This window comes from Pinus tabuliformis, chromosome 2_1 (genome assembly GCF_031772625.1).
Source record: "Pinus tabuliformis cultivar Carrire ecotype Pingquan chromosome 2_1, CPIR1, whole genome shotgun sequence".
NCBI lineage: Eukaryota > Viridiplantae > Streptophyta > Pinopsida > Pinales > Pinaceae > Pinus > Pinus tabuliformis.
In genome coordinates this window covers 251,808,354-251,880,442 of record NC_142299.1, presented here as the reverse complement: position 1 = coordinate 251,880,442, position 72,089 = coordinate 251,808,354, and positions in this window count along the sequence as shown.

Genomic DNA, 72,089 nt, shown 5'->3' with positions numbered 1-72,089 from the left:
ACCCATTTGTACCTCTTCAGATGGAGTTTCAGAAATTTGTGATGCTCCGGCCAGCATTTTGCATAAGCCTTGACCTCTTACAATGTTTGCTTATTTGATCTCAAGGTCATATTCCTGTAAGGCAGAAACCCAATTGGCCCTTTTCTCACCCACATCCTTCTGCAGTAGAAGATTCCTTACCGCTGGAAACGGTACTATGATCTTAGTATGGGTTTTAAGTAAGAAAGGTCTGAAGTATTTGACCGCTTTGAAAATAGCATAAGCCTTTTTCTCCACGTCTGAATAATTGAGTTCAACACCTTGTAAATTTGAGCTAAAAAATGCAATTGGAGCTTCTGCTTTTTCTTGATTCGCTTGAGTTAGTATCGCGGCATATGACTTATCTGAGGCAAATGTGTATAAAATAAAAGATTCTGAAAAATTCGGGGTTGCTAAAGATGGAGCATTAATAATAGCTTGCTTAATCAAGTTGAATGCTTCATGTTCATCTTGACCCCATTTAAAATTTGAATTCTTTTTAATCATGGTCTGCAAAGGAGACACGATTCGCAAAAAATCTGGAACGAATCTCTTTACAAAATTGATTTGACCAAGGAAAGATTGCATGTCTTTTTTGTTATGAGGTAGGGATATTTCAGAAATTTCTTTGATTCTGTCGGGATCAATGTGAATATCGGACTTTGACACTATGAATCCTAGAAGTTTCCCTTCACTTAATGCGAAAAAAGATTTCTTTGGGTTAAGTGAAATTCCATACCTTAAACACCGTTGAAAGATTTGTTTCAGGTCTTTGAGATGGTCGCTTCGCTTCTTGGAGTACACTGTTATATCATCCAAATAAATTACTACAGATTTATTGACTAAACCTTTGAATGCGATGTCCATGGCTCTCTGAAATGTAGCACCAACATTAATCAAACCAAATGGCATCTTCTGATATGCATATGTGCCCCATTTAGTTCTGAATGTGGTTTTCAACTGATCATCAGGATGTACCAACACTTGATTGTGCCATGAAAATCCATCCAAGAAAGACATTAGTTCTGAACCTGCCACCGCCTGCAGTATTTGCTCCATAGGTGGAAGAGGAAAATTGTCTTTTTGATAGGCTTTGTTAAGATTCCAAAAGTCAATGCAAATCCTAATATCTCTGTTTTTCTTTCTAACGGGTACCATATTGGAGATCCATTTGGAATGTCTGACGGGAAAGATTATCCTGGATTTCAGTAACTTGTTAAGCTCGGTTTTTATCTAATTTTCTAAATTGGGGTGGATTTTTCTCAGTTTTTGTTGGACAGGTTTTTCGTTATCAATCATAGGAATAGTATGCTGGATGATAGAAGTGCCGTATGTTTTCAGCTCATCATAATTCCAGGCAAAAACATTTTTATAATATCTCAAAAGACGAATATATGCTAGTTTCTCTTCAGGGGCTAGGCCGAGGCCTAGATTAATGTTTTGTGGTTTAGCATCGGTCCCTAGGTTTACTAATTCGTAGTTCAAGGTTGAACTGTAGAGTTTTGAATTGGTAGACCTCTTAAACCGATCTTTCAAATCGTATAAGTCTTCTAACTTGACCACCGACTTTGGTATAGCATTATTAGTGCTATTTTGTTGCAATTGTCGATCGTGCTGGTCTTCGTCAATTATTTGATTGGAGTAGGATCCTTCAGATGTAAGGAAATTTACGATATCTGGATCATCATTGAATACTCTCCAATTTGCGATGTTGTCAGGAATGGACGGTCTAAAGATTAATTCTATTGAGAATCTATCTGGGCTAAAATCTTCAGAGGGAATAAGCTTAGAAGCCACGTTAGCCAAAAGGTCTGCACTTGCGTTTTGGAGTCTGGGGATTGAAGAAATATTAAACACTATGAAATGCTCAGTCAGATCTTGTACTAAAGATTGATGGTGTTTTAAGTGACCTGATAAGCAATGTATAGTGTTACATACCTGCTTAACCACAATCTCAAAGTCTCCAAAGACTTGAAGATACTTGACATCTAACCCGATTGCCTTGTACAGGCCTTGAACCAAAGCCTCGTATTTTGCTTTATTATTTGTACAATCAAATTCGAGTCTACATGTAAGCATGATCTTTTCTCCTTCTGGACTAATCAGAACGCATCCTACTCCTGCTCCTTCGTTAGATCTAGAGCCATCAAAAAATAATTTCCAAAACAAAGATGTATTTACAGGTTTATCTAAAAAATTAATACATTTTGAACTATCAGTTCGAGAAAAATTCTCAACTTGGGACAAAACAAAATTTTCTAAATGAGGTGACGCATGAGCATTGAAATTGCCAAGGAAGGAATCTACCGAGTAATTGCCAATGATACTGCTGTTATACGCTACCGGCTCATTTTCTCCCTCTAACTCCGTTACTATGTACTTTTGGTGTAGCTCTCGTTCAACTTTTATTTGATTCGGTTTACCGTTGTAGGGCAGCCACATGTGCGACCAATCAGTTGCAAAGTATCCATGGAGTTTTTTTGACCAATCCCTACTAAGGATTAAGTCATAGAATTTTGGGATGTCAGCAACTAGAATGTCAATAACCTGACATACCTTCGGGTTGGATGACAATCTTATGGTTACTTGATTTAGTTCGCCGATCACTTCAACTTGAGATCGATCGAGCTGAACTATGCGCACTACGGATTTCTGTGGTTGAACATTTAATTTGGCACATATAGATTTGGGTAAAATATTCGATGAAGCACCGGAATCTACTAAACAATTGTGCACATTTTTATTGAAGATTTCATAAGTAAGGAGAAACGGGGGAGTGTGAGATCTTGATCTTCCTCCAATCAAGGAGATGTCATTTGGATCAATCTTACTGATCGCGTTCGTTGGAGGTCTTCCCACGTTGTGGGAAGCTTGAGAAAGTACAGCGGCAGGCAAAGGTGCAACTGGAATGGCACGAAATTCTTTCGTCATTATCTTCTGTTGATGTTTCAATTTGCTCAGTTCGTAAAGGGTGATATTAGCCCTAGTATTTCTCATGTCATCAATAATATTGTACTCCATTTCATCCGACACTATCAATGTTTTCGATGGAGTCGTTTCATCTGCTTGGACTGGGCTAGTTTGAGTCGCTTTGGATGTCGTTTTCTTTGTTGCGACTTTATCTTTTGTTGCAGAGCTTGCGCTCTTCTGTTTAGGGGTAGTTTGGGGAGGATCAAGCTGATTTTTACTTCGTGTGCTAACTGGAAATACTTCTTGATCTTCCTCTTGTGGGAGGATGAAATCCCACATTCGTTGTAATTCCACAACATTTTCGTCATCAGTCTGCCCTTCAGTGGCAATTTCCTCTTCCTCTTCCTCAGATTCAGCATTTGAAATGGCATTGGGTGGCTTTGCATCCGTTGAAGGACCTCTTTTAAAAGCTCTATAGGGCTTTTTCGAAGAAGTTTCTGCTACTTGCTTTTTTATGTCGACCATCTCATTGGACATGGTCTTTAGAACTTTATGCAATCCTTCTAAATCAAAAGGATCTTTTGGTTGTTTCTTCTTGGAGTCTTCCTTGAAGTTGACTTTTTTGGACTTACGTTCCTCTATCGTGGATCTCGTTTCCAGGGTTATTATTCATTTTTCTACTGCTATCGCCTCTTTCATGTTTTCAGCTAAGGTTGTTTTATTTGCCCTGTCCATGAAGATGGCTATGTTCGATGGCAGAGCGATAATATACCATTCACATCGTACTTCTTCGCTGGGCTGAGAAGCAGTAGGAATTTTGTTGAAAATTTGGTTGAATTGTAAATTGAAATCCTTAATAGGCTCTCTAGCTTCGGCTTTAAGATTGGATAGGTCATTGATTAACGTTTTCGTTGATCTGTCATCACCAAACTTGGTTAGGAATTGGTCCTGGAAGATATCCCAACTTGTAATGGATCCGGAGGGTAATGAAGAGTACCATGACCCGGCTGTCCCTTGCAGTGTATAGGGAAAAAGCCGAACAACAACATCTTCATTAGTAACCCCATTGAGATTAATGGAAAGCATGAAGTTATTTATGTTCTCTTCTGCTAGCATACCTACCTCGGGATTTAATTTGGGCAGCCATTTCTCAGGATGGGCCGGTATTTGACTCAAGGGTGCAGGCATTAACACTGCCCTAGGGTTGTTCCATGGAGACTGGGCCATCGTTGAATTGCTAACAGAGGAAAGTGCAGAAGAGGATGCCTGTGGCTAGGAGGATGAGGATACTATGATCGTAGATGATTGAAGAGGGGTTGTGGGAGTTCCAGTGGATAGATGAACGATGATCTGGAGTGGAGGTGTGGATGGTTGACTTCGTGGTGAAGTAGTTGAGATGGATGATGCGGACGAAAGAGTCTCACTGTCAGACTCTTGCGGTGATTTCCTTACTCTTTTCCTGGTGGGAAGAGATAATTTGGTTGGCTGAACGCCAAACTTTTCACTCTTTAACCTGATCAGGGGATGAGCAGGGTTGTACTACGAAGTCACGCTACCTTGAGATTTATCAGACCTCTGAGGGGAGATGGAAAATCGTTGAAGTTTGTGAATCAGGGATTCGACTTCAGGAGGTTCAATGGTAGATTGGTCTGAAATATCAGGGTGTGTAGCAGCGGTTGATACTCGAGCGACTTCTGACTCTGGATTTAAATGTAATGGGGAAGTCGGGGGAGATGATGAGGGCGATTTACTCTCAGAATGGTATTCAGATTTGGATTTACTTGCCATTCATAGTTCAGGCCCTCCTTCTAGCGCCAAATATGTTGAAGCCCTGAAAATCGGGTCGACAACAAGGGGGATACCCGCCCGGTCCGGACCTTGGTTGGCAGCTCCTTATCTATTTGGTATAGCGGGTCCGAGTGGGGATAATGGGACCAGTTTCCCAATCTATGGGTGTGTGTGTGTAGAATTGGATGTTGTTGATCTAACAGTGACTATCTAATTTATTCTAATTCAAACTTTAATCTAATTCTATACTATGGTAATCTAATAAAAACAACACATCTAATCTATGCTAACCTGGGATGTAACTCTTCTATTATGTGATCTAAAGAGATTTCATATAACAACCGATAATAAAGATCATTCAACGATTATAAGAAAGGAAATCAATTAAGATGAACTATTTCTCATAAAAAGTTAGCAAAACAGTTATGAACAACATATCGCATAATAAGCTATTCATACATTAAACATAAATAAATAGCTACCACCGTACAAAAGTGCCAAATGGTAACTCAAGCATTCATGCAATAACATATAAACAACTAAAAACTGTACATCACTTTAACATATAAGCAGAAATGGTCAAGAGATAAAAGTACCATTTATGACTGGTCCTACTCATAAGCTTCAAGCAATAATGATTTATTTCTCCTTGCTCTAACATCTACTAAGAGTACAGAAGTGCAACATCGGTAGCAGATATCAAATGCAAACATCAACAAATATTGATCCATTCATTCACCAAAACCTCCTCTGAGGGTGCAAAAGTGCATGTTCTGAGGACAAGCTTTTGATAAATTTCTGGACCCTTCTCTAAATGCATGAGAAGGGTTTAAATACTACTAACTAAATAAATTAATTACACTTATTCAAGATACAGTTTAAATGACCGCCCTTTTTCTAAGCAAAATATTTCTAAAAATTAAATCTAATATCTAACTATTTCTGCATTTGCTCCTTAATGTTGCGAGCATTCAATATTTGCCTAGGTAGAGTCAGTTGACTGTCTTCCACTTTTGGTTGAGCTAAGCAAACAGAAATGGGAAGCGCTGGCACCATTTTTTCCAGTAAAATAGCAGATATGCTTTAGAATCATCTCTGGCTATGTGGATTTACTGTGTATGCTCAGTAATAACCCAAATTCCACTTGGTTAACCCTTAAATTGCCTTTGCCTTTGTTTTCTTGCGTTTCCGGGCTCACGAGTGACTAAGCAGTTAAGGACTTTGCTTTTTGAGCAATTTTCTCAGCGATGCGCGATTAGCGCTAGGTGCTATTTGTGCATCGAAAACTGCCTCCGTTCTTTGATCCGTCCTTTCTGGTGCGTTTTTCACCTTTAGCGCCTTTCCTTTACCAGGTATAAGCTTTAAAATTTTGCAAACATACTGCTTTTGTGAACTTCTACCCTTGAGCATTAAATCGCCTGTTGATATCAGCATTGTTCAACCATTCATTGAACCATGGCTCTAACTGATAGATCTATAATGAATAGCTCAGCAGCGCTCTGAAATTTGTGGCTCTGTTGCATGCGGTATCCGTTCATGAGGGCATTTCTTCTCTGCTTCCGAGCATTGGAGCTTTACCTTTTTCCTTAATCGCTCCCTACACATTGCTTCATATTGTTTCTATCTTTCCTTCCTGCAGTTCACACATAAGGAGAGCGTAATGATAATAAAAATTGACAAGAAAGCTCTAAGCTCTACGGATGTACAAAAACATGCCACCTGACGTGAACTAACTCTTCGAAAAACACACAACTGTCTTTCATTAACAATTGGCGTACATTCATTAATTTTCATTAACGCGCGTATTCGATTTTTCTTGAATGTTGAGCCAGCGAAAATCTGCGATGGACGATCTCTGCGATTCGCATCGCAGCATCGCATCATCGCGTTATCGCATTTTATCAAGATGTGTTATCGCAGGGTTAGCCGATCACGTTTATCATAGAATCGCAGATTGTTGTTTTGTGCGATTGCAAGATCGCCAATCGCAGTATCACATTATCGCAAGATCGCAGATTGTTACAATTCGTTAAATAGTTATGTGCTATTTTTGCTATGTTGCGATATGCGATGTCGCATATCGGCCATCGGCGATTTCTTAAAGTTTTCGTTTATGAGCATTTCTTAATGCATGCGATGTGATGGATTTCGCGTCGCATTCTCGCAGTTTATCATTTTACTCACAAGGAAATGTCCTATCTTCTTCGCGCAATGCGGTATTTTCTTAAGGAGTATAATACATGAGTTTTAATTGAATTTTTTGAATTTTTTACTAAGGGTCCCCACTTACCTAGTGTTATTGCTAATACTAAATAAGGAGGTGGGTTGTTGGTGGCCACAACAGGTTACAGATTTCTTTACATCAGCAAACAGAGTGGGCCAGTAAAAACCAGGTCTTAAGATCTTATCAATTGTTGTCTTCCAATAAAGATGTCCCCCACAGTCACCTACATGAAACTCTTGCAAGATTTTATCAGATTCTTCCTTTAACAAACAATTAAGAAGGATGCCTTCATGATTTTTCCAAAATAAAGCATTGTCAATTATGCAAAACTTCAAAGATTTCATTTTTAAGAACCTTCTTTTAGTCCTAGATAACTCAGGAGGAGCTTGAATATTTTGTAAAACATATATAATGTCAGCATACCATGGTGAGTCTATAAAGGCCTGGCTGATTTGTGGAGTCGCCATCTCCTCTTCATTGTCCAATTCTACAATGAATTTTATGTCCACGGCCGACAGTTCGATTCAGCCATGAGATTGGCTAAACCTTGGCCTTTGATTAATTTTGTAGGTTTAATTTCTAAATCATACTCTAAGATGGTAGCTATCCATTTCCCTCTCTTTCCATCTGCTCCATCCTATGTTAGAATGTCTTTGACTACAGCATTGGGAACATAAGCTACTATATGAGAATACGAGATATAAACTCTGAAATATTTTATAGCTTTAACTAGAGAAAAAGCTTTCTTTTCCATTATATTATACTTTAAAGGTGCATCTCTCAGGGCTTTACTGAAGAAGGCTATTGGTTGTTCAAAACCCTAATCATTTTTCTGCAGTAGGACTGCAACAATTGTGTGTTCTGAGGTGAAAGAAAAAATGATGAAATCCCTATCAAACATTGGATTGGTGAGAACCGGTGTTTGTGTTAAGGCTAGATTTATATCTTCAAATGACCTTTTAGCCTCTAGAGTACATTTAATAGTTGAATCTTTCTTTAACATGTTGTTTAGTAATCTAATTAGTTCAGCTAAATTAGAGATAAATCTTCTCAAAAAGTTTATTTTACCTAAAAATGCTTGGACTTCTCTGATGTTCCTAGGATGTGGTATCTGCAAAATGGCTTCAATTCTTGTTGGGTCAATCCGGATACCATCTTTGGATATTATGTCGCCTAGTAATTTCCCCTCTTTGAACCCAAATAAAGATTTTTTAGGATTCAGTGAAATTCCATACTTCCAACACTTGGTGAAGACCTACCTGAGATGATCTTAGGAGAATATTGTGATATCATCTAGGTATATTACCAGGAAGTCATGGATTTCCTTAGCAAAGGCTATTTCCATTTCTCTTTGGAAGGTGGTCCCTACATTTTTTAACCCAAAAGGCATTTTCACATACATGAAAGTGCCCCATGGAGTAGTGAATGCAGTTTTTGCTTGATCATTTGGGTGGACTAGGATTTGGTTATAACCAGAAAACCCATCTAACAATGAGATTCTGGTTGAACCTACTACCCTCTCTAATATGTGATCCATTTTAGGAAGGGGGTAGTTATCCTTAAGTGAAACTTTATTTAAATTCCTAAGGTCAACACACAGTCTAATTTTGCCAGTTTTCTTTCTTGTAGGTACCAAATTAGAGACCTAGTCTGAGAATCTAATTGGTGCAATAATATTAGCTTCATACATTCTTTTGATCTCTTTTTCAATAGAAGGTAATAGAACAAGGTTAATCCTTCTAAGCTTCTGTCTAAAAGGCTTTTGGTTTTCTTTTAAAGGAATGGTGTGTTGTATTATGCTGGTATCATAGGACTTAAGGTCCTCATAATTCCAAGCAAAAACATCTTGGAATTCTTTTAGAAGTTCTATGTATTTCATTTTTTCATTGGGAGGTAAAGACTCTGAAAGTTTTATCATTTTGGGATCTTCTTCAGAGCCTATATTACATTCCTCAATGTCTGATTTCAAGGGTTCCATTTTAGGCTTTTTAGAAACATCGTTTGAATCAAATAAGTCCTCCAAAGGAGTTAATCCTTTGGGAAAAAAATTGTCTTTAAGATTGATGACTTCAGATTCTTCATCGATTGCTTCATCAATTTCCATTTGTTTTAGGTTTCGAATATCTAATTTTGTAAACTTTGTGGGATGGAAATTATCTACCTTTTCATCTTCTACTTCGTTAATTTCTATTTTATCAGTGTAATCAAAATCTACGGTCATGTCTATGTCTATTTTGCTATTTACAAATTCATCATCTAAAGTTAGAAAATTGTTAATTTGTTTATCATTTTCGAACACTTACCAATTCCTTAAGTTGTCAGGAATAACAGGTCTATGCCTAACCTCAGCGGTGTAGTGAAGGTTGGGCTGAAATGGAAACTTGCATGTACTAGAAAACATCGCTAAACTCTGAGCTTGCATATTGTGTTTTCTTGGAATAACAGCAAGCTTGGTTTCTAAAAAAGTATTTAGTATTTATACAACTGTTCCTCTATGAAAACCTAACCTAGGATCCCTAGTCATATAAACAACACTAATGTGTTTTCTTACCAACTCAGAATCTCCCATAATAGAGACTCTTATGGCTCCCAACCTTTTGACCAATTTCAGACCTAACATAAGTGCTTCATAGTTGGACATATTGTTTATACATTTAAAGTTCAATCTATATGCATGACCCTTTGAATGATCATTTTCTAAGTTGTAAATCCATACACCTGCTCCTGCACCTAGTTTGTTTACTGACCCATCGAATTCAAGATGCCATAGAATTTCATGTTCATAATTCTTACTGTTTGGGGGTACAAAATCTTCTTTGACTAAGGTATCCAGGTCATCTTTATTATCTGAAATCTCCTGAATTTGGACATTTTGATTTTCTTTTATTGTTGCAATTTCTTTTGGTTCTACTATTATGTTGTTTGAAGTGTCTTCTTGGTTATATTCAGCATTGTAAAGAATGAAAGAATCAATATCTGAATGTATTAAATATATAGGAAAGTTTTGAGGCCTCTCCTAGGTATTCACTACATACTTCATCAGAGTCTCTCTATACAGTTTCTTGGGATGTCCAAAGACTGATATGGTAGCATACTACATGTCAAGTTGCAGAGATCCCTAGAGTTTAGCACCCCAAGATCTGGACAATAGCATACCATACTTAGGTGATATATCAGCAACAACTATGTCCATAAGAATGGTCTTAGCAGGGTACTGCACTAGGGAAACACACAGGTATTTTATAAGTCCTAAGCACTTAACTTGGCTTGAATCAAATGAAAACAGGTCTTTGTAGGGTCTAGTGATATCCAAGTTTAGCTTCTCCATAACGAATTTAGGCATAAGATTGTGTGAAGCCCCAAAGTCTAGCATGGCATTATGTAGGATTTTATCGTGGATGTTAAGGCTAATGTAGAAGGGTGGTATCCCTCTTTCCACTAGCTTTCCATTAACATCAGGTTCGAAAATTAACTCAGGTTGATCATCAAATAGGTTAACATAGTCTTCATTTTCAACGAAGTTTAAAGATTTGGTTATTTGAGATCTGTAAGTTTCATGTTTAACTAGTTCTGTTAAAGGAACTGAGATTTTAAGTTTGGCCACCTCTGCTCCCAAATTGAAAGGCAGAGGGGATTTATCTATTTGAACATTTGAAATATTAGCACCAAGGTTCTGAGTAGTCTATTGCTCTTTTTCGGTGTTTGAAGTCTTTTTAATTGGATTTTCTAGTATAATTTCTGGAGATTGTTCCACTGTTTCCTTGAGGGGAACTGAAGTGGAAGATTTCTCATTAGAAGGTTGGTCATCGATTACATCCTCAATGGTGGGACTAGGAGGGTTTTGATGTGATCTAGAAAGGATTTGTAGAGTTTTCGTAACTCGAGGATTCTGATTTGTAGCTTTTACTTTCTTAGGCTGGTTAGGAACCTCTTTCTTATTTTGGTCCGAAACATCAGTGTTCTTTTTTGATTCTCAAATTATATTGTTTATGCACTTCGAAGATAGCAGAGTCAAACCCTTACTTATACTCAAAATATTCTCCAGTTTGAGTTTGTAACTGTTGAAGCATATATAATTCTTGGTCATCCTGAGTCAGAAAGACTGTTTCCTCATCATCTAACCCCATTAAGTTGATTTGGGTGTCTAGTTCAAGGTCTTCTTGATGTCAAGTTTCAACATAATTTTCTTGGAAAGGGGATCTAATGTTCTGATCAGGCCCATTTTACCCGTGTTTTGGTTCTGGTTCTTCCTAAAGTTTGGATTCCTTACTGGAGGAGCCTATTGGTTATCCCAGTGAGGTTTCCTCTCAATGACTTCTATCCTATCCATCAATCTTTCGATTCCTTTAGCTAAAGCATCCATTTTTTTATCAAAGTGTGAAGTTTCATATTTCAGGGGTATTATTCTCTCGTTTCTAACCCTATCTCTTTTGGATAGTAGATTAGCTTCTACGCTAACTGCAACACTTTGCATATCTTCTAGTGTAGGGGGATTCCTTTCTCTAAGTTGAAAAGCCATATCTGTGTCAAATCTGTCTAGAAACTTAATCAGGGCTAAGCCAGGTAGAGGCCTAAGGTCAAGTGGTATTGCATTATATATATTGTTGAATCAAGTGCAGTAGTCCTAAACGGGTTCGTTTGGTCCCCTCTTAAGGTTTTCATATTCAGAAAGGATTTGAAGAGGGTTTTTTTTCTTCTCCCACCTATTTAGGAATTGCTAGTAAAGAACATATAAACTATCTATACTGTTAGGAGGCAGAGCTCTAAACCATGTTCTCACATCTCCTACTAGAGTTTGGACAAAGATTCTCATTTGGACATCTCCTATGTCAATTTCATGCAGTTCAAAATAATTTGTCATTTTCTTAGTGTGCTATTGTGCAGTGTAAGTTCTAGTGCCATCAAATAAGGTAATTTTACTCTGATAATCTTCTAGTAAGGCACATTGAGGAGCAAGCATCACAAGAGGGGCATATCTGAGTGTCATAGCTCTAAGTTGGACAGGATTGAGAATAGGAGTTGGGGTAACAGGAGGATTTGGGATAACAGGGGAAGTTGGGGTAATAGGGGGAGTTGGGGTAACAGGGGTAATGGGTACTTGAAGGGTAGTGATAGGCTAATGGGGGAGTGAAGGTATGAATGGAGATGAGGAATGATTTTCAGAAGTGTGAGGAAATGACGGTGAGCTAAAAGAAGTAGAAGTTGTTTCAAAAAGTTCAGGGAATCTATTAGTGGCAAGGGATGACTAAGGGGAGTTCAGAAGGTACTGATCAATTGACAAGTTTGCTCGTTGGACTTCAATTTTTGCTGTAAATTCTGGATCTAGAATTGTGTCCTCAAGTTCACTCTTGGACTTGGTTCTAAATAGGGAATTGTCAAAATACTCGTCAAAAGGGAGGTCTTCTAGGAATAGCCACTCAACAGGGCATGAATTGGATCTGAATAAAGGTCTTGGGCTTACTGAACTTTCTTGTCTTCTAATTATTCTCAGAATAAGATTGGGATTGTCAAATACAAGGGGACGATTTGGATCAGGGATGGCCCTGGTATAGTGACTTCTCCTCGAATCAAGATTTTGAGATCTTTTTAATTATTTTCCTTTTTTATGAATTTTTGAAATAACTTCTAATAAACCCTTTAAGATGCCTAAAAATAAAAATTTGAATTTTTCAAAGGTTTATTAAGACTAGGGGTTTGATTCCCCAGTATGGTCGCCACTATGTTATCACTCATATGATTTCCCTAGAAGTTATCAAAGAAGGAATAGTCCGAGGTAACCAGAAATCTAATCTTTTAGACTCATGTCCTAGCCCACATAAGTCCAGAGAGGGTTCTCTCTTTATAATTTAACTTTGTTTTGGGTAGATTTCAGGCTAGTTATTAGTGCTCATTATGTTTTGTTTTGATTGGGTGGTGGAATTAAGAAAAGAGATGGGTAGAGCAAGTATTCAGGCCATTGGGCTATGGAGTCAATCAAGAGTGGCTTAACTGGATCTAATCAATCACTAAGGTAAGAGTTCATAGGGTAGGCTAGCACAACAAAAGAAAATCTGCAAGTTCAAATGGATGAGGAAGTCCTAACCAGGGCAAAGGGCAACGAAGAATCCTTTACTATGGACCAAAGGGGGGTAAACTATGGAAGTAAGGGAGCAATTAAGAATTCCCAGACCAAGATAGCTTAGTAGAAAACACATAGAAAGTAAACAGTATAAACATAGAGCATTTAAGCTAATTTTGAGATATTATTCCTTGTTTACTTTACAGATTTTCTAAGAGACACATATTAATATTCATAACAGGAAGAGAAAACAATATTTAAACATGAAGAGATAATACTTATTTGTTCCAACAGTGAATAAGAATCCAGTGAAATTTCCTCATCTTTATTTCATATCCAGAAAAACCAGTCCAGTCTTTAGTACAATAGCTCCTTGGCTCAGTATAAAATGTCTACAAAAATGCATTTTAATCCACCCTAATTACTTCAATTTGTGAAGTATTTATACAAAAAATGATACAAAATATCTCATAACAATATGAGAATTATTATAGGAAACCAAAAATATCTTCAGCATGAAGATAGAGACAGATGGATAATTTTCTTCTTGTTGTCCCTTTTGTTAGAGCCTAGATCGACCTCAGGGTGAATGGAGGCAATCTTAGGACAACCACAAACCAAACTTAACCTGGTAGCTAGCCCTACCAGGTCGGGAGAGGGCCCTCTCCTTGTCAATCTCAATTGAGTAAACTGAATTGAATATGGATTTTAGGCTAGGTATAGTAGCTCTAGGGTTTTTTTGGTTGATTTTAAAGGTTTTGTTGCTGGATCAAATGGAGCAGGCAACTTTGGGTTCGGGAAATCAAGTCGAAATTGCAGGGTGTTCTATGGGGCGAGGTAGGTAGGTGTTTTGGCACTGGGAATTGAGTGAGATGGTAGGTCTAAGACTGGTGAGGGGCTGAGGAGGGAATGCAAAGATCATGATTCTTCTTCAAACAACTGAAAAAATTGAAAACTAAACGTATTCCCAAGGCAGAGCACTGTTACCAATGTATTCTACCTATCTATCTTGATTTCATTTAGTTTAGAATAATGAATTAGATTTTGGAACACATAACACATGAGAAAAACTAATGAAAAAAGTAGAAACAATGCTAAAACACATTACCACAAGAATCCCACAAAAATAGCTGCAAATCCTGGTTTATTTCCTTGCCAAACTGCTATAGAGATGTACAATGTAGTTGAAAGCATCCACAAGAGTCCAACCTTTGCTAATGACTGAAAAATACATAATATAGACATCAAACCACCTATGCTAGCCATCAGTGGTCGAATCCATGGGAAGAGGGGTGGTTTCAACCATTTCTAAACTAGGAATAGGAATATAGGCAGTGGAACAGCTTGCTTCTATAACCATGGAAACTGATTCATTTACCCCTCAACCACCTCAAAATGATGAATATACCCACTAATGTCCTTTTGCAATTACATTTACATAGCATAACATCATTTACAATCATAAATTCATCCATCACGAGAAGAAAAGTCAATTTGTGAAATAAGTAGGCGAAAACTAGATTTTTGAGCAGAATTGGCAAAATTTATCCTATGCAAAGCGCCGCTTCAGACCCCGTTTTGGAGGCCTTACCCTTGACCAAATTGAGCCCATGAGAGCTCTTTGGAAAGGTCTTCCTATCTAGCTTCTAGAACATCTTGAATGATTTCATTTGGAGGTAATTTTCCCCTCAAAAGTGGAATCTCCCAAGGCTGCTTCCTGTGTGTCCAAAAAGAGGCAGAGAGGTCATTTTTTGATGGTTGTTTGACCTTTAGGTGACCAAGATTTGCTCCAAATTTGCTGAAACTTTCAGGGGTTGATGTTCTCAACATGCTGAATCTGAATATGTAAGCAATTTCTCCAAAATATGTCCCAGTCAAAAGAGCAGCACCGGTGGCGCTGCACACCTATGCCAAATTCCTGTGTTACAAAATTTAAATTATGAAAATTGCAAAATCTTACCAAAATTTTCCCTGAATTGGCACAAGGCACCCTCATCCACTTCTTTGATGATCTAATGAGGCATCAACTATGATTTCCAACTTGTCTTTCTCCTTTTTGCTTCTCAAGGCCTTCCTCAACCTTGCCTTAAGCTTCCTCATCCTTATATTGCATATTTTGTTCCAGGTCATATAGTGATAGGCCATGTGACGAAGCATCTTCTTTTCTTTATTGGCCTTCTCAAGCAGCTTTTCAAGGTGTATGTTGACCCTTTCAAGCCAAGTTTCCCGATCATTCTCAATCTCTTGCTCAATGGAGGTCATCTTGACCTTTGCCTTCTTTTCCTTTTTCCGGTTCTCCTTGATCATTTGCAACTCCATGAGGACTTGCTTGTCAGTCAATTGCTTGTTTTCTTGCTCAAGATAATTGATGATCCACTTTTCCCTCTCTAAATTGACTGACAAGGCTTGTATATCAGCCTCTTGCTCCTTGATGATCATGTCTTTAGTAATATTTGTACCTTGGGTTTCCAAATCAATGGCATCAACTCCTTGTGTCTCCTCATGATCAACTAGCTCAAAGTCCCTCTCTTTCCCATCACTAGGATCCTGCTTATGCATTTTACCCTTGCCTTTACCTTTTCCCTTGTTGTGCTACCAAACCTATACCTGTTTAGCTGAAGATGAAGGCAAAGCCCCTTCCACTCCTTGTGGAGATAGCATTTGCCTGTGGCTTGAAGATGAAAGCGAGACCCCTTCCACACCTTGTCGAGATAATACTCACCTGGCAGCTACAAAAAGTTTCTTAGTGCCTCTCTCATAGGTCACAAACACTGGCACTCCAACAATTTCAATTTCTTTGACTTGTTCATGTACTGAAGGTCCAGTTTCCTCCTAATGCACTGATGAAAAGATTTTTGGGCCTTTGAACATCTCATGAGAAATGAAAGTTTCCCATGGAATGTTGATAAGGTTTAGCTGATGTAGAACAATGAATTTAATCAAAGAATAATGAAAGATGTTGTTTAACTATTGGGGATATGGCTTCTTCTTGACATAAACTGCCATATTCTCAATATTTCAGAACATGAAGGAATATTCATCATCCTCACTCTAGTAAAATGCATCAACAATCTAATGTGGTAGGCATACAACCAAGAAAACCTACCTTCACAAGTAAAGTATTTGATGATGATCTTCATGAGTGGAGCAAACCTGTCCTCCAAGAATTTGAAGGGGGACACTCTCTTCAATTTGCCATGGTATTTAGCCTTGATGTAAGGCTCAGAATACTCCTTGTCAATATACAATCCTTTGTTCCATTTTTCACCTACATTTGGAATGCATGTAGCCTCTGAAATAACAGCAGGTAACGAAGTGAATGTAACTCCAGCAAGGTTTACTTCATTGTTGTCCAGATGTGTCACAAACAACCTTGCTAATTCATGATGAAATCTAACCCTCTCCACCATTTCACAGAAACCAAAACATGACTGATGTTTGAAACATGAGATGGCAAGTGGACAAGAAAGCAATTCCCTCAAACTAATGGACTCCTCCCTAATTATCTTTCCCCCTTTGTGAGGCTTCCTCTGTTGCAAATTTCTTTCCCTAGAACTGTCACTATGGGTATCTTCCTCCATTTCATACTCACTGTCCCTCTCCATTATTGTATAGTTGTTTCCCTTGTGATGAATGAAGTATGTTGAATGAATGTAAGAATAGTATGAAGGGATTTTGATAGATGAATGGGTGATAGTGAATAAGGGTGTGAATAGGATTTAGTGAGTGAGTAGGGTTTAGGAATAGTGTAGGGTTTGGGAAATGTGTATGAAGTGGGGAAAAAATAGAGGGAATGATGTTTAGGGAATCTTGTATAGGGAATAGGTTTTAGGGAACAACAACTAGATGAGGAAAGATAGCAATAAAATAGTGGGATTTTGAATGTATGAGATATTTTGGTGACAACTAGGGTTTACTTTCTTAAGAGACAAACACACCAAAAACTAATTGCAAAAAGTCTTTTGAGCAAGAATAACAATGATACTTACTTGCAATGGAGGAAATTTGGAGATTTGAGGTGATTTAATGCAATTTGGAACAATTTGGCACATTTTGGAGCTTGGATTCCAAGTGTGCAACGCTCTCTCTCAGGCGCGCAACACCTCTTCTATGTGCAACGCACGTTCAGTTTTACACTATGTGAATTCCCCAGGTGCGCAGTGCCCCTTCTATGTGCAGCGCCAGCTACCAGGTGCGCAGCACCCTCAGATTTCTCCAAAAACACTATGACTTCATCCCTTTGCTCAATAACAGCTCAAGATCGCGTTTCTAGCTCTCCTTAGCACTTGAAACTTTTAACAATGAAATGACATAAGATATGGATGACCTTTATATAGATTTTCAACCTTTGATTTTTCATTCTTCAAAACCCACTTTATAATGTTTATTTGTTTTCTTCAAATACTCTGTTTTTCTAATATTTGACTTTTGGCTTTTGACAGGTGGACTGATGCTTGATTGTTTGACTTTTTGCAGTGGCATGTACTTGGAAAATGTCACCAAGTGACCAGGAGTAGCATAGAAATATTTATTACATATAGGATCAATAAAATTACATGAAAGTTACAAATAAAATACTGATGCTCTATTTTCACCTCAAAACTAGTTTTGAGCTAAAAACTTATTAAGTTTACAAATTTAAGAGATTAAAACTTTTCTGATGATTATTGTCATCCTCATGTGTCTGGTGACCATAGATTGATGATTATTAGCAATAGTCATGAAATTTGACAATGGTAAAACCCTAATACCTAATGAGACTGAAACCCTAGACCTAAAACCAAAATGATGAAACGAACTGAAAATATACAGGAATCATGGACTGAAAAGTATGAAAGGAGATCAACAGATATATGTCATGAGGGAAAAAAATGAAATGAACCCTACCATCAGTCAATCCATGACCTAATGGAATGCAATTCATTGTGAATGGGACTCCTAATATTAATGTGAAAAGGTAAATTTTGATCATTGATGGCAGTGTGAAGACACCGACACTAACATTGGCTCCAATGGGGATGGTAGCTCCTTGGAGGTGCCAAGAACCATAGATCTCTGGAACCTCCTCCATTGGGAAAGACGGTCAATATACTTCAAAAAGTGAAATTGACACTAAGAAAATGGACTCAAGACTCAAAGACTCAAAGACTGATACAAATCATTCAATTTATAGCCTTCACCTCAAGCCCCAATCTGAAATGAATTGTAACTTTTGAACACTTGCAATGAAAGGAAAACGGTATATACAATTATCACTTCATGATTTCAGAAATCACCTTAGAAGAAGTAGCGCTTCAGGAGCCTACCATTGACCAGTCCTCCTGAACAATCTTGTCCATCCATCTCTTTGAGCAAGAATGCATTTTGCCCTCTGTATGCAACAATATTATAAGGTCCCTTCCATAAGTTTTCAAACTTGCCATGCTTGCCTTTATGTTCATTCCTAGCATCCCACCGTAACACCACATCTTCAAGCTAGAATTTATCTGCTTTAGTTTTCCAATCATAAATATTTTTGATCTTCTCCTACAATCTGAAAGTATTTTGGAAGAATTCCTCCCTTGTCTGCTGTAAATGGATCATCTGATTGATTCTTCGCTAAAAATCATCTTCCTCACTACCAGCTTGTAAAATTTTCACAACCGGGGCTGTTAGAGATTTCGAAAAGACTGTGTAAACAACATATACTATTTCAAATGGAGACATACCTATAGACTTCTTTTGGCTCACCCTGTCCGCCCACAAATCATTGACTAACTTTTTATGCCAGCCTTTCTTATTTGTTTCCAGAAGTTTCTTGATGATGTTCACCAATGACTTATTGGAGGATTCAGCCAAACCATTACCTTGCGGATAATATGTTGTGGGGTGACCCAAGGTAATCTGATACTTGCTGCAAAAGTCGATCATCTTCTTGGATTTGAATGCAACTACGTTATCTGTGATGATTTTACTAGGACAACCAAAATGAGATAAAATGTTTGATTCCAAAAATTGAATGATTACTGTGTCTGTCGCTTGTTTGGTCGGGATTGCTTCAATCCACTTGGTAAAATAGTCGGTTGCTATTAGGATCCATTTGTGTTGAGCCAATGATGTTGGATGGATCTCCCCAATAAAATCGAGTCCCCACTGCTGAAATGGTGCACTGACTTCAACCAGTTTTAGAGGAAGAGGCAGCAACTTTCTTTTCCCCTCAAAGACCTGACATTCATGACAGCTCGTGACTATTTTATAGACATTTGAAAATAAGGTTGGTCAATAATAACCTGCTCTCAAGATTTTGTTTGCTGTTGTCTTCTAGAACAAGTGACCACCACAATCACCCTTGTGAAAATCACTAATCACCTACTGGACTTCATCTTCAATTAAACAGTTTAGCAAAACACCTCCTGGATCCTTCCAATAAAGGGCATTATTCAAAATGTAGAATTTAGAAGCTTTAAGTTTAAGACTTCTACCTTTGTTCTTCGACAGTTCTGAAGGTGGTGAGAGGTGCTGAAGTACATACATAATATCTAAATACCATGGTGTCTGAAGGAACATTTCAGACACTTGAATCAGGGAGCTTTCTTCTTCATCTTCAAACATGGCAACAATAAGATTTATATCTAACGCATGCAAATTTGATTCCTCCATCAACCTCGCCAATCCTTGTCCTTTGATCAACTTTTTAGGCTTGATATCCAGATCGTATTCTAACGTTGTTGCAATCCATTTTCCTCACCTTCCTTCAAATCGATTTGTACCAGCACATCCTTAACTGCTGCGTTAGGAACATATGATATGATTTGAGAGTGCAGAATATACATTCGAAAATCCTTCAAAGCTTTAACAAGAGCAAGAGCCTACTTCTCAATTATTTTGTACTTCAAAGCTGCATCTCTAATAGTTCTGCTGAAGAATGCAATTGGCTTTTCTAGTTGATCTCTATTTTGCATTAAAACTGTTGCCATGGTATGCTCATATGCAAATGAGAATAAAATCAAATCTTGTGTATAATCAGGGCTAATCAAAACTGGAGCTGTAGATAGAGCATACATTACCAAATTAAAAGATTTCATAGCATCTTCCGTCCATTTTACCACGCTGTCCTTCTTCAACATATTAGTAATTTCTCTCAAATGTTCAGCTAGATTAGGTACAAATCTTCGTAAGAAATTCATCTTACCGTTGAATGCTTGTATCTCCTTATTCCTGGGAAAATCTATCTGCTGAATTGCTTCTACCCTTGATGGATCAATGCAAATGCCTTCCTTTGAAATAATATGACCAAGCAACTTCCTGTCATTGATGGAAAAGAGACTTTTCTTCAGATTGAATGATATCCCAAATTTTCTACAGCGCTGAAACACAATCCTCAAATGATGAAGATGCTCATCATCTGAACCTGAAAGCACCGTCATGTCATCTAAGTATACAACCAGAAATACATCCTTTTCATTCGCAAAAGCAATATCCATTACACGCTGAAATGTTGCTCCTGCTTTTTTCAAACCAAATGGAATTTTAGCATAATGGAATGTTGCCCAAGGAGTGGTGAATGCAATCTTATAACGGTCATCTTGATGCACTAGAATCTGATTATATCCGGAATATCCATCGAGCAGCGACATACGTGATGCTCCAACCACTCTCTCGAGGATGTGATCCATCTTTGGCAGTGGGTAATTGTCCTTCAATGACACTTTATTGAGATTTCTAAAATCAATGCACAATCTAATCTCCCCGGTCTTCTTTCTCACAGGAACAAGATTCGAAATCCAATCAGAAAATCTGATTGGGACAATTATACCAGCCTTGTACAATCGGTTTACCTCTTTTTCAATTGAAGGCAACAACTTGGGATTGATTCTTCTCAGCTTCTGATGGAATGGCTTCTGATTTGGCTTGATGGGAATCATGTGCTGAATTATGTCTTTGTTATACACCTTTAAATCTGAATAATCCCAAGCAAACACATCAGCAAATTCAGACAATAATTTGATATATTTAGACTTTACCTCTGGTGACAATGTTTTGGACAATTTCACAAACTTGGGCTTGTCTGCTATTCCAAGATTCACGTCCTCAACACCTTTGTCTGTAGGCACCAAGCTTGGCTTTCTAGCTACATCATCCTAATCGAAAAGTTCCTCTAAAGGTATAAGACCTTTAGGAATGACATTGTCCTTCAGTTGCAACACTTCCATCTGATTCACCTCAATTTCTGGTTTATCAGTGTCATTATCAACATCTATGGATGCATCTTTTTAATTTCCTTCATTCTGCAAAAAATTATTCATCTGAGCCTTATCATCCCAAAACACCTGCCAATACCTTAGATTGTTGGGAACAGCTGGGCGGTGCTTGACATGGATCTCAAATTTGTTGTTGGAACCCATTGGGATCTTCAAATTACTTGTAGCAGTAGCAAGTGAATCTGCAATTACATTTTATGCATGAGGTATGCATGTCAAGGTATAGTCTGGAAACATCCTTAAGATATCTAAAACTTCATTTCGGTAGGCCCTCATCCGTGGATGTTTGGATTGATATTTGCCCTTAACTTGCTTGATTACCAGCTCTGAATCTCCATAGACTGATATCCTTTTTGCTTTTATCTTTTTGAGAATTTTCAAACCTGCAATCAGTGCTTCATATTCGGCTTCATTGTTAGAACAATCAAAAGCCAATTTATATGAACAAATTCTAACATTACTAGGGACTTTATTTGGCTAGAACACGAGGCTGCAAATCCAAATCCCTATGTCGGCACCATCCTTACCCACAGCTCCATCAAAATCCATGCTCCATAGGCCTGCTACTTCCTCCAAGTGTTGAAATTGTGTTCGTCATCTTTCTTACCTTGACTGATCTCTTCAATTTGTTTTTGTTCATTACCTTTTTGCTACTGCCGGAATGTGGACTACTCAGAGCTACTTCCAAGTTTTTGTCTTTCTTAATCAAGGACTGCTTTGAAATTTTCTGAAATCTCTGGCACATCTTCTACTTCAACTAACTGACTATCAATATCATTCAAACCACTATCAGAATATAATACAAATGACTCTAAATCTGTATGTACAGCATTAATTGGATGATTAAGTGGTTTCTCCTTGCTTGTGATCATGTACTTCATTTTCTTCTCCCTATATAATTTTCTCAATTGACCAAACACGAGAATGGTAGCATAGGAGAAATCTAGTTGTAAAGTCCCTTTAAGCTTTGCACCCCACGATCTAGACAAAAGCATACCAAACCGTGGCGAAATGTCTGCAACAACCACATCCATGAGAACATTCTTTGCTAGAATTTGGTCTAAAGACACCACCAAGTCTTTGATAAGACCAATGCAACAGACTCTACCCGAATCAAAAGAATACAGGTCATGATACTTTCGAGTAATGTCAAGGCCCAGTTTCTCCATAATGGCATTTGGCATCAGATAAGGGGAAGCTCTGGAATCAAACATGGCATTGTGGAGTACATACTCGTGTAATCTAAGGCTTATATAGAATGGAGGCAGTTCACTATCCTCAGACTGACCTTCTAAAGCAGGGCCAAAGATGAGCTGAGGGTGATCATCTTCTACATTGACCATATCAGATAAAGGATCTACGTTCAAAATTTTGGACACTTGGTGTTTATAACCGTTGTTCTTCATCAACTCAGTCAAAGGAATTGAAACCTTTAGTTTAGCAATCTCATTTTCTAAACTAAAAGCTGAAACTTTTTCTACCTCTTTGACTGAAGGGTCCTTCTTTTTGAGCTTTTCCTTTGCTAAACTTTTTTGATTGGTCTTCTCATTTGTAGACAATACTTTGTTGGAAGTTGGATCAATTGGCTCCTTCCCTTTCTTCTGAATATTCGAGGAGTTACTCTTGGGTTGCGCTTCCTTTCTCTTTTGAACTGGGCTGATTGGTACATCTCTCCTTCTCAATGAATATTGTTTTTGGTGTGATGTCAATGCATTCATATATCCATGTTGATAATCATCTGACTCATCCTCCAAAACTACTTCATTTGCCAATATATAATCTTCATCCTTTTGCACATCAGGGATCTCTGAATATTCTTCATCTTCCGTGAGATAGAAAGGTAAACCATCAACAGTAAAGAAATGATTTGCCTCCACTACTGGATCATTATCTTCTTCACTCTCCATTCCATGTACATAGTTTTGCTGCAAAGGAGTTTTGACTTACTGCTGTGATGACTGATCTTTTGCCTTCTGCTCCCTTTGTTTAATCCTGAACTGAGGTTGCTGCTATCTTGTGAAGTTTGGATTTCTGATTGTGGTTTCAGGCTTCTCTGCAATTGTTAACTGATCGAACATCTTCTTAATTTTCTAGAGTATATGATCTGCCTTAACATCTGAGGAAGATGCTTCTTCCTTTATAGTCACCTTCTTTTCAGCGTTCATCCTTACTCTTTTGACCAGCAGATTAGCCTCTACACTCACTGCATTCTTCTACACATCCTCAAGTGTGGTAGGATCTCTTTCTCTCAACTGATATGCCATACTAGCATCAAAGCCATCGAGAAATTTGATCAAGGTTAACCCCATAGATGGCTTAATGTCAACTGGAATAGCATTATAAACTGTATTGAACCTTACGCAGTAATCTTGGACACTTTCACCTGAATTCCTTTTAATATTTTCATACTCGGATAGAATTTGGAGGGGATTTTTCTTTACATCCCATTGGTCCAGGAATTGTCTATGAAGAACTGGAAAAGTATTGATAGATCCTGCTGGTAATGCTCTGAACCACTTTCGAACCTCGCCTCCGAAACTCTGCACAAATAACCTCATGGACACATTTTCAGAATCTACCTCATGAAGATCAAAGAAGTCGTTCATCCTATCAACATGCTGCTGCGCTGTGATACTTTGAGTGGCATCGAACAAAGGTATTTTACTTTGGTAATCAACGGGCATATCATCCAAATTCTGAGGCAGAATGAGAGGTGCATATCTGGCAGCCATGAATCGAGGCGGATTTGAAATTGGTCTTGGAGAAAGAGGAGGATTTATGACAACAAGAGTTGTTGATGTAGTAGAAGTAATGGGTATTTGAGGAGTAATGAGAGGTTGATGAGGGTTGGAAGGTATAAACAGAGATGTCGAATGACTTACAGGAATATGGGGAATTGATGACGAGGCAAAAGATGTTGAAGCCGAATCAGAGAGCTCAAGAATTCGACCAATGGTGATAGATGACTGAGGAGAATTTTGAAGATTACGGTTTCTTATCAAGTTGGCTCATTGGATTTCAAGTTGTCTGGCGAAGTCTGGGTCTGCAACTATATCCAGTAATTCACTATCAAATTTCGTTCTAAACAGGGAAAGATCAAAGTATTCGTCAAAATGAAGATCCTCAAGGAACAACCAGTATATCGGGCATGAATGAGATCTGAAAACGGTCTAGGACTTGATACACTTTCTTGTCTGATAATCCAGGGGATAAGATTAGGATTTTCAAATACGGGAGGAGGATCGGGATCAGGATTGGACCTGGTGTATCCTCTTAAAGCCAATGTGTTCAAAGTTCTCAAAAGTTTGATATTACTTTACAACTTTCCACTTTTCAGCCTACTGCATTCTAAACTTATCATCCAAAGTTCAGAACTTCTCAATTGTACTGGGGTGACTTGTTTTTCTTCCCCAGTATGGTCGCCACTATGTTAGAGCCTAGATCGACCTCAGGATGAAGGAAGGCAATCTTAGGATAACCACAAACCAAGCTTAACCTAGTAGCTAGTCCTACCAGGTTGGGAGAGGGCTCTCTCCTTGTCAATCTTAGTTGATTTGACTGAATTGAATATGGATTTTAGGCTAGTTAGAGTAGATCTAGGGTTTTTTGGTTGATTTTAAAGGTTTTGATGCTGGATCAAATGGAACAGGCAGCTTTGGGTTCGGAAAATCAAATCAGAATTGTAGGGTGTTCTGTGGGGCGAGGTAGATAGGTGTTTTGGCACTTGGAATTGAGTGAGATGGTAGCTCTAAGACTGGTGAGGGGCTGAGGAGGGCATGCAAAGATCATGAGTCCTCTTTAAACAACTGAAAACATCAAAAACCAAATGTATTCCCGAGGCCAGGGAAAATTTTAAGAACCCCCCCTAAATTTATAAATATAATAAATGGGCAAATCTCCATGGTATATAGGAAAAATGGAAGGTGATTTTATCAATAATATAATATGTATATATAATTTTTTGGCGAATCTCTCACCAGGCATGGCGAATATTTTACTCAACTATAAAATCTTGTAAGATCTTGGCGAGTCTTTCACTAAATAATAAAACTTTGTAAAGTGCTAGTGAATCTTAGCATAGGCTACATGCTGGTTTAATTCCCCCATTTAAATAGGCTACATTCCAGGTGAATACCATGTGCCATTTTGGTGAATACCATGGGTCAATACCATGTGCCATTTTTATTTTTATTAATTCTAATATTAGGGTTAATAATGGTTTTTTGCATGGTATTAATAGCAATCTAGTCCATGGTATTTGTCCCATAGTATTTTGGCCATAGGTTTCACCTAAATATAACCCATTTTTTGAGTGTTCGTAAATATAAGGTGACTTATGGAGTAAATATAAAAAATGTTTTATTTGTTTACCATACCTCTCGTTTATTTATATTTTTATTAATTTACCATATTTTTTTTACAAATATGGTATTTGGCCCATAGGATTTACTTAAATAAAACCTCTTTCTTGAGCCTTCTAAATAGAATGAGGTTTATGGACTAAATATAAAAAGAGGTTTTATTTATTTACGATACGTCTAGTTTATTTATATTTTTATTTATTTACCATACCTTTTGAGTAAGTATAAAAAGACGTTTTATTTATTTACCATACCTCCACTTTACTTATATTTTTATTTGTTTGCACCGTTACATGTATATAAGGTGACTTATGGAGTAAATATAAAAAATGTTTTATTTATTTACCATACTTCTCATTTATTTATATTTTTATTAATTTACCATACTTCTTTTATAAATATGGTATTTGGCCCATAGGATTCACTTAAATAAAACCTATTCTTGAAAATGGGCGAATGGATTCACTTAAATAAAACCTATTCTTGAAAATGGGCGAATGGATTCACTTAAATAAAACCTATTCTTGAAAATGGGCGAATGGAAGGTTGTAAGTCCTAATTTCAAGGGCTAAATTTACCTTTTTTACCCTCTCCCTTAAAATAAGGTGGGATATTTGAGGTGATTTGTAAAAATGTACTATGATACAAAATATTCGCCCACTAAAAATTTAAAACCCCTTAATTTCGCCAAAGGGCGAACATTCGCCCCTAAAATTATCCTTCAGCACTGTTACCAATGTATTCTACCTATCTATCTTGATTTCATTTAGTTTAGAAGAATGAATTAAATTTTGGAACACATAACACATGAGAAAAACTAATGAAAGAAGGAGAAACAATGCTAAAACACATGACCACAAGAATCCCATAAAAATAGTTGCAAATCCTGGTTTATTTCTTTGCCAAACTACTATAGAGATGTACAATGTAGCTCAAAGAATCCACAAGAGTCCAACCTTTGCTAATGACTAAAAAAATACATAATATAGACATTAAACCACCTATGCTAGCCATCAAGGGTCAAATCCATGAGAAGAGGGGTGGTTTCAACCATTTCTAAACTAGAAACAAAAATATAGGCAGTGGAACAGCTTGCCTCTATAACCATGGAAACTGATTCATTTACCCCTCAACCACCTCAAAATGATGAATCTACCCTTTAAGTTCCTTTTGAAATTACATTTACGTAGCATAGAATCATTTACAATCATAAATTCATCCATGATGAGAAAAAAAGTCAATTTGTGAAATAACTATGCGAAAATTGGATTTTTGAGCAAAACTAGCAAAATTTATCCTATGCGCAGCGCCGCTTCAGACCAAGTTTTGGAGACCTTCCCCTTGACCCAATTGAGCCCAAGATAGCTCGTCAGAAAGCTCTTCCTATCTAGCTTCTAGAACATCTTGAATATTTTCATTTGGAGGTCATTTTCCCCCTCAAAAGTGGAATCTTCCAAGGCTGCTTCCTATGTGTCCAAAAAGAGGCAGAGAGGTCATTTTTTGATGGTTTTTTTACCTTTAGGTGACCAAGATTTGCTCCAAATTTGCTGAAACTTTCAGGGATTGATGTTCTTATCATGATGAATCTAAATATGTAAGCCATTTCTCCAAAAATTGTCCCAATCAAAAGCGCAGTGCCCGTGGCGCTGCGCACCTATGCCAAATTCATGTGCTACAAAATTTAAATTTTGAAAATTGCAAAATCTTACCAAAATTTTCCTAAAATTGGCACAAGACACCCTCATCCACTGCTTTGATGAGCTAATGAGGCATCAGCTAGGATTTTCAACTTGTCTTTCTCATTTTTGCTTCTCAAGGCCTTCCTCAACCTTGCCTTAAGCTTCCTCATCCTTATATTGCATATTTTGTTCTGGGTCATATAGTGATAGGCCATGTGATGAAGCATCTTCTTTTATTTATTGGCCTTCTCAAGCAGCTTTTTAAGGTGTGTGTTGACCCTTTCAAGCCATGTTTCCTTGTCATTCTCAATCTCTTGCTCAATGGAGGTCATCTTGACCTTTGCCTTCTTTGCCTTTTGCCAGTTCTCCTTGATCATTTGCAACTCCATGAGGACTTGCTTGTCAGTCAATTGCTTGTTTTCTTTCTCAAGATAATTGATGATCCACTTTTCCCTCTCTAAATTGACTAACAAGGCGTGTATATCATCCTCTTTCTCCTTGATGATCATGTCTTTAGTAATATTTGTACCTTGGGTTTCCAAGTCAATGACATCAACTCCTTGTGTCTCCTCATGATCAAGCAGCTCAAAGTCCCTCTCTTGCCCATCACTAGGATACTGCTTATGCATTTTACCCTTTCCTTTCCCTTTTCCCTTGCTATGCTGCCCAACCTGTACCTGTTTAGCTGAAGATGAAGGCAAAGCCCCTTCCACTCCTTGTGGAGATAGCATTTTCCTGTGGCCTGAAGATGAAGGCGAGACCCCTTCCACACCTTGTGGAGATAATACTCGCCTGGCAGCTGCAAAAAGTTTCCTAGTGCCTCTCTCATAGGTCACAAACACTGGCACTCCAACAATTTCAGTTTCTTTGACTTGTTCATGTCTTGAAGGTCCACTTTCCTCCTGATGCACTCATGAAAGGATTTGTGGGCCTTTGAACATCTCATGAGAAATGAAAGTTTCCGATGGAATGTTGATAAGGTTCAGCTAATGTAGAATAATGATTTTAAATCAAAGAATAATGAAAGATGTTATTTAATTGTTGGGGATATGGCTTCTTCTTGACATAAAGTGCCATCTTCTCGATATTTTGGAACATGAAGGAATATTCATCATCCTCACTCTATTAAAATGCATCAACAATTTAATGTGGTAGGCATACAACCGAGAAAGCCTACCTTCACAATTAAAGTATTTGATGATAATCTTCATGAGTGGAGCAAACCTATCCTCCAAGAATTTGAAGGGGAAAAATCTCTTCAATTTGCCATGGTATTTAGCCTTGATGTAAGGCTCATAATACTCCCTGTCAATATATTGTCCTTTGTTCCATTTTTCACCTACATTTGGAATGCCTGTAGCCTCTGAAATAATAGCAGGTGACAAAGTGAATGTAACTCCAGCAAGGTTTACTTCATTGTTGTCCAGATGTGTCACAAACAACCTTGCTAATTCATGATGAAACTTAACCCTCTCCACCATTTCACAGAAACCAAAACATGACTGATGTTTGAAACATGAGATGGCAAGTGGACAAGCAAGCAATTCCCTCAAACTAATGGGCTCCTCCCTGATTATCTTTCCCCCTTTGTGAGGCTTCCTCTGCTGCAAATTTCTTTCCCTAGAACTATCACTATGGGTATCTTCCTCCATTTCATACTCACTGTCCCTCTCCATTATTGTACAGTTGTTTCCCTTGTGATGAATGAAGTATGGTGAATGAATGTAAGATGAGTATGAAGAGATTTTGATAGATGAATGGGTGATAGTGAATAAGGGTGTGAATAGGATTTAGTGAGTGAGTAGGGTTTAGGAATAGTGTAGGGTTTTGGAATAGTGTATGAAGTGGGGAAAAAATAGAGGGAATGATGTTTAGGGAATCTTGTATGGGGAATAGGTTTTAGGGAACAACAACTAGATGAGGAAAGATAGCAATAAAACAGTGGGCTTTTGAATGTATGAGATATTTTGGTGAGAACTAGGGTTTACTTTCTTAAGAGACAAACTCACCAAAAACTGATTGAAAAAAGTCTTTTGAGTAAGAATAGCAATGATACTTACTCACCATGGAGGAAATTGGGAGATTTGAGGCGATTTAATGCAATTTGGAACAATTTGGCATGTTTTGGAGCTTGGCTGCCAGGTCCGTAGCGCTCTCTCTCAGGTGTGCAGCGCCTCCTCTATGTGCAGCGGACATTCAGTTTTGCATTGTGTGAATTCCCCAGGTGCGCAGTGCCCCTTCTATGCACAGCGCCCCTTCTATGTGCAGTGCCCATAGATTTCTCCAAAAACGCTATGACTTCCTCCCTTTGCTCAATAAGAGCTCAAGATCGCGTTTTTGGCTCTCCTTAGCACTTGAAACTTTCAACAATGAAATGACATAAGATATGGATGACCTTTATATAGCTTTTCAATCTTTGATTTTTCATTCTTCAAAACCTACTTTATAATGTCTATTTGTTTTCTTCAAATACTCCGTTTCTCTGATATTTGACTTTTGGCTTTTGACAGGTGGAGTGATGCTTGATTGTTTGTCTTTTTGCAGTGGCATGTACTTGGAAAATGTCACCAAGTGACCAAGAGTAGCATAGAAATATTTATTACATATAGGATCAATAAAATTACATGAAAGTTACAAATAAAATACCGATGCTATGTTTTCACCTCAAAACTGGTTTTGAGGTAAAAACTTATTAAGTTTACAAGTTTAAGAGATTAAAACTTTTCTGATGATTATTGTAATCCTCATGTGTCTGCTGACCCTAGATTAATGATTATTAGCAATAGTCATGAAATTTGACCATGGTAAAACCCTAATGCCTAATGAGACTGAAACCCTAGACCCAAAACCAAAATGATGAAATGAACTGAAAATATACAGGAATCATGGACTGAAAAGTATGAAAGGAGATCAACAGATATATGTCATGAGGGAAATAACTAAAATGAACCCTACCATCAGTTGATCCATGACCTAATGGAATGCAACTCATTGTGAATGGGACTCCTAATATGAATGCAAAAAGGTAAATTTTGATCATTGATGGCAGTGTGAAGACACTGACACTAACACCTTTTATTATGACTGTGCTAGATGTTGTAATTCGGATTTGGCTCTTTCGGTTGCTTTGTAGTTATGTGCTAGAATCACTTTCTATATTCTACCTACTGGCACTCTTTACCTATTCTTCTTTGACTTTGTCTTACCTGTTCTACCTGGCAGCCATGTTTTACCATATAGATTTACTTCAGTAACTTCATAGTAAATCTGTTAATTTTGTCCACCATTCACTGTCAGGTAATTTCATCCTTATCATTTTTATTTATATTTCGTTAACTTCTGTATACTTAGAAAAATTTGGCCTATTGGTAAACAAGTGTTTTACCTCATGCTCTATGTAAAACAAATTTTCAAGACTATCATATAATACCTTTCCAGTGGGAAAAGATTTTACCCCTGAAGTACTAGCTTGGCTTCTGGCCAACTTATTTAGTCTTTCAATATAATTCTCTTGAGTCATCAACTTGTCATTTATCACCATAGGACTGGGAAGTCATTTTTCTCTTAAAATACCATACTTTGTCATAAAACTATCAATGACTGCTTGGATACTTTGACACCTTTTCTCCAGATTGAGCATCAGGTTCCTTTTGGTGAGAACCTTCTTTATTTCTATGATGGTTGTTGTTCTGTATTCTATTTCTAGCTCATCAAGCTAGTACCTGTTTCTACTGTTCAAAAATGTTATCAACAGGTTGGATGCTTCAGGCATATCTCCCAATTCTTCCCTTGTCTTGTAGACTGCTTCTGTAGCCACTTTTACTAGTTCAGTCTATTAAAAAATAACTTGAATAAAATGCCAAACATCATTGATGGAATCATTGATGTTGGCCCAGAGAATTTCCTTCATGTCTCCTAGTGGCTCTTTCAATGTCAATTCCTTTTCAAGGACTTTTATTCCTTCTCCCATTCTTTGGTTTTCCTGAACTTCTTCCTTCTGTTGTATCTATGCAAGTTTACAATCAGTTTCCAAACTTGACACTTTTTCTCTGAGCTTCTTAAGCTTAGTAGCCTGGATGTTCATTTCCTCCATGGCTTTTACCAATTCAACTATTATTTCTGTGGAAATACATGCGCTTGTAGATGCCCCTGTGCCTGCTGATGTACCTGTAACTGCCAAAGTTGTAGCTAGTGTAAGTGTGGGTGCTAAGGTAGCAGCCAATGTGGAGAGTACTACTGTAGAGACTGTAGGAATTACAATCTGAGGAGTGGTGGCCAACTCACTCTGTTTATATTGTATCAAGTTATCAAGCTCTTTTTTAGCTTCTTTCAATTGTTAATTCAGCTTTAGGACTAAGTCCATAAGCTCTCCCTCCTTCTAAGTTTCCAACACTTCAACTATTCGAGGATGATGTAGAGGGGGAATTTTGCGTTGCTTCTTCAGTACAACTATGTCATCATTTTTCTTCTTAATAAGCTTTTCTACAGCTTTCACATCTTTGGGATCATGGCCCAGTTCTATGACTAAGTCCTCTAGGGACTTTATTATGGTATCTTTGGCCTGTGAAGAGACCTTCTCTAATTGGAATTGCGTTGATATATTATTCAGCGAATTTTGGAGTTGGTGAACTGCAATAGCCTTACTGGTTAAGGTGCAATAAACTATTTCCCCAGTCTGCTTATGTAATTCTATTTGGTCAATAGGATGGATATCCTTTGCCAATACTTCAAAGTCTATTTCAGATAATCTTCCATTGATCCAAGTTGCTATTTAGTTGGCTTCAAGAAACTCATTTGCATCTTACCTTCCTTTATGTTAAAGGCTGACATTAACCTTGTTGATTTGTTGGAGCCATTTTCGGGTAGTGTGCATAACTTTGGGCCTTTAATATTTCATTTCTTGCCTTGATTTATTTGTATTCTCTTTGATATCTTGGCTCTGGCTAGTAGGAGCCCTAAAGGAAGACACTTCCACGCTCTGTTGCCTTTCTAACATTTGAGCTTGTGAGGTGGAAGGTTCTTTTGTACCTCTTAAGGGAGTGGTATGCCTGCTCTCTGCACCTTTAGTCCCTACTGTTTCTTCAGTAAACTCCTATTCTAAAAATGGATTCAACCTTTGCCTCTTAGCATAAGTTTGGGCAACAGGTTTGCTGGAAGGAGTGGCCTCCTCTCTATCTCTTTTAAGATTCCTTTCCTCATTTAGAGGAGTCTGTAAAATAGGAGGATTGCTCATGATATGTTCTGGTTGAGCAAGTTCTACTGATATTTTCGGCTGTTTTGATTCCTCTGGTTGCTCTGATGGTTCTGGCTGCTCTGATGGTCCTGGCTGCTCTGATGGTCCTTCTTCTGCTGTTTTCCCACTGTGTTCCTGTTATTGTCTTTGAGATTTATATTCTCCTCGTAGCTATACAAATGAATCTTCCTCAAGTCTTCTTTCTAAATCAATCAATACATTATTGACAACAGTTTTTGTGCTATCCCGGTCTACCAAAGTGTTTTCCACCCATTCAAGCTAATCTGCATACAGTTCAATTTCAGGGATTCTATGGTGGATATAAGGAGATAACTTATTCTTTTTTCTTCTGTTACAAATGAGGTCTAAAGGGTCATATGTCTAGATAAAACTTTGTTTCATTCTCAATCTTTGGAGGATTTCCTCTGCTTCCTTCCCTGCTTCCCTACTGTTACATATGAATGGTCCAAGCTGATCCTTTATCCTAAGTTGAACTTTCTTCTTGGCCTACACAAAATGCACCTCATCTGAATTGATCATTTGCCTGTAGTACTCTAGAGCAAATAATCTCATAGGGAGGTATCTAGGCAGTTTGTAGGGAGCCAGCTCACACCCATAGATTATGATTTCAGTGTGGTTTTGGTACAAGTACCAATCCCCCTCTCTATATTGTTTGGACAACTGAAGGACCCTCCTGATATCTGCACTGATTCTGGGGGGAGGGCTTCCTAATAGCATAGTTGCCACTGGGTGTACAAAGAGATCTACGAAATCAATATAAGAATATTGAGAGTCATTTAGATGGAATAATGAAGTCCAGAAGACCATTGATCTAGGGTTGCCTCTGGTGCCAAGCTTTTGGACTGTGATTGGGAATTTGTTAGGTTAATAATACAGGAAAATATGATATAAAACTGAAGAATATTTGAACACTCTTTCATTATCCAACCTCATGAATTGATCATGCATTTTGTTAGCAATGAACTTAGCATAGTCAAACATGATGGCTGGGGGCTACCCAGGAGAGCAGATGGACATAAATGCTATGATAATTTCATCAACAAATTCACTTGTAGTCTGGCCTAACACACCAGATATCATTTCTACGATGTTTTGACCAAGATCAGAGAATATAGTCCACATGTAAGGGGGAGGGTCCTTTGGAATGTATTTTTCTTCCCTAATGAAGGCCTGGTAAAACCTAGCAACTTTGATTGAGGTGAGTGTAGGGTATCTATTAAGAAAATCTCCAACAGAAAGAGTAGTCAGGCCTTGGCTTGGTTGTAACTGAAGCATTTCATTTATGGACTCAACAGTGATGGTAAATATTACAGAATGAACAGGGGTAATCACTACCCTTTGGCTGGGATTATAGTTCATATGGCAATAATGGATAATCTTTGGGAAGATATGAACTCTGTGGAACTGGTACTTGGGTAAACCTGATTCCCAAACCCCTATGTAGTCTGCATGGTTCAGGTACTGGTCTCTGTACCTGCAGTATAGTTTCAATGGGGAATCTTGGACAGATGTATCTTTGATCTGAAAATATTTATCTGCTAGTGGGAGATGTTCTAAATCCCTGTGAGGAGTAGAAATTGGCATGACATTTAATACAGCTGGGGCATCCATACTTGGGTCTTGTGGGTTCAAGAATGGGGGTGAAGGGTTTTCAGTGAAATTGGGAAAAACTAGTCTACTTCAGGGTAATTTGGAGTCACCATGCAACTTATCTTACTAAATTACTTAGGAATTGGAAGCAATTTAGTCCAGGTTTTGGAATAAAACAGGGTTTCTCAACGAATTTGGGTAAATACCTGGTTTTTAGCTTTGAACGGAGTAATGGCGACTGTGAACTATTTGCAAGAAGCGCACATGACCGAAAGGTGGTCTGCAGTTTCAGCAGCTTCAATAAGATGGTAGTTGGACGTAGGTTCACAATTGCATATACTCTGGTGCTTACATGGAGGTCAGAGTGTTCCTTTTCAAGATAAAACAAAAAACAATGAGCTTTTTATTTTTATTCGTAAAGTCAATGATTTTGGCAAGTACACTGGGAAAAGGGCATTTGGAGTTAAGCGGGGGATGTGACATTTTGTCATTTATCGAGGGATGTGACATTTTGTCATATATTAGCTTTATTGTTATTGTCAAATCATTTGTCCATATATATGTTTGAGTCTCTTGTATGTGACAAGCAGGATTTAACAAAGCTAGTCTGGTGTATAACAACACAGGAAGAATGGTTGTAGCCCATTACATGTTTAGGTGGATCATGTTCAGGTTGGAGAAGGCATTGTGTTGGCCTTGATATGTTTCACCCCTTGCCATTGATCTCAAAGAGGGAGAGAGATTCAACTCAGCTCCAGTGATCAGATTTAGGAAGATTATGATCAAGTTGACATCAATATCAAAGAAAAATTCAGCCTAAAAACTCCCATGAAATTTTCATGTAATTTCCATGTCATAATATGTAAACCAATCAAAATCCTTTAAATTTAAAAATAGCTACATGTCCTAAATAATTTTAAATTGTTTAATTTGGGTATATGTGAAATATTTTATTATTAATTTGGGTGTCGATGAAATATTTTATTATTAATTTGGGTATTCATGAATATTTCATTAATGTTATTTACCTACCAGACCCATAGGAATTTGAATATTGAAAAAGATATTAATACAATGTAAGTCTTGATATTAGTGAAAAAATACAAATTAAAAATGCGGGCCTATTTGACATTAATAACCATGCCCCAAAAAATAGTTAAATATAAAAAATATATAGAAAGTTAAATATAAAATATAAATATATACAATTTCGATTAAATATAAAATAGAAAAATAAAATATAATTATAGTTAAATATAAAATTGTTATATAGTTAAAAGTAGTTAAATAATAAAAAATAAAATATAGTTAGTTCTCAGATTGGATGCTTTTGAGATTCAAGATATAGTGATTAAGATATTCTGGAAAATCACATGGAGAATTATTGGTCGACGTGTTTCAAACCTCAATATAGGTTCATCATCAAGACCATGATGAGGAGCAAGATCAACAAACTGCTAATATATAACTCAGAGATGCAGCCATCAGTATCCAACGTTCAAAAGAATAATTAAAAACAAGGAATATTAAGGAATACAAATTAATATATTGAAAAGTTATTTTTGGCTTTTATTATTATAAACTATATTAGTTTTAATTGATTTAAAAATAATAATATTAAGAAAATAGGAAATCATTAAAAATCATTATTTTTAATTTTATTAAAAATATATAATGATATCTTAATAATAATAATAATAATAATAATATAATTATTTACTTAAATGTGATATGTTTGAATCAGGAACTAGATATTATTTTATTAAAGAGCATTATACAATTCATATAAGTAAAAAAAAAAAATCATTAATATAATAATAGAAAAACAATTAAAAGTCAAAGACCATGACACCACTAACCAATACAGAGGAAGTAACACGAGGTTAAGAAAAAAGATATGGGACCCATGAACTGCTTAACTTCTAACCATCGTCCCTGTTAAGAGTCTTATTCCTCTTTTCAATCTCAATGGCTTCTCTTAATTTTCGGTGATGGAAATGGTCAACACCTAATTTCTGGGTTGGAAAATGATGAGATTTAGCATGAAGATACAACTCATTGTGGGTATTCTTATGAAATACCTGGTGGGAGAAAGAACCATCATATTTTTTAGAGATAAGAACATCAAGGAAGGGTAAGCTACCATTAACCTCACATTCCATGGTAAATTTAATGGAATCAGATTGATTATTAAGATGATCCAAAAAGGAAGCCAATTTCTCCTGACCATGGGGCCATAAGTTGAAAGTATCATCTACAAACCTTTTCCAAATTTTTGGTTTAAAACAAGAAGAAGCTAAAGCTTTTGATTCAAAATCCTCCATAAAAATGTTAACAACTATAGGAGAGAGGGGAGAACCCATCGCAACCCCACAAGTTTGCTCATAGAATTCGCCTTCGAAACTAAAGAAGGTCATCGTAAGGCAAATTTCTACAAGGTTAGTTGTATCCGAACCTGTAATGCGATTGATGAAATTCACCGCCTCTTTAATAGGGATGTTATTGTAAAGAGAAACAATATCAAAACTAACCATTAAATCTCTTAAATAGTTAAAAAAACATATTCTAGAAAGGACAAATTACTATATTCTAGCCAAAAATATAAAATATATACTTAAATATAAAATAGTTAAAAAACCTATTCTAAAAAGGGAAAATTACTCGATTCAGGCTGAAAATATAGAATATATAGTAAAATGTAATATAGTTAAATAACTAATACAATTATATATAAAATACTTAAACAGTTAAAAAATCATATTCCAGAAAGGAAACATTATCGAATTCTGGCTAAAAAAATATATTTTGGGCGAAATTGTGGCTTTAGCAGACAATGTCATTAAAAAAGCACTAAAAAATGTAGTTAAATATACAATATGTATAGACAATTAAATAAAAAATATAAAAATAGACAGTTAAATTTAAATATAAAATACATATTGACAATTATTTTAATAAAAGTGACACATATTGAGGGATTTCGATAAAATAAAAAGTTAGAAATAATATATTATTATTTTTTTATTAAAACTTGTACTAATAAATATTGTGGAACATATATAAGAGAAAAGTAATATTAAAAAATTGTCTACATGACATTTTTTTAAATTTCTTGATTCTTCCTTAGGAGGCCAATTTTAGGTTGAAATTTCCTCTAATGGGGGAGTTTCTTGGCATTATACTATTGTCATTGATTTCAACCAATGCTTAGCAGTGTTCAGCCTTGTAATCACCATTTATATGCTTTGTACAAGTCAAATGTATGGTCTCCTATGTTTGGAATAATGTTTCAAAGTTGTATATCTACATCGTGATGGTGAGCTGCAAATTGAAAGGTGAAGGCTTATGAGATGCATATGATGATGTCTTGACACCTGCATGGGGAGACTGGACATGTTTGGATATTTTGTTATGATATTCAAAGACTTGTCACGTGTTTGTAGAGGTCCTACAAGCTCAAGAGATGATTGAAGACTTGCACATTTAAGAAAAGTAACCTTGGGAATGTTAATGTAAGTTAATATTTCTAACCATTAGTGGTTTAAATATGCATTGCAGGTTCCCACCACTTGGTAACCTGTATGGCCACCACATTGTTGAGAAGATTGCCTTAGCCAAGGTAATTCTAAATAGGCAAGTCCTACATTCATACAAGTCCATAGGAAAATATACCTATGTAAGGAAAATATACCAAGAAATCCAGAGTTAAAATCATGGTTACAGATGGCAGAATTGGAGCCATTATACAATATAATGACGGGAGGGAATGTAACAACTCTTGGTTGACTTTCCATGTAAATAAAATAGGACCAAGGTCATGGGACACCTATTCCAAACTGAATGGTGGGTAAACATTATAATCGACATCACTTGTGGTTTATTAATGGCTATGGAAAATTCCAAAGGCAATGAGGCAATAATTGACATCTAATTATGAGAAATAAAGGATAATAAGAGAAAAGAAAGGTCAAGAGACAAAAATATGCATGCAAGGGAAATCAGAGATAAAATGAAGGAAAATGAAAGAAAAACGAAAATAGGAAAGGAAGAGACATGAGACATCAATGATTAAAAGGCATCAAAGAAATAGTTCACATATTTTGGGCACAAATTTTGATTAGCTCTTAATCATTCTATTTCCCTTCTTCCACACTCCTACACACTTAGAGCATTCTTGGAGCATTATAGCAGTCACTTGGACTTGGAGGAATAAAGAAAGTAAGGGAAACTCATGGGCAACGGAAAGCAGATTGGATCAGCAGCTACCGCAGGAGTACATTGTAGGTAACAGGTTGCATGTGTGATTTCTTTGTTGATATTTGGATGCATGGTACATGCATGTCGTTCTATGATTAGTTTGTTGTCATTAACATGGGATTTGCATGGATTGACAATTATTTCATCCCTTCTTCCCATTTCCTAGATAGCCATGTTGTAGTGGGTTCTTTTTCTAGATTTTTGATTGGTTATTAAGTTCCCTAGTGGTTTTGGGTTGGGATACTATACTTGGATCCCTGAAACAACTTAGGTTTCCTAGAGGCTATGGGTTGAGATGGTAGTTATCTGGAGCCCTGTAATAACTTAGATTATGTCGGGGATGTGGGTTGAGATAGTAGTCCCTAGAGCCATAGGAAGCTCAGGAAGAAACCAATCTGGTTGGTATTAGTGATTTCTAGACCGATTTGGTGAAATCGCTATCATTGGGGGTTGAGGCAGTGCGGCCTTTAGAAGCCTTGATTGGTTCTATATTGGTTTAACCCATATGATCCCACATTCATGCTTGGAATATGGTATGGGGGTGATTGTCTAAAAGAGATATTTGGTTCAGCCCAATGTATAGTTAGGTGGTACGTGGAAGTCCCTGACTTGGTTGGAATTTTCATATGTTAATATGAGCTATTTTATTATTGTGATCTATAAGCACAAGTATTGGTTATTATGTTGATCTTATGGTCAATTTTTCATGGATTTTATTATGGTTATATGCTAGTTATATGCATGGTTATATGATTTATCCTGATGGATCTTTTTCACGATTCGATAAATTTTTGAATGGTTGACGAATGCATGGGCTAGCAAGTATTGTTGCATCCTCCTTGAGAGGGAATTAGGTCTTCTTGACAATTCCCTAACAAGGTGCAGAAGTTTACGATCAGATATGCATTCATGATATGTAGCTACTATGTTTACCATGTGTTAGGCCTATCTTGAGTAAGATCCAACTTGATTATTGATTATATAGAATTTTTATCATATTATATGGTATTTTAGACAGTTCTAGGCATTCTTGGGTAGGGGCATGTAGGAAAGACCTAAATAAGAAGCATTGATCTCATAACTGCACCCTCTGAAGTGGAGAATTTTGGGTATAGCTACATACAAGAAGGCTCATGGGTTTGGTTGGAGCTTTCCAACCACATACACATTGTGTCAAGAGTACGATTGGGATGTAAAGCTTGTGAAAAGTAGTTCTAGGTCAGGGTCTAATCACTAGAGGTTGTTGGATGACTTATGGGTGATATGGTGTTCCTGAGAGGTATTAGTAAGGTTTTGATTGTAGGCCCCACTTCCATAACTAGAACTTGTATTTTTTGTCTAGTCATAATAACTCTCAACTCATATTTACCCTAGAGAGCTTGTGAAAGCGAGTAAATGTGGGAGGTGGTGTTATAGGGTGGTATTAGAGTGGGTTCCATTCTCTTCGGGTGATATCTCATATCGCACAGTGGTATCAAAGCGAGGTTGCAGCACTATACCTCATGGTAAATGTGATTGTTACACATGCATGTTAGTTGTCTATGTATTTACTATGCATGAATGTTATGTTTGTGATATTATATTGTGATAATATGGAATGAATTGTCCACATGTGATAGCCTCCCTTGAGATACAATGAGGTATGAATTTGATTATGTATTCTCTTTGGTTTATATAACATGGTATGTTTGCAGGAAGTAGAACACCAAATATGAAGAGAAGAATGGTGGATTATAGTTTGCGTGACTCCTCTTACAGGCCTGATGTGAATTTAGTGGAATGGGAAAAGTTAGTTGAGCAGGGAGGAGAAGAGTATTCTCCTAATCTACCAAATACACTGAGTTTGAGGGAAGAAATTAGAAGTTGCAAGACAGATAATAACGATTTTATTGAGGCACAATGAAGACTTGCAAGAGATCAATAAAATAAAGTAGAAGGTAATGAATTTATTATTCATAGCCTTTCATATCTATAGAAGAAGGGATAGTTGGGGAACAATCATGGAGATAGGAAGGAGGAAAACACTAATGGGTCATATGGTAACAAGTCTAAAAAAATACACACTGATAGATAGAGATTATACAATCAAAGGTGGAAAATATTTGGATACACCTGCAATGAGGGGCAACACTTATGGATTTCATTCTAGCTCTAGTGAATCTGAGAGAAATCATCACTATCACTGCCACCATCCTTATAGGAGGATTGAGAAGGGATATTTTCCAGAGCATTTCAAGAAATCCATGCCTCCTACTTTTGATGGAGGAATGAATAAATTAGAATATGTAGAAGAATGGTTGCTTAGGATGAAGAAGTTCTTTAGATTGCATTAGTATTCAGAAAACATGAAAGCCAAGATAGCTACTTTGAGTCTCAAATGGAATGAGGACATCTAGTGGGAAGATGTTAAGCATGTCAGAGACATTAGGGTGGAGGATTTGATTTGGAGTGATTTTGAAAGACCATTTAAGAAAAATTACTTTTCTGAAAGATATTATGATGAAATGGCTAAGGAGTTCTATGAGCTAAAGATGGGTTCCAAGACAGATGATGAGTACACAAAAAAAGTCCTAGAGTTTTTAAGGTATGTACCTTATATTAGGGATGAGAAACCATAGATTCAAAGGTTCATTAGTGGATTTTCATTAGCATTCAAAGATTGAATTTTAGTTTAATGAGCATCGGTCATTGGAGGAAGCAATTAGAAAGGTGATGCATTGTTATGAGCAGTCAAAGTGCAAGTCTGAGTTCAAGCATGACTGGAAAGGTAATGAGAATTCTATAGGAAAATGGCCTAAGAAGTGAGGAAGACCTCAATATGCAGGTGATAAAGAAAATATGGCACCATACAAGAAGTTTAATATACTTGAGAGAGGACATGGGTCTCAACCTAAGGAGAAGAATATAGAAAATGGTAGGAAACCTTTGAGGTGTTGAACTTGTGATGGAGAAAATGATAGGAGGGATCGCCCATTGTACTAGGGTGGTAGGCCTTAGATTTACAATGCTCAGGAGGCACAAATATTTGAATATGTTGGTCAAATTATTCCTCATATCTATGAAATAGTGGATAGAATGTAGGAAGATCATTAGGAATTCATTATTGAGATGGAAGGTAAGCTCTATAATTGAGTTATTTCCATTTTGAAAGACCCTGGATGTAATTATAGCTATGTTAGTATTGACCTAGTGGATCAATGTTGTTTGTGTAAATAAGTGCATGCAAAATATTGGTTGGTGCAGTTGACTATAGGGACCAAGAGAAGAGTTCATCATTGGTGAAGTCTTATGAATTTGAGCCTAATGGTATGCCTACATCAACACATCTAAATGTACTTCTTTTGGGACCATATAGTATGGTTTTGGGCTTGGACCGGATTTTCATTGGTAGGACCAAGTTGGCCTACTATGACAAGGCTATTGAATGCCTAGATGATGATGGAGAAAGAGAATCTTGCAGGGAAAGAAGAATCCTACATTGATAAGAATGGTTACAAGTATGCAAGAAGAGTGGAACCATAGGAAATGATGTTTTATGTTTGCAGTTCATGTATTCAATGACAAACAGAAGGATGTTGAGGATGATGAAGTCTTGAGGAAGTATTCTGTTTTGCAGCAGTTTTTGGATGTGTTTCTTGCATATATTCTAGAGTTACCGCGTCATAGGGAAGCAGACTTCTCTATTGAGCTAGTACTAAGAGAAACACCAGCTTCAAAAGCACCTTACATGATGAGTACTCTGGAATTGGTGGAACTAAAGTTATAACTTAAAGATATGCTTGATATATGATACATAAGGTTGAGTGTGTCGTCTTGGGGTGCACCAAAATTTTTTGTAAGGGAGAAGGATGGTACTCTCAGGTTGTGCATTGATTACAGACAATTGAGCAAGGTGACTATCAAGAACATGTATCCATTACCTAAGATTGATGACTTGTTTGATTAGATGAAGGGAGTAACAATGTTCTCAAATATTTAATTGAGATCAAGATATCATCAAGTGTGTATCAAAGAAGAATACATCTACAAGACTGCATTTCGTATGAGGTATAGGAACTATGAGTTTTTGGTGGTTCCTTTTGGTCTTACTAATGCTCCAACCATCTTCATATGTTTGATGAAAACCATGTTACGTCCTTACCTAGACAAGTTTGTGATAGTTTGAGCCTCGATATTGCAACAATAATGTTGCAACTCCCAAGGCTACCAACTTTACTTATCAACCCGAGGTTTGTACAAACTTAAGAGGTATCGACACTACATGTGCAACATACAATGTGTCCTTCCTTTTTTATCATGAGAAAAAAGAAATGCTGCCTATTTGCAGAAATGAAAGATTGAATTTAAAAATGCTTGTAAAGTAACATGAAATCCTCTATCGACTTATCAACACACTTTGCTTGCAAAAGAACCCTATTTTAACCCTATTTGTCACATGTGATGCTTTAACTAATCAAAGCATGAAATATGATATAAAGAGTACTAACTATTCTGTGCATGTGTAAATATAAAAGAACTCATTTTTTTTAATCTTTTCGCTTTAAAAATGCAAATTCTAATCTTTCCTTGATCTTTGGCAGGGGAGACAGGCATGGAGGAAGAGGGAAAAAATGGTCTTGATGGCATGGAGGTCAAGTAGAGGCCTAATCCTAGCATCAATGATGATTTTTCTCAATTCGTGCTCAAAACAAGCTGCTATAGTATTTCCAAGAGGATGTATTAGTCTCCTATAGGATCCCCTAGTTCTCCTATCGGATCCCCTGTTTTACTACGAGATGTTACAAATTTACTATACGAAATTATAATTCATCGAATGACCATGTAAATCAAATCCAAATCGGATGGAAAAAAAATTTGTTATTTACTAGGATGTATTAGGTCCCCAATCCAAGTGGAATCACTCAAAAATACCTCTATTAACCCATGCTAAAAAAAAGCAGAGAATTACTAGTCGAAAATCTAGAAATTCGAGAACTAGTGAGCTAGTATATCTATAAAATGCCTAACCTAATCAAGTTAAAATGAAATGGGCTAATTTGTTTTATTAACTACAATTTTTTTGTGATCTAATGCAACTGGAGCCAACATGATTTAATCTTGTTAGCATCCTCTAAAAAATAGGAGAAATGTACTGCTAGTTTCAACAAAGGAGTTCCAAAAATCTAGATTTGGGAATAAGAAGACTAATCCAAGTAGCTCAATGATTACTATGACCTTCCAAATTTTTTCCAAGGATGAAATGATTCTTCTGATCCTGCAAAATAACTTACATCAACCATTTAACCCAATCCTACAACAACAAATCATTAATACTAAATGCAGAAATAGAAAGAAATAAAAACTAGAGATGAATTTGAATAAGAAGTGAAAAGAAGGAAATAGAATGATACAAAAGGGCTCTGAGGCTCTTGTGATAGCCAAGCCCAAGGAAACTCAGATACCTATGGAGTAGGAAAACAAGATTTAGAAGTTGAACATGACACCAATCTTCAATATTTTCATCAATACAATTACATCCCTGCAAGAAAATACAATGGAGCTACAGAAATACGAGTTCTCTCCACAAGAACACTAATAAAAATCTCTCCCTAGAGGAAAATTCGACTTGGTACTTATACAAAATGATTAGAAATCATTCCCCATGAATGGAGCAAACTTTCCCCACCAAAATCCCTTGATTAGTGGATATGGTTCCCAATACTAGGAATCTGCATTAAATGGCAAGGAACACATTCCTAGATTTTCTCAATCATTGGAGTTCCACAATCTGTGCCACAATTCCATAATATCTTGTTGATTTATTATTAATAGTGATCCTCCTATAGTAGGGATAAAGTCCCTAAATTATCTCCTTATCCAAATCTTCATAATTTCCCCAATATTCTCATAATATTCCACAAAATTAAATGATATTAGGCATAACTATGCAATTATTGATAAACCTTCCTAATGAATATATTAAAGTTAAAAATACATTATCCAATGCAAAAATAGAGGTTCAATATGCTGAAGGATGGTTAGATGAGCCTTAATTTATGCTTAATTTAGAGGCATGGGCCTTAATTTATGTCTAATTTAGAGGCCCATCAATGATATATTGGTATGATCAAAGAATGAGGAAGAACATGCACAGCACCCGATATTGGTGTTGATATAGTTGAGAGAGGATCAAATGTATTCCAAGCTCAACAAGTGCATCTTCTTTCAGTCTTAGGTTCATTACTTGTGGCATGTTATTTCCATGGAAGCGATAACAATGAATCAAAAAAATATTAAAGCTATTATGGAGTGGCCAACTTCTAGGAATGTGGATGAGATCAAATCATTCATAGGACTAGCACATTATTACAGGATGTTCATTAGGAACTTCCTGAATATTGACTATCTCATTACATCCTTACAGATAAAAGGAAAGAAATTTTAATGCACTGAGGAGCGTGTAACTAGTTTTGAGTAGTTGAAGAATTTTTTTACAAATGCTCTAGTTTTAAATATTGCAGACCCTGATAAGGAGTTTGTGGTTTGTAAAAATTCATGCAAGGAAGGACTTGGTGGAGTCTTAATGCATGAAGGATAGGTGGTATCCTATGATTCAATGAAGATGAATAAACATGAGAAAAACTATATGATTTGTGATATTGAGTTGGGAGCTATCATTCATGCATTCAAGCTATGGAGACATTATCTCCTTGGAAAAATGTTTGTTCAGATGAGTGATCACAATGGGATGAGGCACTTGTTTGACCAATCTAATTTGAATGCCAGGCAAGCTAGATGGTTGGATACTCTCAGTGATTTTCATTTTGAGATCAGGTACATCAAAGGAAAGGAGAACAGAGTTGTATATGCTCTTAGTACGAGAGTGCAGGTAAATCATATTTGAGTTATGAGATCTTATGGGACATATTTGAAGGAGTGGATCGTACATGAAAGGAAACATGATGAGAGGTATCAAAAAATGAAACATAGATTGTAACAACATGGTGAAGGTGATAGGGATGAGGAGTATCACCTCACGCCAGATGACTTGGTGAGATTCAAGAACAAGATTTATGTGTCAAATAGTTGTGATTTGAATAATCTTATCTGAAGAGAGTTTCATTTCAAGCCATATTCAGGCCACCTAGGATACTGGAAGACTTTAACAATTGTTAAGAAGGTCTACTACTGACTGAAATTGAACAAAGAGGTGGTTGAGTTTTTCGGAAGATGCTTAGAATATCATCAGGTAAAATATGAATGCAAGCATCCATCTGGTTTGTTGTAGCTATTCTGATTCCATAATGGAAGGGGGGGGGTCATTTCCATGGAATTGATTACAATATTTCCAAGGAAATTGAGACAACATGATTCCATCATGGTTGTGGTTGACAGAATAATCAAGATAGCTCACTTCATTGTAGTGAAGTCTAAGAATTCAATGAGTGAGATAGCTCAGATCTTCATCAGGGAGATAGTGAGCTTGCATGGAGTTCCAAAAAATATTGTATGAGATAGAGATGTCAAATTCACTCCCATGTTTTGGAAGGAGTTATTTGTAGTTTTGGGGATAAATTTAGCTTTTATTATATCTTATCATTTGTAAACGGATGGACATACAGAGAGGGTTAACATGATTCTTGAGGATATGTCAAGAATGTATGTCATGCATCAACAAGGGAAGTGGGAGGAGTATCTTCCACTAGTAGAGTTTTCATATAATGAAGGGTATTAGGAATCCTTGAAGATGAGTCCATTTGAGGCTCTCTATGGGTTAATTTGTAATACTCCTATCAGCTCAAGTGATATAGGGAATAGGTGTGATATCATCATTTAGCACTCTTGTAGAATTGATGGTCTTTCATAGCCCCGAGCAGTCCCTTTTTCCACAAATAATTGATAGTATATTAAAAAATCATATTTCAAATTCCATATGTGACTCTACCCACATTAAATTGTGCACATACATGGGTCCTATAACACTGCACCCACGTATGCCTTTCAAAATATGAAAACAAAATGCTATTTTTAAGGTAGGGTTTATGGGTTTTACTGAGAGCCCACCTACAGGAGCTCGTGGCACAACTAAATTAACCAATTTCAAGTGGTATATATACACCCCTTGGGTAGGCCTAATTCATACAAGAGAATCATTATCGAGATTATACCCATTATTCTCCCAGATCAAGTATGATTTTCTCGTGCCTCCTACACTCCCAATCTCTAAGAAACCCTAGTTTCCTTTGTAGAGATGTTCATCATCCTTATAGCATCTCCTTGTAATTATTAGAGAGGTTGTCTTCATGGCTCAGGCTCGACGGATCTAGAGGAAAGGCTTCGTCGGTGCCTTTGGCTTGGATCACATTGTACCTTTCCTGTACTTATTTTTGTTAATCAATAAATAAGCTCATGTCATGTTCCTGATATGTTATTGTCTCATGAATAGTAGTTTATATGCTTATATATGATGATCTAACATATCCTTTATGTATGCACATTGAATTAGCTACTATGTATATGCTTTTACGGATTGACTTACATGCCTGCTTGTTGTAGAGGAAGCAAACAGTTTGGACCCTATAGGTAAATCATCAAATGTAGGACCTACGAGTATGTTTCCAAATCCATGTATAGTAATTCATATTCTTGGCATCCTTGTTTGATTTCTCTTTGTTGATTATCTTTTTATGCTTTATTGAGGCTTTCAACCGTTTCCTTAAGGAATTTTTCCCGCAAACTAAATTGGCGACTCCATTGGGGAATACCATCAAGTATTTCCTAGAAGGGTTGTTCTTTGATTTGGGTTTGGTTTGTTGTTTCTTGAATTTTTCCATCCTTCTTGACTCTTATGCAATCTGGTCATTCATCCCGATCTCTTGGATCAAGGCTGTCTTTTTATTTTTCTCTAGTTTTCCATTTATACAAGTTTTTTATTATAAACAATAGCATATATACACAATTTATTTCAAATAAACATGCTTATACGCAAGTTTCTTCAGACATAGTCACGTAAATACGTGGTTGTGTAGCTAAACAGTAACGCACAGATTTGAAAAATTGAAATGTTTCATTTCTGGCTTTTGGTGGGGGTTTGACCAAGTTTGTTTATAATTTTCTATTATGAATGAAGCCTAGAATTATCTTCTTGTCAGTTGTTGTCGAAGTTCTTCATTTTATTTGTGAAAATCCTATGTCAACCCAGGGTTTGTAGTTTTTTAAGCTTTAGGTGTTTGAAGTTGGGTTGCAGCTCTTCTTTACAAAGCCTCTGGTTGTTATTTGCTTTGGAATAGACTTGGTTGTTTATAAGCTAGTCTTTGGATTTCTTCTTCTGCAACCTTAAAGTTGGCTTATTTTTTATTTTCTTTGTTGTTTGTGAAAGGTGGTTGTAATTCTTGGATGAATGAGAGATTTCAGTTATCTGAAGTGGTTTTCATTTCTAGAATCTTTTGTATCTTGCTGATCAAATTATTTAGGGTGATTAAGTCTCTTATTCCGCTTTAATCTTTTATCCTTGAGATTATTGGTGACAAGGGATTTGGGTATTTTTTATGTTGTTGGTCTACAAATAGATACTTTGTTTCCTTTCTCAAATTCTTGGTCTTTTAAAATCTTTTAAAGAAAAAGAAAACGTTCTCTTTCTATTTCTTTTCTCTTGTTTTTGGATTTTTGGCTTTCTGGTTTTTTGGCAAAGGTGTCAATTCTTGTTTTAAGGCTAAGAGTCTTTTTGCTTTGAGGAGTGTTTCTTCTTTGAGATTTGCTTCTTTTTGCTTGATAAATTGGCTTTTACTTTTAGGTTCACATTTGTTTTCTTTTGAGCTTTACTTTGAATGTTGCATTTTCATTCTAGTGTGCATGAGGGTAGATGCATTTTAGACATAATTTAGTCTTTTTTGTTGGGTATTAAATGTGTGAGTGCTTAAAAGAAAAAGAAAAAGAGCTTTTTATTTCTTATATTTCTCGTAGAACTCATGTAGAAATCACTTTTATTGAAGAAAAAGAAGTGTTCCATTTTCATGTAGCCTAGGTTTACTATTGATTTCTTTTGCGTCAGAACATCATCAATTGCCCTTCCGCTTCCCTTGTCTTAAATAAAAACCAACCAAAATAAGAGCTTAAAATTAAAATGAACTAGACTTTTTATTTTTGTCATAGCAACATCAACTAGTCTAGGACATTTAGGGCCTTGGAATAGGTGTGTGGAAAGTAAACTCTCCAAGACCACTTAAACTGAACGCATAGAAGTTTATTAAAGAGTGGAGATCTAGTATCGTTAAGTTGTCTATGAAATATCCTCTAACACAGGAGTTAAGAACGAGGATGTGTGAAGATAAGGAAAGAGAGATACCCCATCTCCTACTTGTTGGATCGTGTGCCCATGACTGTTCCACCCACCTTATGAACATGGGCTGGTGGCCTTAGTTTCTTTTCCTATAGACCGCACATGTGACTTCAAGAGGGAATTCTCATGGTACCTCAGGCAGACGTTGCATCACTTTCATAGTACTTCTAGAGGGTGCCTTTGCGAAGCTTGGGTAATTACACTAACAATGTTGAAAAGTGTGCAACAAGAAATGCTAAATTTAGAATGTGCTAAAAATAAACCTGCTAAAAATAGCATGTCTAAAATAGCAGTTTGGCCAATGAGGTCATTGGCCACATTGGGTGAGAGGTGAAACTGCTAAAAATAGAAAGTTCTAAAAATAGCCTTTCTGGGTCCCTTCCTATTTATAATAGTCCCTAATCTATCTATAGGAAGTAAAATTAATTTTGGTCTTAACAGCAGTTGGAAATATTAATTAATTAATTCAGTTGAGTTAATTAATTAAGGGAATTCGAATTTGAAGTCTTTGTGAGCATGCACATGAGTTGTCCCACTGATTGAGGAATTTATCCTTAATTTCCTCCCCTGATTGAGGGAATAAGTATGAGTTCTATAATGAGAGAATCAATTGACTTAGTTCTAACTAGTCAACTCCAGTTAGCTTATTTTAACAAGCTGTTAAAATGATAGAATATAGTTTGTTAATGCTTGCATGCATGTGACAACTATTATTTTAGATAAATGAGAATTCACTCATGGATAACTGTTGCATTTCAGTTCTATTAGAGACCCAATTGAGATTAGATGAGGGACAGTGTACTATCAGATGCTTGGATATTTCTAGTAAGTATTCCTTGCATGGAGAAGGATTTATTTCTAAGAGAAATACGTATTATAGGAGATTGGAGGACTTGTGGCCTATATATTGAGGCCTAGGTAGTCTATGATCTTCATCTTCTGATTACAGAGAGAGCAGGATAGCTATTGAGCTAATTCTTTTTGTATGTTGTTGAGGATCTCCACTTGATTGATGATACATGGTTGGGGATTTATGCTGGTGCTTTCCCCTAGATATATCTTGTGTTATATGTGATTATTTCTCTTGATCAGTTATGCATGTTTCTACTTGATGTTAATCATGAATTCGATTATGATTCTGCTTAATATTTTGTAGAAGTAGAAAAAGTATTATGCTTTAGGACATTGCATATATCGGTTTGTTCTACAGGTGAAATTTCTACATGGTATCAGAGCACAGGTGATCAAGCAAGAACAATATACTAATAGGATAATTTCGAAGTTTCTTATTCGGGATATAGATCTCAAGTTCTTATCACATCTATTTCATTGATGGCGTTCTATGGTTTGAGGCTTGAGTATGCCCTTGATGGTAGCTCAAACTATATAGCTTGGAAGGATCGCATGGAGGCAGTTTTGGAAGATAATGGCCTTAAGGATTTCATTGATCAAGAAATTCCTAAGCCTACTGACAAGACTGAGTAGGTGGAATGGAGGAAGTGTGTGGCTAGAGCTAGGAGAATTCTCTTGGAGGGAGTGCAAGATCACATTGTCTCGAGCCTCCATGGGAAGGAGACTTTGCATGCAATGTGGAAAACATTGAAAGATTTATATCAGAATAGCAGTGATCAGAGGAAGCTGGCACTAAAGGACAAACTTCGAAAGATCAAGTGTGAAAGGGATGAGACGATCTCTATGTATCTGACCAAGCTCATCACATGCAAGGATGAGCTTGCAAGTGTAGGGGTCATGACATTGGATGAGGATATGGTGAGTCTATCACTCCTTGGCCTTCCTAATAACTGGCATAGCTACCAGGATTCAGTGAATGGAAGGGAGAAATTGCCAGATTGGGAACGACTATGGTCATATTTGATGCAGGAGGAGATCAAACGGAGCACCAGAGACACTTCTTCATCCATGCATGATGAGGAGAACTGTGCCTTAGCGAGTAAGGTGAAGAAGGGGAAGGAGAAGGTTTCTCTTTCTGAATCCAGTTCTTCCAATGATGGGAAGAAGGTTGACAAATTGAAAGTGTGATGCTTTCGTTGTCATGAGGTGGGCCATTATGCTGCAAATTGTCCATGGAGGAAATCCAAGAAGGGATCCGGGGAAGGATCTGAAGGTGAGGCACTTGCTTCACAGTTTGAGTTGGATTTCACACTCTTTGCATGCATGGTTTCATCCATGGTGGGAAGTGGTTGGTTTCTTGACAGTGGAGCTTCTTTCCACATGACCAGCAACAAGAGTTTGTTCAGTACTTTGGAGGAGAAAGATCTCCAAATACTCATAGCGATGGGTAATGATGAGAAGTATAGTGTCTCAGGTGTAGGCACGGTTATTTTTCAGAGGGAGCATGGATCTCACCTTACCTTGACTGATGTCAAGTATGTACCAAGACTAAAGAGAAACTTGGTGTTGATCGTGATGCTGGAAGACAGAGGCTATGATGTAGTCTTTAGTAAGGGAAAGGTTTTCCTTAGACACATCATCACTAGATAGGTGAAGTAGATTGGTTCACGGGTCAAGAACCTGTATGCTCTTGAGGCTCAAGATGCATGCAAAGGCTTAAGCAGCAAGGCAACTGATGGAGACTTGGTGGTTGAGAGAGAGGGTATATTACCTCTCAACATGCAAAGCCAGAAAAAGTCTCAGACGATTGTGAAGGAGCCACGATTGGTGCAGCAACTTCAGGAGGTTATGGAGCAGCCACAATAAGGGAAGATGAGAGGAGATCGAGTAAAGACATATACTCATCCAAAGACCTCTAGTAGGGGGAAACTTCGAGCCGGGTGGGCTGAGGGATCACATGCAGCCATACCTCCAGGTAGGAGGTGGGGCGATATAGAGTGATCGTCCCAAGCAGGAGGGGAAAAATCCTTGAGGTACCTAACCTCTTAGATGAGACCTTGCTACAAGAGCCCCGATGTGGAGTAGCAAGAACTAACTGATTGGGTAGAGACAAATGTAGATGGAGTGGTAAAGAGAGTGACAGTGCAAGGAATCCCAGGAAAGTGCATAGCTAGCAGGCTGCATCAATGCGAGAGGCACAAGTGTTTTGCACAGTGCTAGGTGGCACAGAGAGGCGTGCAATGGTGCGAGATGCATGGAGATGTTACAGTAACGCAGATGTCAGAGAGGGATCACTTGTCAGCAGCAAGTAGAGCTTCAACATCAGAGTATGTTCCTAGCCCAACAGAGTGGTCAGTTGGGAGTGTTTTTGTTCCAAGTGTTGTTGGAGCAAGTGGACCAGGTAGATGTGTTGCATGCAGAACATTATAGAGTTACAGGATCGGGTTCGAGAGGAAGCCTTTCTTGTTGAGAGGGAGTGTTGAAAAGTGTGCAACAAGAAATGCTAAATTTAGAATGTGCTAAAAATAAACTTGCTAAAAATAGCATGTCTAAAAATAGCAGTTTGGCCAGTGAGGTCATTGCCACATTGGCTGAGAGGTGAAACTACTAAAAATAGAAAGTTCTAAAAATAGCATTTCTGGGTCCCTTCCTATTTATAGCGGTCCCTAGTCTATCTATAGGAAGTAAAATTAATTTTGATCTTAACAGCAGTTGGAAATATTAATTAATTAATTTAGTTGAGTTAATTAGTTAAGGAAATTCGAATTTGAAGTCTTTGTGAGCATGCACATGAGTTGTCCCATTGATTGAGGAATTTATCCTTAATTTCCTCCACTGATTAAGGGAATAAGTATGAGTTCTATAATGAGAGAATCAGTTGACTTAGTTTTAACTAGTCAAGTCCAGTTAGATTATTTTAACAAGTTGTTAAAATAATAAAATATAGTTTGTTAGTGCTTGCATGCATGTGACAACTATTATTTTAGATAGCTGAAAATTCACTCATGGATAACTATTGCATGTCAGTTCTATCAGAGACCTAGTTGAGATCAGATGAGGCATAGTGTACTATCAGATGCTTGGATATTTCTAGTAAGTATTCCTTGCATGGAGAAGGATCTATTTCTAAGAGAAATACATATTATAGGAGATTGGAGGACTTGTGGGGTAGTCTATGATCTTCATCTTCTGATTACAGAGAGAGCAGGATATCTATTGAGCTGATTCTTTTTGTATGTCGTTGAGGATCTCCACTTGATTGATAATACATGGTTGTGGTTTTATGCTGGTGCTTTCCCCTAGATATATCTTGTGTTATGTGTGATTCTTTCTCTTGATTATTTATGCATGTTTCTACTTGATGTTGCTCATGAATTCGATTATGATTCCGCTTAATGTTTTGTAGAAGTAGAACAAGTATTATGCTTTAGGACATTGCATTTATCAGTTTGTTATACAAGTGAAATTTCTACAAACAAAGGATATTTTATGGAGGTCAGTTGTAATTTCTTCTGATATATTCGCTGGTAGGCTTGGACCATCATCATCCCAAACTACCTATTGTCACCTACTGCAAAATGTGTTTTTAGCTGCAAAGAGTACAAAAGAAAAGAAAAGTCTGCAGTCACCTTACAATCCATAGAATGACTCAAAGTATAAATCAGACCATCTCAATTGGATAGTGCTCAAAATAATCTTTCCAACTGATGAGCCTTGGTATTGCAACAAGAATGCTACAACTCCCAAGGCTACCAACTTTAATTATCAACCTTGGGTTCATACAAACTTAAGATGTATCGCACTATATTTGCAACATACAATGTGTCCTTCCTTTGATGTCATGATGTAATGGAGTGCATGTAATGAAATGAAATCAGGGAAAATTTTAACAACCCCCCCTAAATTTATAAATATAATAAATGGGCGAATCTCCATGGTATATAGGAAAAATGGAAGGCGATTTTATCAATAATATAATATGTATATATAATTTTTTGGCGAATCTCTCACTAGGCATGGCGAATATTTTACTCAATTATAAAATCTTTTAAGATGTTGGAGATTCTTTCACTAAATAATAAAACTTTGTAAAGTCCTAGTGAATCTTAGCATAGGCTACATGCTGGTTTAAGTCCCCCATTTAAATAGGCTACATTCCAGGCGAATACCATGGGTCAATACCATGTGCCATTTTTATTTTTATTAGAATATTTTACTCAATTATAAAATCTTGTAAGATCTTGGCGAGTCTTTCACTAAATAATAAAACTTTGTAAAGTCCTAGTGAATCTTAGCATAGGCTACATGCTGGTTTAATTCCCCCATTTAAATAGGCTACATTCCAGGTGAATACCATGGGTCAATACCATGTTCCATTTTGGTGAATACCATGGGTCAATACCATGTGCCATTTTTATTTTTATTAATTCTAATATTAGGGTTAATAATGGTTTTTTGCATGGTATTAATAACAATCTAGTCCATGGTATTTGTCCCATAGTATTTTGGCCATAGGTTTCACCTAAATATAACCTATTTTTTGAGTGTTCTTAAAATATAAGGTGACTTATGAAGTAAATATAAAAAAAATGTTTTATTTGTTTACCATACCTCTGGTTTATTTATATTTTTATTAATTTACCATGCCTCTTTTACAAATATGGTATTTGGCCCATAGGATTCACTTAAATAAAACCTCTTTCTTGAGCCTTCATGAATAGAATGAGGGTTATGGACTAAATATAAAAATAGGTTTCATTTATTTACGATACGTCTAGTTTATTTATATTTATATTTTATTTACCATACCTTTTGAGTAAGTATAAAAAGACGTTTTATTTATTTACCATACCTCCACTTTACTTATATTTTTATTTGTTTACACCCTTACATGTATATAAGGTGACTTATGGAGTAAATATAAAAAATGTTTTATTTATTTACCATACCTCTCATTTATTTATATTTTTATTAATTTACCATACCTCTTTTATAAATATGGTATTTGGCCCATAGGATTCACTTAAATAAAACCTATTCTTGAAAATGGGCGAATGGATTCACTTAAATAAAACCTATTCTTGAAAATGGGCGAATGGAAGGTTGTAAGTCCTAATTTCAAGGGCTAAATTTACCTTTTTTACCCTCTCCCTTAAAATAAGGTGGGCTATTTGAGGTGATTTGTAAAAATGTACTATGATACAAAATATTCACCCACTAAAAATTTAAAACCCCTTAATTTCGCCAAAGGGCGAACATTCGCCCCTAAAATTATCCTTGAATGAAATCCTAAACTAATTACAGAAAATGAGATGCTCAAAATGGAAACCTTAACCTATTTCAAAAAATAAAATACAAGGAAAGAAACCTATTCTAATTGCATAATGTAAATATCATGAAATAAATGTCAACCATTACATTTCAAAGAGTTTAGATCCATTAAAAGATTTCATTGGATGTGGCAATCAAGAAAATCATAATTGTACTATCCAATTCATAAATTTGTCCATTAACCCAAATCAATGAAATGTTTTGCATGGGTAAAGAGGCAAGTCCCAAGTGGTATTTAGTCTTCCCTTATAATTGATTTAGAGCCTAGGGGTCTTGATTCAACCTTAAGGGACAATAACCAAGCTTCTTGAGTGAATCTGGGCAAGTATATGCGTGTTGGAAGGCTACTAGAGGGTTTCCTGTAGTACTGCTACAAGAAACAACATATTTTCTATAGGGAGTTATAATTCACCGAATGACCAACCAAATCTAATCCAAATTATGGGACAATTTTTTTTATTGAACATAATGTCTTAGGTCTCCATTCCAAGTGGAATCACTAAAAAATACCTCTGTTAACCCATGCTAAAAAATGGCAGAAAATTACTAGTGTAAAATCTAGAAATTTGAGAACTAGTGAGATAGTAAATCTATCAAATGCCTAACCTAATCAAGTGCAAATGCAATCGGGTAATTTTTTGTTGTTAATTAGAATTTTTTTGGAAATAATGCAAGTGGAATCAACTTAATTGAAGCTTGTTATCATGCTCTAAAAAATAACATAAATTTACTGTTATTTTCCACAAAAGACTTCCATAAATCTAGATTTGGGAATAAGAAAAATTTTCCAAGTAGCTCGATGATTACTATGACCTTCCAAATCTATTCCAAGGATTAAATAATTCTTGTGATTCTGAAAAAGAACTTAATTCAACCATTTAACCCAATCCTACAACAAGAAATCATTAACACTAAATGCATAAATAGAAAGAAACAAGAATAAGAGATTCATGTGAATAGGAAGTGAAAAGAAGAAAAGTAAATGATACAAAAGGGCTCGGAGTCTCCTCGGATGTCCAATCCCAAGGAAATCAGAGTCTTATGAAGGATACCAATATTTAGAAGCTTAACATAACACCAAAATTCATTACTTTCATCAATACAATTACATCCTTGCAATAAATGACAGTGGAACTGCAAAAATATGAGTTCTCTCCACAAGAAGACTAATAAAAGTCTACCCCTAGAGGAAAATTAGACTTGGTACTTATAAAAAATGATTAGGAATCATTCCCCATGAAAGGAGGAAGCTTTCCCCACCAAAATCCCTTGATTAGTGGATCTGGTTCCCAATACTAGAAATCTGCATTAAATGATAGGGAACATATTCCTAGATTTTCTCAATCATTGGAGCTCCACAATTTGTGCCATAATTCCATATTATCTTGTTGATTTATTATTTAATATTGATCCTCCTGTAGTAGGGAGAAAGTCTCTAAATTATCTTCTCCTCCAAATCTTCATAGTCTGCCCAATATTCTCACAATATTCCACAAAATAAATAATATTAGGCACAAATATGCGAATATCCATAAACCTTCCTAATGAACATAATAAATTTAAAAATACATTATCTAATGAAAAAGGAGAAGTTTAATGTGTTTAAGGATGGTCAGATGGGCCTGAATTTATGTCTAATTTAGAGGCGCATCATACCCCCTGCTGAAAGTGATGCTCATCCTCTAAGAAACTTAGTAACCTCGTTGTGCCTCATTCATGGCCCTGGTGGCCTCTCTATTGTGCATTCCTCAGTACGTTATCTTAAGAATCTCCATTGTGATTCTGCAAGGACAAGCCCCAAAATGTAGTTATTCTTTTCATGGTTTTTTAATAGTATTTCAAGAAAAAAACATAACTTTCTTCTTTTCAAGTGAGCTCTATTGGCTTGTAGATCCATTTCATTCATATCCTCTCCCTTGAAACCTTCATTCCATTTTCACTCATTTTTCCAAAACTGTTTGTGCATAAAAAAAATCACAATGTTTCTTGAGACCATTAGCCTGCCTTCTTCTCCTTATTCAAGATGGTTTCTTGAATATTTTTCAGTTTGGCAAGGTCTTCCATATCCTTTTACAACCTTCTTATACCTTGTTCCACCATTTGGACACCTCTAAAACCTTCAAAATGACTTTATATGAGAACTAGGACATCCTATAGTAATTCCTGTAAAAACTATAGGAAACCTTGTAGCGTTTCTTGTAGTACTACATGAAACCCTGTAGCAGCTCCTGTAGTGCTACAGGAAACCCTGTTTACCCCTTGTTTTGAGCAGAAATGATAGTCTAAGCCTAGGGTAGGTCCTCAACTTGACTTCCATGTCTTTCTCCCATTTCTATAACATCTTTTAGGTCTTGGAAAAAAGCTAGAAAGAGATCAGAGACCTCTTGGAAAGCCTCTTTTCATCGTTGCAGTTTGAGTTCTGTTTTGAGGGTGAATGCCTTATTTCCTTTTGTTTCCTTACTATTCTCTTTTGTGGCCTAGATGATTTCCTAATGGCCTTAGAGTTCTCTGTTTTGATTAGGTCTCTCTTAGGCACTGCCATCTTGGGTTTTAGCACAATTTGTTCCTTTCTTCTTTCTTGTAGCAACATTCTGCCTTCCTGCATTAGTCATTCCTTCTCCCTTCATAGTATTCTAACTATATGGACGTGATGAGAAATGATGTAGAAGGGTTAGAGGATGATTCTAGGGCTCAGAGGGAGTAGTGTAGGTTTGTGAAAATGAAGAGGATACTCTGTTTGTTTTTTCAAGAAATTTTCAAGGTGAGACATAGTGTAGGGTTTGTTCTTAAAAAATACTAATTTTTTATTTATGAAATGGGATGGATGAATGATGGATAGATAGTGGATATGAAATGGATGGAGGGCTTTGAGTTCTTTGGTGACTTGGCCTTTGCTCAAATTTCATCTTTTTATTATTATCCCCATTCCTCAAAATAATCACCCTTCTTAATTTGACTTCTCCACATTGCATGAGCAAACGAGTGAGTTGCAATTAACTAGTTGAAGGTGGTCGAGACTGTTGAACAATCCTTACCTTATAAAATCTCATCTCTCATGCATTGAAAACAAATTTCTAACTATAATATGCTCAACAGAAGAGGTCAAGAATATTTCATACCTGTACCAACCTAATGGTTGTTGGAGAGACATGCATGTTGTTGCTGAGTTGATGACTAATCCATGGTCCTATGGTGGTGATAATTTACTTTTTTTGCTTCTGCACAGGTCTTCATAGCTTGGTGATTCAAAACCTCTATCTTCTAGTTACCATGAGAAAGCTATCCTAGCCAAATCTGGCCTTCTTGGAGTGATGGGTTTCTCCATGGTAGATGTTCACCTTCCCTCTACCTTGTTCCACCATTAGATACCTTTCCCACACTTCATTCTACCTTTCCTACCATCTCCAAAGCTTTCGGCCTGTTTCCTGTAGTAAAACAGAGCATCCTATAGTAGAACTAGGACATCTTGTAGTAGTACTACAAGAAACAACAGATTTGTCTTGTTTTATTCGTATCTCCCAAACAATAAAATGGTTTTACTTGAAATTTTTTGAGAATGTTTCCATCATCCTTATGCACCTCCCCATCAAAAAAATTGGCCAATGGATTCACGAATCTCAAGAAACATTTAAAATGGTTAAAATTGATGGAGGCTAATTTCTTGGAAACTGTGCACTAGAATTTGCTAAAATTTTTGGGCATGTTACCATCATCCATATGCATCTCCCCATGAAACAACTTTCTAAATGGATGCACGAATACTAAGAAAATTCAAAAATTGTTGTAGGTGATGCAGGCTGATTTCTCAAAAAATGTGCACTGGAATTTGCTGAAATTGCTTGAGCATGTTACCATCATCCACATGCATCTCCACCTGAAACATCTTTGAAAATGGATGCATGTTTTTCAAGATATGAAAAAAATAAGTTCCTGCTCTATGTATTTCTATTTCCCTTAGTAAAACAAAGCATTCCTATAGTATTTCACGAGAGCAAGGAAAATGGGTGGTAAAAGCTTGGGAATAATGAGTGAATGGTGGAAATAGATGAGGGTGATGGATTTCCATGGCCTTGGTCCTTTTGGAGTGTCTAAGCAAAGGAGGATAAAGTCCAAGTTTGACTTCCTTTGACTAGAATTTTGAAAAAAAAAAATCTTTTCTTTGGTGTCAACTTGTTTTTGTTGCTTGCAGATGGTGGAGAGCACCTACATTCATCAGAGAGATACATGGAGTGAAGATTTCTTTTTTTTCTTTTTTTCTTCTAGGCCTACTAGCCGACTCAATGAGGTTTTTAATTTGTAGGTCTTCCTAGGCACCTCAAAGGAGGTTTTCACCTAAGATCTTTTTTTTTTTTCTCTTTTTTTCTTTTTTCCCCAACCCATTGGCCACCCCATGGAGGTTTTCAATAAATGACCCAATCTCAGGCGCCTCAAAGGAGGTTTTCACTTGAGATTTTTATTTTTTTCTCTTACTTTTCATTTTTTTCCCACCCTACTCTACTTGAAAAACATAATCTCTTTCAAGTATAATAATACTTCCAATGGAGCCATGTTCACATCAATATGACAGAAAAATTGATGTGTAGGCTTGAAATGTATGCTTTGACATGTACCTAAATTTGAGAGATCAAATGATTTGACTTTGATGATATCAAGCATAGTTGAAGAAGTGAGTGTTGCTGCAACTTAATGACTATCTAGAACCATATTTCAATATAGTTGTGATGCCCCTGGTCCACATGCCGATTTGGATCATCTTGGATGTCTTCTTCTTCCATGAAATTCAAATCTTCCTCTTTTTGCTGATTGTTCTCTTGAACACATGGAGGATTTGATGGTAACCATGAGGGAGATTTCTCAATGTCTGATTTTGTTGTATGGTCTTCATCAAATGCAACCCATAATCCTTTCGTATTCTCATTTGAATCTTCTTTTTCTGCATGTTGTGCATCAACGATATCAAGAGAATCCCTTTTTTATGATGTCCTTCCTGAGCTATGACGAATACCATTTAGATCAAGAGGACATATTTGGAAGTGTTGTACCTCAACATTGTAAGTGGGCTATGCTACTTCATTGTGTGGGTTTGGAAATGGTGGTACAGGTAGTTGAGTGGGAGTGGATATTTGAAATGAATGTGGTTGGGGTTGTGGTTGTGGTTGTGGTGGAGGTGGATGGTAGGGATAACATGGAGTTGAGTATGTAGGATATTGAGGAAAATATTGAGGATATTGTGGATGCTTCCCATAAGTTCATTGCCAACCTTGTTGCCAAGATTGGTTTTGGGGTTGAGATGGCCGAGGTTTCTAACAAAAGGGTGTGTTCCAATTACTTTGAGTTGGATGTGGATAAGCTTGAAATTCTGACTTAGTTTCTTGCATCATATCAGGTTGAATAGGTTGCCATGGTCCTCTTAGAGCTACATAACATAGTTGCATTGGAAGTTGAATTTATCCATTGTCCTCTTGGTAAAATTCCTTCAACCTTGGTAATGATGGACAATATTTAACATCATGTGATTCTGCATGGACAACACAAATATCAACATCTTATTTTTTCTCATTTTCTATTCTTAACATTTCTACTTGTTTGGTTAGATTGCTAAGAATTTATGTTTTAAAGTTGTCAAGAAAATTTCCAAGTTTAGTTTGAGTTACCTATATTGATGTTGATTGACTTAGTCTTTCCCTTCCTCTTGATATGTGTTTGCATGTTTCACAAATTTCTTCAAATGATAATTGGTATCCATCCCCTCTACTCATGAGATCAAAGTGATCAATCCATTCATCCCTAATGGTTCTAAGTAAGAGGTTTTTTAGTGTGTTGGATCCTAAATGGTGTAATTTTTATCTCTTAAAATTATATATGAACCTCTCTATTAGATCCTCTATACTCTCATCTTCTATTTGATTCATTCTAAATATTTCTTCTTTAAAATCATGATCTTTATATTTTTTTAGAAATATTTTTTGCATATCACTCCACGATCTTATTGAATTAGTCCCTAAACTCATGAACCATTTAAGATCTCTATCCTTCAGTGTTGCCGAAAAAAATCTCAATTTTTGAGTGTTTAGTAAGTAACCATAAGATCTACAAAGGATTTCAAATTCAAAGAGAAAGGTTTCCAAATCCTGTGACCTTAGACCATCAAATTTTGGAAGAAAAGATGGAGGGATGTTCTTCATGTGCACACTACCATCAATATCTTGAATGACAAATCTGAGAGGATCTTCCTCATTGTCATCATCTCCATCCATTTATTCTACATTCTTTGCCATCTCTTCTCCTTCTACCTACAAAAGTGGATGGTGATGTGGCTCTTATTGCACCACGTGATCAAATGGAGGGTTCGGTTCTTGTTAGAGATTTTTTTTTTGTTTATATCATTGAACGAAAACACTAATGCGATGCACTTTTATATTTTTGAAATGAAATATGCCTAGTGCAAATATTTTTTGCTTTTGAAAAAAGTAAAAAGAAATTAATCAACTAGGGAAGAAAACAATGCATGCTTTGACACCTCCCACGCAATGTCGCTAAAAAGTGATGAGCCTCAGTATTGCAACAAGAACGTTGCAACTCCTAGAGCTACCAACTTCAATTGTCAACCCGAGGTTCGTAAGAACTTAAGTATCAACACTATATGTGCTTCATAAAATGTGTCCTTCCTTTGATGTCATGATGTAATGGAGTGCATATAATGAAATCAAATCCTAAACTAATTACAAAAAATGAAATGATCGAAATGGAAACCTTAACCTATTGCAAGAAATAAAATACAAGGAAAGAAACATATTCTAATTGCATAAATTAAAGATCTTGAACTAAATTTAAACCATTACATTTCATTGGATGTGGAAATCAAGAAAATCATAATTGTATTATCCAATTCATGAATTTGTCCATTAACACAAATCACTGAAATGTTTTGCATGGGTAAAGAGGCAAGTCCTAAGTGGTCTTTAGTATTCCCTAATCATTTATTTACAACCTAGGGGTATTTATTCAACCCTAAGGGACAATAACCAAGCTTCTTGATTGAATATGGGCAAGTTTATGCACGTTGGAACGCTACTACAAGGATTACTCTAGTACTACTACAAGAAACAACAGATTTTCTATAGGGAGTTATAATTCACTGAATGTCCAAACAGATCAAACAAAAATTGGATGGGACAATTTTTTTATTAACTAGGATGTCTTAGATCTCCATTCCAAGTGGAATAACTCAAAAATACCTCTATTAACCCATGCTAAAAAATGGCAAAATATTACTAGTCTAAAATCCAGAAATTCGAGAACTAGTGAGCTAGTAAATCTATCAAATGCCTAACCTAATAAAGTGGAAATGCAATGGAGTAATTTTTTGTAATTAACTAGAATGTTTTTGTGATATAATTCAAGTGGAATAAACTCTATTGAAGCTCATTATCATGCTCTAAAAAATAGCATAAATTTACTGTTATTTTCCACAAAATACTTCCAGAAATCTTGATTTGGGAATAAGAAAACTAATCCAAGAAGCTCAATGATTACTATGAACTTAAAAAGCTATTCCAAGGATGAAATGGTGCTTTTGAACCTGAAAAATAACTTAATTCAACTATTTAACCCAATCATACAACAAGAAATCATTAACACTAAATGCAGAAATAGAAAGAAACAAGAACAAGAGATGCATGTGAATAAGAAGTGAAAAGAAGAAAAGTAAATGATATGAAAGGGCTCTAAGGCTCCTGGGATGGCCAAGCCCAAAGAACTCATAGTGCTATGAAGAGACCAAGATTCAGAAGCTGAACATAACACCAAACTTCATTATTTTCATCAATACAATTACATCCCTGCAAGAAATGACAATGGAACTGCAAAATATGAGTTATCTCCACAAGAAGACTAATAAAAATCTACCCATAGAGGAAAATTTGACTTGGTACTTATAAAAAAATGATTAGGAATCTTTCCCCATGAAAGGAGGAAGCTTTCCCCACTAAAATCCCTTGATTAGTGGATCTGGTTCCCAATACTAGGAATCTGCATTAAATGACACGGAACATTCCTAGATTTTCTCAATCATTGGAGCTCCAAAATCTGTGCCATAATTACATAATATATTGTTGATTTATTATTTAATATTGATTCTCCTGTATTAGGGAGAAAGTCTGTAAATTATCTCTTCCTCGAAATCTTCATAATCTGGCCAATATTCTCACAATATTTCACAAAAAGAAATAATATTAGGCACAAATATGCAGTTATCCATAAACCTTCCTAATGAACATATTAAAGTTAAAAATACATTATCTAATGCAAAAAGAGAGGTTTAATGTGTTGAAGGATCGTCAGGTGGGCCTTCATTAATGTCTAATTTAGAAGCCCATCACCAACTGTATGTGGAAGTCCAAAAATGCACTTTTGGATAAGAAGATATGGCATGTTGAAGTTTAAGGGTTTTGTTGCCTTTGAAATGGAGGAGAAGAGCATATCATAGGTCCCGCATATCGGAGGTCCCACAATATCAGAGGTCCTACAAATCAGAGGTCCCACACATCATAGATACCGCATATCAGAGGAAAGGCACAATATCAAATTGGTGATCGGTAGTTGGCGGGTCTAGGCCATATCGCATATCGGTGATTGGTGTTTCAAGAATTTCAACATTAACAAAGTTGTGATTGGCGAATGCCGATAATGTTAAATCGCCGAGATTGTGCATTCAGTGTTGAAGCATTGGGAAAGACGAAAGATGAATTAACAAAGCATTTTAGCAAAAAATCAGAGCAATTTTGGGCATTTTCTCTCTCCTCTAATGGGACGCATGGAAATGTAATATTGGTTTCGATAAGGGACATGTGGTGAATAGAGAATCATTCCAATAAGGGAGATGTGGTGAATAGATATTGGTTCCAATAAGGGACACGTGTTGAATAGTGATTGGTTTTGATAAGGCAGCTGATGTCATAATGACATGGAAGTACAGTGGACATGTGGCAGGAAGATTCGACATTTTCAGTGTTCATAAGAGGCCAAAAAAGGGTGACCTATGTCACCACTCATGAGGTGCCATGTGGAAAAGGATGACGTTAGATTCCAAATCAACGTTCGCAAGTTGAGCCATGTTTTTGCATGAAAGTAAAAGCTCCAACTGAAATCCTTCGATTGAGGGGATCTGATATGAGGGATGGCACTAGGTCATGAAGAGTTAAAGAACAAAGGGCTAAGGTTGAACACAGAGGGCTAATCGGCGCTTGGCGAGACCTAATGTCACAACTCCAGAGTATGGTAATCACCGATAAGGGAGCTCCAATATAAGGGTTGGCCCACGTTCAAGGGGGACATAAAGAGCTAGGAGCGAAGAATAGTTTACAAAGGAATGATAGCCCACGGAAGGAGTCTAAATGCTTTAGCACCTTAAGGCTGAGCACTTGGTCACTGGCCCTGACCATATGATGAATAAAACATAACAAGGCTAAATAAAAGGGGCCTGGGACCAAATTTAATCGTTGTTTCGTATTGTCTTTTAGAGTAAAAGTCTCGATGAAACAAAAACTTTCATATAACAGTATGGCTATATTACTAGGAATATAGCACTCCAATAGTGAAAGGTAGGGAGTTATGTGATGGATGAGTTGAGAGCTGTGATTCTAGGATACCACTAAGGCCATCACAACTGATTGATCCCAACTCTAAAAGGTGGGAATTCAAGTGGTGAAGGTGAAAGCAATGGGAACCATCTGAGCAGTAGGAGAGGCACAATAAGGCAAACAAGTGGCCTGATCATGGGAAATCTCAAGAATGCAATAAGGATATTTTCCTCTTATCATCATTTAGTTTTTTCTTTTTCTTTTATTCTATAATTTTTGGGTATTTTCAAAAACGACATCAAATCCTTTATAATAATTTTGGGTAGTAGATCTATCGCATGGTGAGACAGCTAGTCTATCAGACAACTAGAGCTCTAGCGGAAATATTTTGTAGCTATTAATTCAAAGCCCCCCCTCTACTTATAAATAGGGGGGAGAAACACTTAATATAGGTTTCATAATTCTGCACCCAAGGGGTCCAAATTCTATGATTCCATTTTTGGTTCTATTTTCCTATTCATGAGGGACTTGAGCTATGTATTGCTAAATGTAATGGACTGGTGAATTAGACTCATTTTCAGGATTAATGAAACTCTTTGGTGATTCCAATCAGAGAAATGCACAGTATGTTTTTCTCCTCTATATATCACTTCATGTATGTTCTTTATCCCTTTGAAATAGTGTAATGAAGCTACCAGTTTCACTCTTATTCATGGTTGTATGTTTGCTGCTAAGTAGTGATAATTACCTGCATAGTTACATATTTACTTGTGTTATTTGATAGCCTACAGTAGCTGTAATGTGCATAGATTTACTAATTGTTGTTTGGTGATAAATGTATCCATGATGCATATAGTTTGGGACCTTAATTAGTGCTCCACTATTTCTGCGATTCCACCTCTTCAGTCTTCCATACTTCTGATAGAACGTTGTTTCTTATGATTTTGTCTTGTTTCCAACCCTATGCACTGAATTCCCTCCTTTCTTTCCTCCTCTTCACTTTTACTACAACTCCAATATTAAACTGCTTATTGTTGTGTGTTGACCCCCAGCACCAGACATTTCTCTTTGATATCAGCTTGATTTACCCTCTGAGTATTTATATCCATGTATTCGCTTAAGTTTACCTTGATGAAGTACCATTGGACCAAGCCCCCCTTCATTATATTTTCAAACTACAAGAGAATTGGAGTGCAACAGAAAGCCCTAATCATAATATTCAAAAGCATTAATCTCTTTAAGATGTCGTAGGCACTGGTCTATAATCAACTTAGAGGTTGTCTCTAGGAAGCTTTCATATCTCTTGAAGCATTAGTGATGCAAGTGTTATAAAAGTGACAACACTACCTTCAGGAGATCCTTATCTTTTCTTTATTTTATTTTGGTGTCCCGTCCTAATCACTCAATGCATAAATGCCTGGAAGTTGTTTTCTCATATCTTGCCATAGGTGATTTGAGTCTTTAATGTCTCTGTCTATAAAAAAGTGGTTGACCGACCTATTTGTTAGTCTAGAAGGCTTCCTAGGATTTCACCTGCGAGTGTCAAGCCTTCACCTAGAAGGCGTAGGAGTAATTTTGTTGGTGCTTTTGAACCAGTTTTAGCTAACGCAATAGAGATAGATCCTTCTATGAGGGATCTTACATCATAGGATGAAACTAGTATAGTCCATAATACGGATGGAAATGCTCTGGTGGTTGCTAGAGTACTATTCGAATCAGAAGATGAAGTAGAAATTGATGATGTTTCAAAGCCTCATGAGACTTCTATAGAACCTCTTCCTTCTCATCTTCCTTACGTTGTATCATACATTGGTACTAAGACTCATAGGCCAGTTAGCCCTGTTCACTCTCCTTCTTTCTTCTCAATGGCCAATCTTAGTGGCTTTGTCAATACGCCCGATGTATATACTCCTTATTCAGTTGTAGGAGAATGTACTATTCCTATATATACTATTAAACCTAGTACGATAACTTTTGGCTCTACCACCATCTTGATTTCGTATGGGGGCACCAAACCTTCGACTCCTTTCACAAGATCTTATCCTTTTAGAATCATATCTAGTGTGATTCCCTCAGTTTCTTCAACTTTACCCGTTGCTTATTCTACATATATGACATCGATGGCTACTGATTCAACACCTTTACAAGGTTCTCACTTTGGAAGTGGACATGTTCCTCCTTCCAATCCATCATTGAATTTAGGATCAATGCCTTTCTCTGGTCATGATCAAAACATTAATCCTTTTATAGGGAACTAGTGCCTGGAATATCCTTCTGTTAGTGGTTTTGGCTGAGGTAATATTTCCCATTTATTTGGTTAGTAGGGGAGTATGCCCTTCCCTACTATCGGTACTTGATAGGATTTTCCTCCTTTGGATAGTGCTTGGAATCCTTACCAGGGGCTCTCCCTTTCATATAATGTTCCATTGGGAGGAATTTTTCCTATAATTAGTAATCCTGTAGTAGGGGGTGGATACCCTCCATATACCCGTAGACTACAAGGTTTTCCTTATGGTTTAGGTACTTGTACCAGTAACCCTTGGCAGTCTCATGCCTCTCAAAATCGAGGATACTTTTTTTGAATGTTCGAAATTTCACTCTTGGAGCCTAGAATTCTCTTGTTCCTCTGCACTTACCATTCCTGGAGACAGTTAATTTTCCAGATCTTTCGAAATTAACCAATGATATGAACCATTATAATTCGGCTTGGCCTCTGTTCCCTACTAAAATTCCATCTGATATTCCTAAATTTAAAGAGAAGTCTAGTGAGGACCTAGCATATCATATAACCACTTTCCATTTATGGTGCTCATCAAACTCCCTCATTGATGATTCAATTAGGTTGACACTATTCCAATGCACCTTAACTGGAAATGAAACTAAATGGTACACCAAGTTAAGGTGGGGGACATTTTCTACTTTTAGTAATTTAGATACAATTTTTCTGAATCATTTTTAGTTACATGTCCATTATGATGCCGAAATTGAACTCTTGGCCAATTTTGAGTAGGACAAGGCTACCCATATTTCTGACCACATTCAAGAGTGGCGCAGAAGGGAGATATTGATAAAGGCCTATATCACTGATGAGTTTCTTTTGGAATAGTTTTTGAAATCATTGTAACCAAATATTTCTAAGGATGTGTCACTTTATGGGGTGTTCACTCAAGAACATGTTATCTTTAGAGCCCAATAGTTAGATCTCATTTATTCCCAGTCAGGAGTTCTTTAAAAGATTTTTCCTAATGCTCCTAGATCTAAAATCAGTCTCTCTAAGCCAAATCTGGGCCCCCATGTTGATGGATTTGTAGGATCAATCAATAGAAATATTGATAGTTTATTGAATCAATTACAACAGTTGTCATTACAATATGCCTCTGTAGCACAAACTACATCGTTAATGTCTGCTCCTTATCAACCTTTAGCATTTAATGTTGTTCATTCCTCAAATCCCAAAGGAAATCAAAAATCTGATGGGAGGAAGAAGGGACGTGGGAAGAAAGAAGATAAGGGAGGGAAGGGAAATGCTAATAAACCAATTGATGACACTAGTGAGGGAAAAAAAGAATATAAAAGGAAATCTAAGTTCCCATGCAAGTTATGCACTGAGAATCACCTTACCCATATTTGACCCAAGATTCACGATGCTCAGCACTTGTTAGCTTAGCAAGGTTCTTCTAGTCCCCAAGCAATGCTCACCAACCATTTTCCCCAAGGGAAACAATTACTTGCTAGGGCAAATGCTAGTACTTGAACCCCTATAAGGGGAAACTAGGATAGGGAATCTATATCAAATGTATATATGGTTAAGTCTCATGTTGATGTTTCAACTAGACCTCATGATTATGGAGGGGTATAACCTTCTAAGGCTAAATCTTCTTCCAATATTCCAGAACCCCTTCATATAGAGAGGCCCACAGTTGAGCCTATACCTCGAACGCCGAAAGGCTCCTAAAAATGGTCGAATTATAATCCCAATGCCAGGGATGCTCAGATCTATTCCATTGTTGAAGATTTAGCCTAGAGCCCCTATGTTATGTTAGTGTTAGAGGTACTCCAATCGTGTTTTGTACAAAGGAGTGCTTTTCTCGCTACGATCAGAGAAGTAGACCCAAAAACCTCTCTAGTAATTACATTTTATATGTCAATTGTTTAAACAAGACTCCCTTATCATATGGATTTTCAAATAAATATACGTATCGTAAGAAGACCATATTTAAAACCATAGTTGATGAAGGGTCTTCCGTGTGCTTCATATCTACATCATGTTGGAAAGCTATCGGGTCACCTGAAGTTGTTCCCTCTCCTAATATCTTAATTGTATTATATAGTCATTCTCATAGACCTCATGGTATTCTACCTTCCTTCCTTGTTTGTGTAGGGGAAAGGTGGTTAATGTGGAAGTAGAGATAGTTGATGCTAATATCAACTAAAATATATTTGTTGGGTCACAATTGGGTTTACACAATGGATTTCATTGTCTCATTTTATTCTACATCCTGTGCTTTCCTCATGAAGGGAGAATTCTTACGATTGATCAGTTAGCCTACTCTCCCAACGACCCTAAGGCATATGCTGACTCCATTGTCCCCTTGGTAAAGAATACCAAGAAACCTATAGATAATTTAGGAGTCAGAATGTATTCTTCTTTGATGTGTACTTTTGATCTTCCATATCCTGTTTCTCATGTCAATTCCATTTCATCCTTAAGGATCGTTCCTCAACAATGTTCTTTTTGAACTCATTATTCTTAGATCCTTGGACCTTTTCCCCTGCTAATGCCACATTAAAAGAACGGAAAGTGGGTGGAATGGCTTATCTAATATATTCAATAGACATTAGATATCAATCTATTGTTAATTCTGCAGATTTTGATCCCATCCCTCTCCCATCAGAGGATGTATATGGTGATGTGGTGTTGTTCTGGAAAGTTGATTCCACTTTAGCTATGGATTTCGTTAATATTATTTTACCATCCGAATAGTAAATTCTAGGAACAATGACTGGTGTAGAATGACCATGGGTTGATTTGCATCCTCGGTGTTATTTTCTCCCTGACTTGTGGGAAGTTGAACCAAATTTGTCTAATCCTCTTTTTAGTGGAAGTGTTCGTAAAATTTTAAACCCTTTGGCTCCATCACATATTTTTGTTGAAGGTAACATGGCTAATATTTAAGAAATTATTATGGTGAACATTTCTAAGAGTCCTAATCTTATATTCATTAGAACTGATTGTTCCCCTAAAGAATATCTCAAGAAGTATTATGCCTAGGCTCTTGCGTAGCATTTTCTTTGTTTTGTAAATAGTGTACATAGCTTTAGTTTATGTCTATAGTTGTTTTGGTGGTGATGATATTTTTTATCTTCTTTGGTAGGCTTCGATGGATGATTCAGTGTACTTAGGATTCACAAATCCCGCAAGTAGACATACTCAGAATTTAGCTTTCGCCGCTTGGGTAATACATTATCCATCTGGTCAGTTGTTGGTTGTAAGAGGCATATGTATCGGTTCGACTTCTAATAATATGGTTGAGTACAGTGTCATTATTAATTTACTATCTCAAACAATATCTTATGGTATGGAATCATTAATGGTTTATTTGGATTCACAACTAGTTTCTCAATTAAATAATGTTTATCATGTAAGAGATTCTTCATTACATCGTCAATTTCTAAAAGTGATATTATTTCAAATATAATTCACTTTTATTACTTATATTCACATTCCACAGTCAGTTAAAGCATTTTTTTATTCTATGGCTAACTAAGCATTGAATTGGAATATTAATCATTCATCACATTAAATTGAAATATCAAAAATCATTTGTATATATGATCAAATCGCCTCAAAATCTTTGTATATAGATAGATATAATATGTCAAAATATTACAAAATGTGGACAAATGTCCTACAAAATTAGGGCTTAAGCCTCATCATGTCCATGTATTAAAAATAACATTCATCTAAAATATAAGTCTACAGGCCCTACCCTAGATGAGCATTCTGGTAGAAGACGATGGCATTCGCCACTCGTTGGAAGAACCACACCCACTCCCATGTTACTCCAACAACTCATCTCTATATGGCCTCAGGGAGATCCTATATTGCTACCATTGGAACCTAGCAAGTCAAATTCTCCACGTTCATCTGAATAGTATGGATCACTCTCTCAGACTCACCTGCTTCTCTCTCCATGTCTCTGCTACAACACCTATGCCTTAGTAGAGCGTCAAGTCTAACTGGTCCAATATTTGTATCATGATAATTTAATCTTGTAAGATTTTTTTTTCATGGAAAAAATATTTTGAATTTCTTGACATTATATTAAAAAATCAAAAAAATAAAATATGGTAAAAATCAAAAGTTACCAATGTTGCCCCATGCAGCTCTTTATGGAAGTACTAGCTCTGGGTCTTCTCGAAAGCTTAATCCTACATAAGGGTAATCCTCTATAGCCATGACTTGTTGTTCCCACCAATGGAAGAACCCATCATCAAAGTTTGCATTAGTGACTTCGCCTCTGCCAAGTCGCTTGATAAGATCTGCCCATTTGGCCATCCTACAATCTCTAGGACTACTGATGGTAGTAGCTACTCTAGGGCGAATTGCTAGAACCTACTCAAAGAAAAATGACCAGAGGATGGTTCCATAGCCAAAATTATTTGTCTTTCCCTATCTTATTGATGTTAACTATTTCTTGATATTGGTTAAGAGCATTGTGCACCAGTCATATACTACCGGTTTTAGGCATTCCACTGCCAAAAACATATATGGTCGAGAAGCCAGATGTAATGAAGCAGAACCTACTATCATGGAAATAGTAAATAAAATTTACTTCATAGGTAGGATTGTGATTTATTTGATCAAGACCTGTGATCCGACCTTTTTAGTATCTGATATGTAGTACACAAAAATGTAGTCAACAATATTGAGGCCTCCACGAGCCTTCCCTCTCATATCTACTACTTCTCCACTCTAGGAAAGTCTTGTTATGAAGTAGATATCCTCTACTTCGATCTGTAAGGGCATATTATCTATGATGAATTGTTCTTGCTCTGGGTCCCAATAATGAATCAACATTCCCAATAATCGAGTATGAGTTCTCATTTTGGGAATCATGAAGAAATTGAGAAATATGATTTTTTCAATCCATACAATGACTCTTAATCATCTAATACCTTAATATCAACCTCACTATGCTCTCTCTCTCTCCAAATGATCGACATCCTAGAAAATGAAAGGTTTTCATCCGTTAGAAATTATTTTTTTCATCTTTAGTCTATGCATACATGATTTTTATAAGATACAGTCACATACATATGCGGCTTTCCGTTAATGAAATTGTGTATATGACTTTTTACACTCAGATTTCAAAACTCCCAACCCACATACACACAAAATAGTTTTTGAAATAAAAAATTTCTCCATAATTTGACATGAATCTATCAAATTTTTTTATCAAATGGAAGATATTAAGGTTGTGAATTACTTGGATTATGTGTTTGCTGGATTTGTTAGTGGATTTGACTAGATCAATTTGTTCGAATTTTCTCCAAGAGGCCTCTTCTCAACACTTGGATGGTAAAAATGAAATGAGGTGATTTCAAAAACTCTTTTTATAGCCAAA